At 44.2% G+C, this 71,678-nt stretch overlaps 1 protein-coding gene across 4 annotated transcripts; it reads left to right on the top strand.

The window, feature by feature from the left end:
- The first annotated feature begins 10,250 nt into the window (after positions 1-10,250).
- On the top strand, positions 10,251-53,919 carry BOD1L1 (biorientation of chromosomes in cell division 1 like 1). Of its 4 annotated transcripts, none has more exons than XM_035112021.3 (25): positions 10,251-10,612; positions 14,497-14,621; positions 16,138-16,328; positions 17,293-17,919; positions 18,232-18,381; positions 21,335-21,501; positions 22,272-22,386; positions 22,565-22,709; positions 23,942-24,017; positions 24,998-30,602; positions 35,240-35,307; positions 36,667-36,736; positions 39,167-39,240; positions 39,580-39,664; positions 39,843-39,922; positions 40,737-40,821; positions 43,548-43,615; positions 44,362-44,437; positions 44,516-44,550; positions 46,992-47,040; positions 47,975-48,003; positions 49,509-49,593; positions 50,015-50,216; positions 52,370-52,513; positions 52,612-53,919. In XM_035112021.3, exons 1-25 carry the CDS (start codon positions 10,325-10,327, stop codon positions 52,718-52,720), a joined length of 8,748 nt encoding a protein of 2,915 aa, XP_034967912.3. In that variant the 5' UTR covers positions 10,251-10,324; the 3' UTR covers positions 52,721-53,919. The 4 variants fall into 4 exon arrangements, 2 of the variants coding, with proteins under 2 accessions (XP_034967912.3, XP_088513497.1); XM_088657371.1 differs by having other exon boundaries at positions 39,855-39,922; XR_015946912.1 differs by lacking the exon at positions 36,667-36,736.
- The last annotated feature ends 17,759 nt before the right edge of the window (positions 53,920-71,678 follow it).

A 71,678-nucleotide genomic window follows, 5' to 3' on the forward strand; every position in this document is an offset into this window, starting at 1 on the left:
ACGTCCTAAGAAAAAGCCCCCTTCATGGATCAATGCCTTGTCGAGGCGAAGGGGCTTGAATAACTCAGAGAAGCTATGAGCTATGCCATGCAGGGCCACCCAAGATGGACAGGTCATAGTGGAGAGTTTTGACTAAACGTGATCCACCTGGAGAAGGAACTGGCAAGCCACTCCAGTATCCCTGCCAAGAAAACTCCATGGACAAAGACAACAGGCATATAAAAGTTATGACGCTGGAAGATGAGCCCCTCAGGTCGGAAGGCGTCCAACATGCTACTGAGGAAGAGCGGAGGACAAGTACAAGTAGATTCAGAGCTGATGAAGCGGCTGGGCCAAAGCCGAAAGGACGCTCAGTTGCGGATATGCCTGGAAGCGAAAGGAAAGTCCGATGCTGTAAAGAAAAATATTGCATAGGAACCTGGAATGTAAGAACCATGAATAGAGGTAAGCTGGATGTGGTCAAAAATGAGATGACAAGAATAAATATCGACATCCTGGGCATCAGTGAACTAAAATGGAAGGGAATGGGTGAATTCAGTTCGGGTGACTATCATATCTACTACTGTGGGCAAGAATCCTGTAGAAGAAATGGAGTGGCCCTCATAGTCAACAAAAGAGTGGCAAAAGCTGTAATGGGTTGCAATCTCAAAAATGACAGAATGATCTCGATACGAATCCAAGGCAGACCTTTTAACATCACAGTAATCCAAGTTTATGCACCAACTACCGGTGCTGAAGAAAGTGAAATTGACCAATTCTATGAAGACCTACAACACCTTCTAGAAATGACACCAAAGAAGGATGTTCTTCTCATTACAGGGGATTGGAATGCTAAAGTAGGGAATCAAGAGATAAAAGGAACAACTGGCAAGTTTGGCCTTGGAGTTCAAAATGAAGCAGGGCAAAGGCTAATAGAGTTCTGTCAAGAGAACAAGCTGGTCATCACAAACACTCTCTTCCAACAACACAAGAGACGACTCTACACATGGATATCACCAAATGGGCAGCATCGAAATCAGATTGATTATATTTTCTGCAGCCAAAGATGGAGAAGCTCTATACAGTCAGCAAAAACAAGACCTGGAGCTGACTGTAACTCAGATCATCAGCTTCTTACAGCAAAATTCCAGCTTAAAATGAAGAAAGTAGGAAAAACCACTGGGCCACTAAGATACAATCTGAATCAAATCCCTTATGAATACACAGTGGAAGTGAGGAACAGGTTTAAGGATTTAGATTTGGTGGACAGAGTGCCTGAAGAACTATGGATGGAGGCTCGTAACATTATACAGGAGGCAGCAACGAAAACCATCCCAAGGAAAAGGAAATGCAAGAAGGCAAAATGGCTGTCCAACGAGGCCTTACGAATAGCGGAGGAGAGGAGGCAAGCAAAATGCAAGGGAGATAGGGAAAGATACAGGAAACTGAATGCAGATTTCCAAAAAACAGCAAGGAGAGATAAGAGGGTCTTCTTAAATGAGCAATGCAAAGAAATAGAGGAAAACAATAGAATGGGGAAAACCAGAGATCTGTTCAAGAAAATTGGAGATATGAAAGGAACATTTCGTACAAAGATTACCATAATCAAGGACAAAAGTGGTAAGGACCTAACAGAAGCAGAAGACATCAAGAAGAGGTGGCAAGAATACACAGAGGAATTATACCAGAAAGATGTGGAGGTCTCGTACACCCCAGGTAGTGTGGTTGCTGACCTTGAGCCAGACATCTTGGAGAGTGAAGTCAAATGGGCCTTAGAAAGCACTGCTAATAACAAAGCCAGTGGAAGTGATGATATTCCAGCTGAACTATTTAAAATTTTAAAAGATGATGCTGTTAAGGTGCTACACCCAATATGCCAGCAAGTTTGGAAAACTCAGCAATGGCCAGAGGATTGGAGAAGATCAGTCTACATCCCAATTCCAAAGAAGGGCAGTGCCAAAGAATGCTCCAACTACCGCACAATTGCGCTCATTTCACACGCTAGCAAGGTTATGCTTAAAATTCTACAAGGCAGGCTTAGGCAGTATGTGGACCGAGAACTCCCAGAAGTGCAAGCTGGATTTCGAAAGGGCAGAGGAACCAGAGACCAAATAGCAAACATGCGCTGGATTATGGAGAAAGCTAGAGAGTTCCAGAAAAACGTCTACTTCTGCTTCATTGACTATGCAAAAGCCTTTGACTGTGTCGACCACAGCAAACTATGGCAAGTTCTTAAAGAAATGGGAGTGCCTGATCACCTCATCTGTCTCCTGAGAAATCTCTATGTGGGACAAGAAGCTACAGTTAGAACTGGATATGGAACAACTGAGTGGTTCAAAATTGGGAAAGGAGTACGACAAGGTTGTATATTGTCTCCCTGCTTATTTAACTTATATGCAGAATTCATCATGCGAAAGGCTGGACTAGATGAATCCCAAGCAGGAATTAAGATTGCCGGAAGAAATATCAACAACCTCAGATATGCAGATGACACAACCTTGATGGCAGAAAGTGAGGAGGAATTAAAGAACCTTTTAATGAGGGTGAAAGAGGAGAGCGCAAAATATGGTCTGAAGCTCAACATCAAAAAAACCAAGATCATGGCCACTGGTCCCATCACCTCCTGGCAAATAGAAGGGGAAGAAATGGAGGCAGTGAGAGATTTTACTTTCTTGGGCTCCTTGATCACTGCAGATGGTGACAGCAGTCACGAAATTAAAAGACGCCTGCTTCTTGGGAGAAAAGCAATGACAAACCTAGACAGCATCTTAAAAAGCAGAGACATCACCTTGCCGACAAAGGTCCGTATAGTTAAAGCTATGGTTTTCCCAGTAGTGATGTATGGAAGTGAGAGCTGGACCATAAAGAAGGCTGATCGCCGAAGAATTGATGCTCTTGAATTATGGTGCTGGAGGAGACTCTTGAGAGTCCCATGGACTGCTAGAAGATCAAACCTATCAATTCTTAAGGAAATCAGCCCTGAGTGCTCCCTGGAAGGACAGATCGTGAAGCTGAGGCTCCAATACTTTGGCCACCTCATGAGAAGAGAAGAATCCTTGGAAAAGACCCTGATGTTGGGAAAGATTGAGGGCACTAGGAGAAGGGGACGACAGAGGACAAGATGGTTGGACAGTGTTCTCGAAGCTACGAACATGAGTTTGACCAAACTACGGGAGGCAGTGCAAGACAGGAGTGCCTGGCGTGCTATGGTCCATGGGGTCACGAAGAGTCGGACACGACTAAACGACTAAACAACAACAACAACAAGAAAAAGCAGGACATTCCGGGATCGAATCAGAAACCAGGATGGCTTCTGTAAATCCGGGACCGTCCCTGAAAAATGGGGACACTTGGAGGGTCTGTAAACATAAATACATCATACCACTAAAAATTCATAAGAAAATCTAATATTCTTATACAAAGGCTTGCAGTTCATATACACATATACAGAAACAACTCCCCTCAGCCCCCCCCCCCCAACAGCAACCATAGGAAACACCAACAGCAGAAGAAAATCTGCTGAGTCCATAATAGCCGGGTTTGGGGAGGCAGGGGGAGAGGTAAGTGCTTAGATGTCAGAGAAGGCACCAGGCAGACCTCACCAGGGAGATCCTTGCACGGATGGGGAGCCATATCTGTATCTAGATCCAGTTCTAGAAGTATCACACTCTTGGGAAATGTGTTTATTTGACAAAAGTTTAGACCGTTTAATTCAGAAAAACAAAACGCAAATCTGATCACACAAATGTTTCATAAGAATGGTAAAAGGTAATGAAGTGGAAAAACATGGAGCCGCAGGCTGGCTGCAATCTTAATTGCACTTCCTTGGGAGGAAACCCCATGGAATTCAAAAGGACTTGCTTCTGAATGGTAAAGGGAAAAGGGAAAGGACCCCGGGTGGTTGGGTCCAGTCAAAGGCAACCATGGGGTGCGGCGCTCATCTTGCCAAGGGAGCCAGCATTTGTCCACTGACAGCTTTCCGGGTCATGTGGCCAGAATGACTAAACCGCTTCTGATGCAACAGGACACTGTGACATGCCTAGACACAAAAGCTGTGCCGCCACCATTCAATCTGCTCTCCCAGAGATAAATGGACATAGGTAAATGTTTGGTTGAGAACCTCAACCTCTTCCAGGTCCAAAATAGCCTGGGTCACTTCTTCAACTAAATCAAATACATTTGGGGCCCTAGATGGGTATTCTGAAGAACATCAAAACAAAGAAAGCTATTTTGTTTGCGGGTAGAAGTGGATGAAGTATGCAGGCAAGGCCACCCCTTGGGAGGACATGAATCCTGCCCAATCTCATGGATGGCTGCTGTGGAAGAGCTGTTCCAGTTTTGAGATGGGAAGGAAAGAAATCAGCATACACTTGCATGCTGGGTGGGACGTTTAGATTAAATATAGCTAAGTTTTATTTTAGAACATTAATTCCCTGCACTTTAATGTGTACATATGACGAGTTTCTTTAAAACCAGCAGGCAATTGGAATGGCAGTGAGAGATTTTACTTTCTTGGGCTCCATGATCACTGCAGATGGTGACAGCAGTCACGAAATTAAAAGACGCCTGCTTCTTGGGAGAAAAGCAATGACAAACCTAGACAGCATCTTAAAAAGCAGAGACATCACCTTGCCGACAAAGGTCCGTATAGTTAAAGCTATGGTTTTCCCAGTAGTGATGTATGTAAGTGAGAGCTGGACCATAAAGAAGGCTGATCGCCTCGCTGAAGAATAGATGCTTTTGAATTATGGTGCTGGAGGAGACTCTTGAAAGTCCCATGGACTGCAAGAAGATCAAACCTATCCATTCTTAAGGAAATCAGCCCTGAGTGCTCCCTGGAAGGACAGATCGTGAAGCTGAGGCTCCAAGACTTTGGCCACCTCATGAGAAGAGAAGAATCCTTGGAAAAGACCCTGATGTTGGGAAAGATTGAGGGCACTAGGAGAAGGGGACGACAGAGGACAAGATGGTTGGACAGTGTTCTCGAAGCTACGAACATGAGTTTGACCAAACTACGGGAGGCAGTGCAAGACAGGAGTGCCTGGCGTGCTATGGTCCATGGGGTCACGAAGAGTCGGACACGACTAAACGACTAAACAACAACAACAACAAGAAAAAGCAGGACATTCCGGGATCGAATCAGAAACCAGGATGGCTTCTGTAAATCCGGGACCGTCCCTGAAAAATGGGGACACTTGGAGGGTCTGTAAACATAAATACATCATACCACTAAAAATTCATAAGAAAATCTAACATTCTTATACAAAGGCTTGCAGTTCATATACACATATACAGAAACAACTCCCCTCAGCCCCCCCCAACAGCAACCATAGGAAACACCAACAGCAGAAGAAAATCTGCTGAGTCCATAATAGCCGGGTTTGGGGAGGCAGGGGGAGAGGTAAGTGCTTAGATGTCAGAGAAGGCACCAGGCAGACCTCACCAGGGAGATCCTTGCACGGATGGGGAGCCATATCTGTATCTAGATCCAGTTCTAGAAGTATCACACTCTTGGGAAATGTGTTTATTTGACAAAAGTTTAGACCGTTTAATTCAGAAAAACAAAACGCAAATCTGATCACACAAATGTTTCATAAGAATGGTAAAAGGTAATGAAGTGGAAAAACATGGAGCCGCAGGCTGGCTGCAATCTTAATTGCACTTCCTTGGGAGGAAACCCCATGGAATTCAAAAGGACTTGCTTCTGAATGGTAAAGGGAAAAGGGAAAGGACCCCGGGTGGTTGGGTCCAGTCAAAGGCAACCATGGGGTGCGGCGCTCATCTTGCCAAGGGAGCCAGCATTTGTCCACTGACAGCTTTCCGGGTCATGTGGCCAGAATGACTAAACCGCTTCTGATGCAACAGGACACTGTGACATGCCTAGACACAAAAGCTGTGCCGCCACCATTCAATCTGCTCTCCCAGAGATAAATGGACATAGGTAAATGTTTGGTTGAGAACCTCAACCTCTTCCAGGTCCAAAATAGCCTGGGTCACTTCTTCAACTAAATCAAATACATTTGGGGCCCTAGATGGGTATTCTGAAGAACATCAAAACAAAGAAAGCTATTTTGTTTGCGGGTAGAAGTGGATGAAGTATGCAGGCAAGGCCACCCCTTGGGAGGACATGAATCCTGCCCAATCTCATGGATGGCTGCTGTGGAAGAGCTGTTCCAGTTTTGAGATGGGAAGGAAAGAAATCAGCATACACTTGCATGCTGGGTGGGACGTTTAGATTAAATATAGCTAAGTTTTATTTTAGAACATTAATTCCCTGCACTTTAATGTGTACATATGACGAGTTTCTTTAAAACCAGCAGGCAATTGGAATGGCAGTGAGAGATTTTACTTTCTTGGGCTCCATGATCACTGCAGATGGTGACAGCAGTCACGAAATTAAAAGACGCCTGCTTCTTGGGAGAAAAGCAATGACAAACCTAGACAGCATCTTAAAAAGCAGAGACATCACCTTGCCGACAAAGGTCCGTATAGTTAAAGCTATGGTTTTCCCAGTAGTGATGTATGTAAGTGAGAGCTGGACCATAAAGAAGGCTGATCGCCTCGCTGAAGAATAGATGCTTTTGAATTATGGTGCTGGAGGAGACTCTTGAAAGTCCCATGGACTGCAAGAAGATCAAACCTATCCATTCTTAAGGAAATCAGCCCTGAGTGCTCACTGGAAGGACAGATCGTGAAGCTGAGGCTCCAAGACTTTGGCCACCTCATGAGAAGAGAAGACTCCCTGGAAAAGACTCTGATGTTGGGAAAGATTGAGGGCACTAGGAGAAGGGGACGACAGAGGACGAGATGGATGGACAGTGTTCTCGAAGCCACCAACATGAGTCTGACCAAACTGTGGGAGGCAGTGGAAGACAGGAGTGCCTGGCATGCTCTGGTCCAAGGGATCACGAAGAGTTAGACATGACTACACAACTAAACAAAAACAACAAAAAATACAACAGATGCATCCATATCATAGAATCATAGAATTGTCGAATTGTAGAGCTGGAAGGGACCCTGAGGGTCCTCTAGTCCAGCCCCCTGCAATGCAGGAATCTCAGCCAGAGCATCCATGACAGATGGCCATCCAGCCTCTGCTTAAAAACCTGCAAGGAAGGAGAGTCTGCCACCTTCTGAGGGAGTCCTTTCTACAAGTTTTAAAGCAAACTGCTGAAGCAAGCATCTAAATATTACATATGAGTTCTAGCCTGAGATCTCAAGTTGTTTGCCATGGAGGCATAGCCTATTTATGCAGTATGTACAGTAGTTCAAAAGGCGCAAGCTGGTGTTGGGCATTGCTGGTTGGCCTCAAAGACTCAAACTCACCATTAAGGAGCAGAGTTTTTAAAAGGTAAGACATTGCCACCTGCTGGCACAATGCTTTAACAGCATGTGTAAACAAGCAAAGATTTACATAAGCAAATCTTGAACAAAGGCTTTATTTGTCTTGCCTAACCCATCTAAACCAAAGAGCACCATTCAGTGATTTGGAGGGTGGGGGTGGGTGGGAGATCGCTCTCTTTTATACAAAGCAGCTGCTGTGAGCAAACATGAAGCAGCTGGCAGTGGTTCTTGACCCTTTGGGGTCACCTCACATGTGACGTTCTCCAGGCAAACACTGAATGGTCCATATGGCAGACAGCAGGTAAAGAGGGTGCATAAAGCAGCATAAGAAAGGGAATATTTGGATACCTGTGGTCATCTGAACTATGCACCCGTTCTCATGTACGCACAATGCACTGTCATGCTATGACATTTGACTATCCTAAATTTGGGGAATATTGACATTCAGTGGGAATACTGTGAAACTGAGATAAATTGTGTGACTGACCAAAAAGGTGCATTGGGGAATACTGAAAACACCAATCAGACATTTCCTAGTGAATCATAGAATCGCAGAATTGTAGAGTTGGAAGGGATCCCGAGGATCATCTAGTCCAACCCCTTGCAATGCAGGAATCTCAACTAAAGCATCCATGACAGATACTGTACCTTCCAACCTCTGCTTAAAAACCTCCAAGGAAGCAGAGTTCACAACCTCCCTAGGAAGACTCTTCCACAGTTGAACAGCTCTTACTGTCAGAAAGTTCTCCCTGGTGTTGAAGATATTCACAGTTAACATTTATCTCTCGCCCCCACTTTTCAGGCATTTGGGTAGCTGTCCACATTCTCTGATACATTTCTGAGTTTCAGAACATTAATAAAATTGGTGTGGGATTCATCCGATTTTCTACACTAAGTGATACATGCACACATTTAATCGCAAACAATTTTAAGTGGGGCCTATTTTTGAGTTGGAAGGAGGGTAAAGAACGAATTCAACATGTTAATGGCAGCTCAGACCCCTTTTATGTAGTGCTGGGCCAAACATTCGCCTGTGAGAACTTGTGGCTCAAGATTCAGAGGCTTGGGGAGAGGGGGGCAGTGTTTAGGCTGAGTGAGATTTGCTTTCGGTCCACTCCCACTGCAACCGATAACTAATCCCAAAACTTGGGCTAAATTTCATCTGTCCCCTAGAATCACTGAGATGAGATGGTGGAAGAAGATACTGTACAGACAATTCCAGATGAGACTTTTAACATAATCGCCTGTAATCAAGGAGGAAGCGATTGCCGTTGAAGAGCTATAAAAACACAAGAGATCTGCTGACTTTCCTTGGTCTGGGTAAATTGTCAGTGAGGGCACTTGTCTCTGGGCTTTTAGCCAGCTGGCCTGCTGCCTCCCATGCTTGGATCTGAGCACCTGGTACTTTAAAAGCTGCTCATATGAGGAGCAAATCAGATGTGATGTATGGGATCCATGGCTGGGTGTTCTGACTCATATGCAGGCGACTCCTCACTTATGTAGGGGTTACATTCTTGGCCCCTGCGCATGTAAGTGAAATATCATAAAGTGAGGGGGAAAACCATCTAAACACCCTTTAAACGCCCTCTCTGCCACTTTCTCTTCTATACATACAAAAAATACTGCATCCAAAAATATCCGCAATAGAATTGAAGCTCTGGGGCTGGCAAGAGACTGGAGGGTGCCTAGGATAAGCGGCCCCTGCACTATCCTCCACATAAGCTGTTAGGTGGGGAGGCTGAGCAGCATTTTTAAAAGCCTCTGGTCTCTTCAGGGCTTTCTCCGCCCTGATGTCCTCTTCGGGCTCCAGAAAGGGTTTCCTTGTGAGCCATGCTCTCTCCTCCCATTTCCAGGTTTGAATTACTTAATTATTTCTCAATGTCACACGTAGACGCAGTTGTGTGCCAGTGAGGGAATGCCAAGAGAAAGAGAGCACGCAAAATCTCCTGAGAGCCCCACAAGATCTTGCCGTGACTCAGAAGTTGCCCCTGCAGCCACGTCTCCAGCTCTGGGGAATTGATGGCGGCAGTGAGATCTTGCCAGAAGCTGCAGCCATTTCTCCTCACTTCTGCAGGGACAAGCAGGGCACCACCCCTTGGGATTCTGCCGCCCAAGGTGGGGGCCTCTGTCCACCTCATGTACAGGCTGGTCCTTCTATTATCCTCCAAAGGAGGAAAACACAGTATGAGTAGGGCTGTACTAAATATCGTAGAACCAGTGCTTTTGGGGGAGGAGAACGCAGGGGTACACATACCCCTAAACATTTTGTGAATCTTTGCACTTTTGTCCATTTACTGTACAGTATTTATTTTTCCCAATTTGAACTATAAAATGGTGATTTTCTTGAGGCAAAATGAGAGTACCCCTAAACATTTTTTTAAGAAAAAAAGCAGAGTAGAACACATTTTTCATGTTCAAGCCTATCATTTATTAGGTTCGCGGCTTCAGTTCTTGACATCTCCAGGTAGGATTGAAGAAGAATCATGCCTGAACCCCTAGACACCTGCTCCAAGTCAGGGTAGATAATATAAGCCTCAAGATGGTGCAGGGTCTATATTTCATTCTGTTCCATTCCATTCCATTCTATTTCATTCTGTTCCATTGCATTGCATTCCGTTCTATTCTGTTCTATTCCATTCCATTCAACTCCATTCCCCGCCTTTTCCCCAGACAGAGAACCTAGGAGGCTTCCAGCAAAGAAACACATTCCCAGGGGCGGAGCCAAGAACAAGGGGGCGTGGCCTTCAGAACGTCGTCGCACGTCTGTTTTGTTTGCCCCCTCTGCTGCTGCGCGCACGCGTACTTTGGCCGGCGAAATAGCGCCCACCCACCTCCCACGGTCGCCTTATGGGCCGACGGTGCCGCTCTTCCCCCCTCGCGTTTCGTTGTCTTACACTTCCGGTACAGTCCTTTTCCGCTTCCGGGTTGAGGCGGAGAGGGCGGAGCGCCGCCGCCGCTGCTGCTGCTTCCTCGGTAACCAGCCGCTGCGTGAGGAAGCAACATGTCCAGCAGCGGCAGCGCCGTAGCCGCAACAGCAGCACCAGCGGCGACGGCCTCGGCGGCGGCGACGACAGCGACAACAAAAACAGCCTCGCCTCCTGCCCAGCCGCCGCCGCCTCCCCCTCCGCCGCCTCCGCCGCCGCCTCAGCCGCAGCCTCCGCCGCCTCTCCCCGGCACCTCCTCGGCCGCCGCCGAGCCAGAGCTCGTCTCCCTCATCCTCAACCGCCTCAAGAGCCAAGGCCTCTTCGACCAGTTCCGCCGCGACTGCCTGGCCGACGTGGACACCAAGGTGAGGGGACGGCGCTCGGGGTCCCACGGGGTGGTGGCCCTTCGCCTCAGGGGGCGCGTCGGACTCGCGCCCTCCCGCCACACCCACACCTGGTGCCCGCCTCGGACCAGCCCCTGGCGGCAGCAGGAGGCGCTTCTGGAATCGTTCCCCCGTCGGATAGCAGAAGCTCTTCCTGTTGAGTGCCTGCCTGCCTGCCAGAGGCGTGGAGGCGAAGGGCTGCAGCTCGGTGGTAGAGCCGTGTGCTTCTTGCATGCACAGGAGGGACCAGAGCCCTGTCCTTGGTATTAACGTCATTGCTATTAAGTTTATTTACACAAATATACGCCCTGCCCCTCCCCGCCCTACAAGAGGGACTCAAGCCGTTTTAAGGACAAGAATAAGAACTGCTGAAAAAGTAGAAGAAGAAAACTTTAATAGACTTGAAACTGTCCATCTATCTATCAGAGGCTCCACGTTGCACCTGACATTGGGGGGAGGGGCGTGTGACGTGAGTTGCACACTCAATTGTTAAAAAGAAGCCCAGTGCAGAGCCCAGCCGTGCAGCATGGCCTTGTGCTTGGCCACTGGCCTCCATAGCTGGCCCTGTGGGCAAAGTGAGCCAGGCAGAAGGGGCAGTTGTAATGGGACTTGTAGTCCCACTGCCCCAGAGGCAGGACTGGGAGGTGTGGCAGAGGCAGAGGTGTTGGTCTTAGAGCAGGGTATCTGTCCCCAGAGGGGGGTGCTCAGGACTGGGGGGGGGGGCTGAGTCCCACCCAAAGAGACATCAAGAGGCTGAAGACACCTCTGCCCCCTAGAGTTGGTGTGTGTTTCTCAAACTTGGGTCTCCAGCTGTTGTTGGACTCCAACACTCATCATCCCTAGCTAGCAGGAATGATGGGTGTTGTAGTTTGGAGACCTAAGTTTGAGAAACAGAGATCTGTTAAAACCATGCAAATAATTACAGTAATAAAAACAGCAGGGCACCTGCCCCTCCTATTAAAAGCAGTCTTTTCCTAAAGGTCTGTTGGGAATGACAACGAGCCAGCCTAGCATCTCTAGGTAAGAAATTCCAAAGTTGCCTGGGAGCAGCCACCACTGAGAAGGCTCCTCTGTTTGAAGCCCCAAAACTGTGGCCAGTCAGTGCAGGCAATATGGAGCTAGACTTGTTTTGAGGTAGCTTCCTGTGCTGCTGTGGCTTGGGGTGTAGAGTAGAAGCTTTGGGTTGGGGTGGGCTGCTGGCAGACTAATGGGCAGAGCCTGGCGGTGCCTAGCAGTTTGGGATGTGTGGTTTAATGGATGTGGGTTTTACCTAAAAGTGAAAACAGAGACAAGTATAAAACAGCTCTTCTCTTCTTCTCTGCTCTAAATAAATATGAATTATAACCTGCAAAAAAAAAAAACAGCTCTTCTCCTTTAATTCTCTACCTTTGTGCTGTGAATTTGCTCCCTAACCAGAATTTTTAAGGTGAAAGTGGAAAGCATGAGGTGTCAGGTCAAACAGAAGACCTTGCAATCCTAGTTGCCAGGCAATCAAGAAAGGTACCAAAGCTCTGCCCTCACCTGACCACTATTGTGAATGCTCATCCATCTCCTGTTTTCCTCTTCCCTAGGCTAGTATCTTAATGACATAGATCTCACTGTGGTAGGAAATTTGTGTGTGGGCTGTGCCACTTCGGACTGAAGGTGCAGACTCATATGATAGAATGATTTGCAATTCAAAAACATGCTTTGTGTTTAGTTAGTTGTTGAGGAGAAAGGTCCTAGTCTAGTTGCTGGCATGCTAGCTTTCTTCATGTGAGGATTAGTGGTGGTGGTGGTGGAAGACCATGTGAACTTTCCACCTGCACTTAGAAAAGTTACTGACCAGAGACAATTTTCCTACCTAATTGAGAACTAGGCTATTGTAGTATGCATTGAGTGCAGATTTATTGTCGAAAGGCAGCTAAAATTTCAAATAACAGTAGTGTGTGAGGATGTGTCTGCATGTATACTGCAAGTGCAGTAGAGTACTCAGTGCTATTTTTCCAGACAAAGAGGTGTAGGAACTCACCATGAGTGCCTCCCTTGTTCCCTCACAATGGGGCCGACCTGAGAGGCACCAGAACTGAGTTCTGGCTGAAAAAAACCCATGCGTTATTTAAAACAAATTACAGTGGTACCTCAGTGGTACCAACACAATTGGTTCTGGAGGTCTGTTCATAAACTGAAGCGTTCATAAACTGAAGCGAACTTTCCCATTGAAAGTAATGGAAAGTGGATTAATCTGTTCCAGACGGTCCGCGGAGTACTTAAACTGAAGCGAACTTTCCCATTGAAAGTAATGGAAAGTGGATTAATCCGTTCCAGGCGGGTCTGCGGAGTACTCAACCTGAAGCGTACTTAACCCGAAGCATGGGTGTAATTGGTTCCGGAAGTCTGTTCATAAACTGAAGTGTTCATAAACTGAAGCGAACTTTCCCATTGAAAGTAATGGAAAGTGAATTAATCCGTTCCAGATGGGTCCGCGGCATTCGTAAACTGAACATTCGTAAACCAAGGTGTTCATGCTAAATTTCATAACAAGCCAACTTCAAGCCATGTCTGGCTTCTTAAAATTGTTGTTCTTGTTGTTGTTGTTTAGTTGTGTCCTACTCTTCGTGACCCCATTCAGGCTTTTCAACATAGTGCTAAACCTGTCAGTTTGCATTTCATAAGTGCAGAAAGTATTGATCTGATGTGTAGAAATCTTTCCCATTCTACTTACAGTGGTGCCTCGCTTTACGAATGCCCTGCTTAACGAAATTTCCGCTATACGAATGGATTTTGCGATCGGAGGTTGCCTCGCAAGACGACGAGGTTTTCTATGGCCGCCGCTTCGTCTTGCGAAGCGTGGCCATAAAAACCTCCGATCACAAAACCTATTTGCAAAAGGCATTCGTCTAGCAAAAGGGGAACCAGCTGTAGGAAGGGAAGAAGGCAAAGAAAGATCAGCTGAGAGGCGCTGACAGCTGTCAGCGCCTCTCAGCTGATCTTCCTTTGCCTTCTTCCAGCTGCGGCTGGTTCCCCTTTGTTTTCCACTGGTCTCTGCCGGTTGCCTTGAGCAGTGAGGGGCAACCGGCAGAGACCAGCGGAACACTAGCGCGGAAAGAAGGCAAAAGTCTTTCCCCGCCTCGTGTCCGATCCAGGCGGGAGGTGGCGGCAAGGAGAAGCTCTTCTCCCGTCGCCGCCTCCCGCCACGCACAGCCGGCATTGAGCGCAGCTTCGGAGACCTCCGAAGCTGCGCTCAATGTCGGGGGAGGCAGGCGGGAGGCAGCGACGGGAGAAGCTCTTCTCCCATCGCCGCCTCCCGCCACGCACAGCCAGCATTGAGCGCAGCTTCGGAGACCTGTTTGCAGGGAAATTTTCTTTAAATTAAAACATTTGTTCCTCTGCCCCAGTTGGAGAAGGCTGGTGTGTATTATGTATTTCCTCCCCCTTTTTAATTGAGTCTCTTTAAGCTATGGTGTGTTATCCATAGCTGCCAAGTTTTCCCTTTTCTCGCAAGGAAGCCTATTCAGCATAAGGGAAAATCCCTTTAAAAAAGGGATAACTTGGCAGCTATGGTGTTATCAAACTAATAGACTAGACACATTAAATCAATGGGCTTAGTGACTACCGTACCTTAAATCCATGGATTTCAGTGAGACTACTGAGTATGAATAAGTGAGATCCCACCCATAGATCTTAAATTGATTGGGTGGTATTCAGCTAAGTTTTACTCAAGAGTAGACCCAATGAGATTAGTAAATATAATTTAAGCCCATTAATTTTAATGGGTCTACACTGAGTTAAACTTAGTTAAGTACCTTCCATGGTGTCCAATCTCATGAATGCCAAGGATATGCTAATAGGAAGTTTCACATAGCATTTCTCATTTTTCCTTTTAGCCTGCTTATCAGAACTTGAGGCAGCGGGTGGACAACTTTGTTTCAAACCATCTAGCAACTCATACATGGAGTCCTCACCTGAACAAGAACCAACTGAGAAACAATATTAGACAACAGGTTCTCAAGTAAGTTTCATTCCTTAAAATGCAGCAATGCCTAATGTAGTTGCATTGGAGAAAACAATACAGGGGTCCAACAAAAGCTTTTTAGTGGTGTTCAGATAGCTGCTGACACATCATAAATTAAAACACCCTTCATTTCAATACCCATTTGACAGGGGTGGGAGTGGGAAGACTGCTCTTTGAGTCATTATGACAACTTACTAGTGTCTGAATTTAGTAGGAAGTTCACAGAAATATAAGAAATCATACGTATTGTATTGATCACTTTTACTGCTTAACCTAAGAAATTGGATCTCCTCTCCATTTTCTTAACATAGAAAGAGCACTTACTAGTTTCAAGAGCAATTTAGGGAGTAGTGTTTAATAGATCACCATGTTTCAACTTGAGGATATTACAAGTGTAGGCTTTGCTATGTTTAAATACAAATAAATTCATATTTATTTCCATATCAGGTTATTATATTTTGAAAGCCAGATATTTACTATAGCTGTCTTCAGCACCATTGGGGTACAGTTTACCCCAATTACCAACCAAGCATTAAAGGGAAATAGAGCTTTTATACAGTCTCAGAAGGTACAATTTAGGTTCATTAAATGCTTTAAGTGTCCTATGAGTTAATACCTAACTCATTCTCCAAGCGTGGAGCCTTATGTAGCCAAAATGGCACCATCCATTCACAAGTGGGAGTTATCAGAAGGCTTGTGGCATCTTCCCAAACTTGCAGAACATAAGAAATATTTAGTGGGGGAGCCTTAATGGGAACTGGGGCTACATTTTTACCTAAAATCATTTGGAAAATTGGTAATACTTTAACTTTCTAATTCTCTCTCTCTCTCTCTCTCTCTCTCTCTGGGGGTGTATGTGTGTCTGTATTGCAATGACCATAGTCTACAAACAATGAAAATTTGATTGGCTGACTTAAAAGATAAAGAAGAGTATTTCTATCGGCTTGAAGCAAAAATGAAGTATTACTTTTTAGCAAGTGTATTCATTGTGTGTGCTTCAGCAGTTTTATCCCCATAATGGGCAGCCAAGTATTTTCCCGCTGCTCCTCCCCAAGAAGTAAACAAGTTTGAAGCTTTATTATTATAGTGCATTATTATAAGAGAGCTGGGGTAGGGTAGTGGCTAAGAGTGTGACCTATGAACCAGGAAGATACAACTTCAAACACAGCAGTAAATTTCATATGTGTTGTTAGGCTAATGACTCTTTGTCACTATCATATACATGCAAGCTTTGTAATATGCAGATGAATCTGGAGTATCTTATTAGGCTGTTGGGAACCCCAAGAATATATATGATTAAGTCTTTGCACAACTGAAATAAGCTCTTACTATTATTATCTTCTTCTTCCTGTACAGAGTTGTTGTTGTTGTTCTTTAGTCGTTTAGTTGTGTCCGACTCTTCGTGACCCCATGGACCAAAGCATGCCAGGCACTCCTGTCTTCATTACAGGACTAATATGAGGTGAACTTCCTGGACAGAAATAGGCTCTTTTATGTTGTCATTTTGTTTCAGATCTGGAATGCTAGAATCTGGAATTGACAGAATAATTTCTCAAGTTGTCGATCCAAAGATCAATCACATATTCAGGCCACAAGTAGAGAAGGCTGTCCATGAATTTTTAGCCACATTAAGCCACAAAGAGGAGGCCAGTCCCATCGCAGCTGCACCTGAGGAAAAACCAGACACTTCTGTTCTGATGCAAGGTATTTATATCCATTGCTCCCGGCAGAACTGATGTGCTATGAAGTCTTAATTTGGAGCTTGGTGACTATGTAAGCAGATGGAAAGGTATCAAGGAAGGGAAGTTGAAGTTTAGCCTCCCAACTTCTAAGTAAGTGTTTATGTTGCAATCTTACCAGTTCTCCAGTATAGGAGATGGTCTGAAATTGAGTTGAGTCCTAATTAATTATCATGATTTCCTTCAAGGATCAATTATATGTAGGGTGATTCTGTGATTTATTCTACTCATAATGATCCAGAGCAGAACTCCAATATATAGTTAGCAGAGTAAAAACTTAAACACGTTGCAGGATTCCCAAAAAATAGACCAGAGGCAATTGTATTTCATCCAGCAGAGCTTTACTGCTACTGAATAAAAATGAGCATAATGGTCACAAATCCAATACATTCAGGATTGGCACTGTCCATAAGAAGTCCAGTTGCAGCAGACTTAACTTAAACTTGCAATAATTTATAATAAGACTAAACCTTAACACTAAGCGTACTATATACAAAACACCAGGCAGTTGGAAAGAGAGATGAAGAAGAGAGTGAAACCCAGGCTCCTTCTGGCCTGCATGACCTTGACAGAAAAAGATAACAGAATCAGTTTAAGCCAGCTGTACTCAGCTTCTCTGAAGGAATAACCCAAACATTTGTTTCTATCACACAAAGAAGCTTCCACAAATCTTGAATTAATTAGAATAGGAAAAATTTCTACACATCAGATCAATACTTCCTGTGCTAAGAAATGCAAACTGACAGATCCCACACACACACACCCCAAAAAAATCTTTGACCACATTGGACATACATGAAACCTGCAGTATTCCCTCCCCCCCCCCAATTCCTCACGTTTCTTTTTTGCTTTAATAAATGAGACATAAATGTAAGAACAGATTTTCTGACTAATTGATGACATTTGTTCTTTACTTAACTTCTTTGAAGGTGTTCCTGCTTCCACTCCAAGCACAAATGTAGCTAATGATGCTATGTCCATTTTGGAAACGATCACTTCTCTAAACCAAGAAGCAAGTGCAGCCAGGGCATCCACAGAAGCAACAAATTCAAAGACTAGTGACAGAGTTCCCAAAAAACTCCTGTCTCAGCAGAGCATAGATGGTGGTATAGAGAAGGACGGTGGTATAGAGAATTCAGAAGATCTGCTAGATGGAGAGAAATTGCTCTGTGACTCTGCAGAAGAAAGCTCTGAACCAGTATCCAACTCAGAAGATGTAAATAACTTATTTTCTTCAAGTGAAGAAGGGAAAAGTCTGTTAAAAGAAATCAACAGTTTGGTTAACCCAAGCAAGGAAGCTGTGCAGGAAAGTGATGAGCAGAAAAGTAAACCGATGGCCCAAAGTGATAGGAAAATAGAGAGCATGGAGAAAGGAGAGAGGAAAAAGGAGAAGAAAGAAAAATCTGAGAAAAAGTTGGACCGCTTGAAAAAGAGTGGTGACGATCTAAAGGCTAAAGAAGAGAAGTCCATGAAAGATAGAGAGGCAGAAACAACCAAATATTCCGCTCCGGAGAAGAACAGTAGTAAGCACAAAGCAATTGAAAGTACAAAAGAAGGTATAAAAACCACAGGTGGCCACGCAATAGGAGGGTGGGGCGGGGCTATTTGGGTTGATAAGAAAGTTCTAATTTCTGTAGTGTTAGAAAGCAAATATTTGCAACAGCATTTTGTTGCTTATGTGTACTTAAAGGAGTGCCATTTTTTTCATCTGCAATTTGATGGCAAACTTTAAGAGACCAGAAACAGCTTTCCATGCAATGTTTGAAGGATGAAAATTGTTAAGCCTCCCCCAAGGCATTCGTGTAAGCCATTTCCACTTGTTTGTGGGACTCTGGGCCCATGTTTTAAGAGATCTTCCTTTCTTTCAGAACTAGTTTTGGAGGATTCTGATGTTGATATACTCAGTGATATCACTGTTAGCTCTGTGCACACCAGTGATCTTTCTTCCTTTGAAGAACAAAGTGAAGATGAAGTTGCACTTTCAGACAGCACAGAAGAAGGAGAGATCGTTTCTGATGGTAAGGTAACAGTCCTAAATCTGTACTGGATTTAACTTCCTAGCCAGGAGAAAGCAAAATGTGAGCATTTTTCTTTAAATATGCATCTTTGACCACTAGTCCTAGTAGCTAGAGATGCTGGGAGTTGTCCTAACAGCTGGGGACCCAAGTTTGAGAGATAATGTGTTATACTGATTTTGATATAGAGTTTAAGTTGTTAACATCTGATTGCAGTAATGGCTGGCGGTGGAGGGTGCTGCTACTTCCCTGGCCTCTCAGTACAGGTGTCACTGCTAGTAATCATGAGGTTCAGGGGCGAGGCAGGAGGGAGGTTCATGCAGGTGCCGCAGTGGAGCCAATCAAATGCTTCCTTTGCTGGGTCTGCAGTGCACAAACCTCCCTGCTGATTTGCCTCTCTTAGCTACCAGTAGTGACTTGATTAGGAAGCCACACCACTTTGCCATCTGCTACTATCTGCCCTAAATGCATACACGAGAGCATTCATGCAGGCTCACACAAACATACACACTGATCTCTAGGTACAAGACAGTAAAAATATTTTTCATCAGTATTGAAATGTAATTGGTCAAAAATGAATTGAGCATACAGTTCAGTAGCAGAGGTGTTACATGCTCTCACATAGGCAACCTATTTTCATACAGGGTTAAATTTGCTGTGTTCTGTGCAGTTTGAAAATTGCAGAGCTGTGGGCACAAAACTTTTAAATTAATCTGCAGCCAAATGCTAGGCTTGTCTTTACTATCTCATTAATCCCATGTAATCAGTTAATTGAGAGTTTCCCTAAGTATAATATCAGTGTACTGGATGAAGAAAAGATCACCAGTGTTGAAGCAATGATTCTTCAACATCAACTTTGTTGGACTGGTCATGTTGTGCGGATGTCTGATTATTGTCTTCCAAAGCAACTACTCTATTCCGAACTTAAAAATGGAAAGCATAATGCTGGTGGTCAACAAAAGAGGTTTAAAGACTGTCTCAAGGCAAATCTTAAAAAATGTAATATAAACACCGACAACTGGGAAACACTGGCCTGCAAGCGCTCCAGTTGGAGAACAGCCTTCACCAAAGGTGTCATGGACTTTGAAGACACTCAAACTCAGAATGCAAGGGAGAAATGTGCTAAGAGGAAGGCACGCTTGGCAAATCCACACCGTGATCAACTCCTGCCCGGGAACCAATGTCCCCACTGTGGAACGACGTTGGCCTCCACAGTCACTTACGCTCATTGTTAAAACGGTGTTTATGGAAGACAATCTTACTCGGCTATGAAGGATCGCCAAAGAAGAAGAAGAATCTAAATGGGGTGTTCAGTTAGGGCTGTACACAGGCCCCTGATCCACCCTGTGGCTGAAATCTGTGGCCCATGGATCAGGTTGATATGCCCTGTGCCACCTGGGGATCACCTTGGAGCTGTCCCCCAAACAATTAGGGGATTGGAGTACATTTTTAATGGGTTTTAAAACCATATTTTAACATTCAGTTAAAATGGGGCTTTAAAATGATCAGGGATGGGGGTGCACCATAACTGCAGAATAGGATCCTGTCTGGTGCTGCTTTGCAAAGTGGCTTTCCTGCAGGAAATCTTGCAGAGTAGGACCCACCACCCATGGAATCAATGCCTCTGCTCAACAGCTGTTGCATCAATTCTGTGGGGCATCAAGGCAGGAAGGAGACGTGTGGAATTGGGCCTACCTTCTCCCAGAAGGCAGCTGACAGCCAGGTAAGTCTTGGATGTATTGCACAGTTTTCTGGCCCAGCCAGGTCTGGCCCAGTTTATCTGCCTCTACTTCTGCCTGCTGTCCCATCCTTTGACAGCGACAAATCTGTCTGGACCAAGACAACCATCAGGATCACCTCACCAAACAGGACAGAGCAAGATCAACCAAACCAACACATCACAGAGGGACCAACACAGCCTGACTCAGGGAAGTTCATGGCTATGTACTTGAGTTGTCTGAGTGCTCCAAATAAGCCCCATTTGGCTTGGCCCTCATCTAAATCCAGTGCTCAGCCTAGGGTTCATCAGGCTATCTATTCAAATGCTAATACATTTTCTGATTTTAGTGGATATGCCTGTGCTACATCACAAATTTAAACCAACGCATACCTTCAAGAAATTGCTGCCGAGACAGCTAGGTAGTCTATGATCCTGTTGCAATATTTCAATTTCCAGAATCCTTGCCAACTTGCCTTGTAGCACCTGGGTACTAAGTGCTCTATGTTGCTGTTTATTAACAAATAAACAAACAGATTTGGGGGATTTAAGCTCTCCCTTAGTTTTAGATGTGTGGGAAAACAAGGCAAGAATTTGAAGAGATCTGTGTAAGCAAAGAAGAAGAGGAGGAGGAGGAGTTTGGATTTGATATCCCGCTTCATCACTACCCGAAGGAGTCTCAAAGCGGCTAACATTCTCCTTTCCCTTCCTCCCCCACGACAAACACTCTGTGAGGTGAGTGGGGCTGAGAGACTTCAGAGAAGTGTGACTAGCCCAAGGTCACCCAGCAGCTGCATGTGGAGGAGTGGAGACTTGAACCCGGTTCACCAGATTATGAGTCTACCGCTCTTAACCACTACACCACACTGGCCAGGTGGGAAAGCTTGCCTTGGGTGGCTGATTTTTCACTTCCAGCTTCTGCATTGAGTGCTGCTCCAGTAGGTCCCCTGACTGCCAGTATCAGATTTTGAGGTGGAACACAAGGAGCTACAGTAGGAAGAAGGCAGAAAGGTACTTTTGTTCACATGGAACTTTCTGCCTGTCCCTTTCATCCCAACCTAGATCTGACTTTTAAAAACATCTTTCCGTTAAGGTTGGGGTGGGCTACTTGTGTCCTTCCAGATGTTTGTTGGGCCCCAGTTCCTATTATCCCTGAACTTCGCCTTTACTGATCTTGCATGGCACCAGGTTCCTTATCCATGATGTCTAGTAACCTTCATTGTCTCAATGTTTCTCTAGATGACGAAGAAGAAAATCAGGTCAAAAGAAAGCCAGAGGCTGATTGGGCCAGCAATAAAAAAACAAAACCTGGCCGACACGCTTACGTCCATAAGCCTTACCTCTACTCCAAGTATTATAGTGATTCTGATGATGAAGGGACTGTGGAGCAACGCCGCCAGTCTGTTGTAAGTTTGGTTTATTTTTATTTATTTTTAACATTTGTTTAGCAAAGAAATTAGAACAAGAAAACAATCTAAACTGCAAACACAATACATGCGTAGACATTTCAGGGATAAGAAACTGCTTCTCTCCTTTGTTCTGACCTATTTTGGAATGCTTGGAACAAAACTAGTACAGTTTGGACCAGTGTTGTGCCATTCTCAAGCCTCATGCTGATTATCAATTAATGTGGCAGTCAGCCATTCCTAGTGAAACCTCTTTTGACCTCCAGTCTTTTCAAGAGGCATTTCTGCAGACTTGGCTCTGGTGTGCTTATGTCCAGTAGTCATGTCTTGAGGAACTCTTAATTTCTTCTTCGGATGAACTTCTGTCCATTGGAGAGGGTTTTGTTTTACATTTCAGAATAGATTGGTACTGTGTCCAAATTGAGTTAATTTGCTTGATTACAATTTCTGGGGAGAGGGGGTTTACTTTGCAGACAAGAAAGTACAATCGAAAGGGTTGTTAGGTTTTTAAAAATCATATTGTGGGGTTTTTTTCAATAAAACGTAAACAGTTATGCCCAGCATCTAGAGAAGCCTGTGCATGACAAGAATAGGGTTTTCAGGTTTTGCTTTCTTGGAACAGTCCTTCATACCTCATTGAGTGCCATGGAAGATGCTCTTCTAGCCTTCAGGGAAGGTTTCTGGGGAGACATAGAGGCTGCTGCTGGAAGTGGGGTAGTGAAAACATGCTTTGGATCCCATCATATGAACTCCCATTTTCTTATCTTTAGGCTAGAGAAAAAGAAGAGAGACTGCTAAGGAGAAGGCTTAACAGAGAAAAACTTGAAGAAAAGCGGAAACAGAAAGCTGCAGAAAAAACAAAAACACTGAAATGTGCAAATCAAGGTGCTGAGCTGTACTTCAGACGAACATTTCTTGTGCTGTTTTCTATTTGCGAGTTAGTTGCCTTTTTGCAGAAGAGAGTGTATACTTAATTTAGTACTCTCCAAACAATTTATTTCATTTTGCATCCAAAATAACAATATCAGAAATTTCAGCTTGAGACTTTACTGTGTCGTTCTAGGTAGAAGCACTCAAAACCTGGAAGAGACTCCTGCCAGAGGACTTGAATTGAAAGCCAGCGGAGCCAGCATCAAGGATGTGCTGAAAGAACAAAGATTTTTAGAAAAGAAAGTAGCCCTCAGCAGGAAAAGGAAGAGAGAGTCAAGGTACATAAAATTAGTACGTTTTGCATATTACAAAGTGCAAATCCTTTGAAAGTAGTAGAGATACAGTCTGAAATAGTTTGAACCCCCTCTAAGGTTCACAAACCTCTGGTCTCACAGTTCACCCACCCAAGATCATGTTAGTAGCAGGCAGCAGTCTTTTAAGAGAGCGCATTGCAGGAAAGTCTTGATCCCAGAGAGCTTCAGTTAATGACGTCTTAACTATTTTTGAAGTACAACTGAGATGTCAGGCTGCATTCTGTTTTAGCCCTTTTCTAGCATTAATGAAAGTATGGGAAGACATCTTTTCAGCAAACCCACTAGTGTGAGGAGAGTTCTTCCATCCCACCTTCCTTCACCCTTGGTGCATCTGTCGCCCCCCAGGAGTCTCTGCAGGGTTCTTGGGGTCTTTCCATTTAAGGCTCGAATTTGCCTCCCCCCCCCCCAATTGTAGCATCCCCAATGCAAACAGGAGCTTTATCTTAAAAAACAAACCTAGTTCTGTATATTTCAAAAATAAAGCATTCTTTTTGTCCAGACCTATCTTTTATCCCTAATATTCAGCCATCCATTAACTTCAAGAATTGGCCTTCCCTTTATCCAAGTCAATCTTGCTCTCGTGTGTTGTGCACTTGGGTTCTCTTTGGATCCTGCTAAGCCCTTGTGAAATTATAAGGCCCTCATTATTTCCTTTAGATTCCAGGAACAATATTTTACTTAGAGTATATTACTCTCATTTAATCTGCCAGCAGTGTTGAAATTCTAAAGTATATCCTGGTGGACACTATTAGACTATCTGCTGCCTCTGCAGCTTTGGGGAGACAGCTCCACTTGAAGAAATTTGTAGAGCTGCTACAGGGAATTACGTCCATACTTGCACTAGGCATTGCAGCCTCCCCCAGCCTGTAGATGTTTTAGGCCGGTGGTTCCCAACCTTTTTTTGACCATGCCTCACCTAAGCATCTCTAAAATCCTGATGCCCCCCATGACATATAATTCTTATTAGTAAAAAAGTGAACTCCTGTTCACATGGAGCAAGCCTAAAAGGCCATTAACCTGGTCTACTCAAGCTTCCAAATTACTTCCCTTAAAAATCAAATTGCCCCCCCCCTGTGGGGCATGTGCCCCACATTGGGAACCACGGTATTAGGCCCATAAACCATGACCATTGGCTGCACTGATAGGTGATGATGGGAGTTGTAACCCAAGACATCCCTTTTTTATTATTCTTTCAGGCATGAAGAAGACAGCAAGAAGAAAAAATGTGAACAGCTTGAGGAGGATCCTGGAGAACCTCGGAAGATTACTGAAGTAAGTCCCTAATTTAAACTTTGGTTCTTGTTCTGTAAGACTGTAAGCTTGATCTGTACCTTTAAAATTCAAAGATATGAACTAGTCTTGTCTGCACTGCAATACTGTTGTATAGGTTTTAAGCCAGGCATCCCCAAACTTCGGCTCTCCAGATGTTTTGGACTACAATTCCCATCTTCCCCGACCACTGGTCCTGTTAGCCAGGGATCATGGGAGTTGTAGGCCAAAACATCTGGAGGGCCGCAGTTTGGGGGTGCCTGTTTTAAGCCATTAGTATAATGAAGAAAATCTTAACTACTAAGATTTAAGCTAGATTACTATTAACCTTTTAAAAATGATTTAATTTACAAAATTACATGCTGCACAATATTCTGGTCAGCTAAGCTTTGGGTCTGTTTTCCCCTAACCACACCCACCTGCCCTGCATCTGTAGAGACACTGCTGGAAAGCCTTAACAACTAGGTTCCCAACCAACTGGCTGTTGGGTGCTTGGAAAGTGCTGTGCAAGGAACTTTTAACTAGTGGGTTAGCTCATCTACCTGTCAATAATCTGACGTCATAATGAAGTTAGGTGGTTGATATGCTGGCTGCCACGCCCATCTGTCCAAATTGGTCTTCAGAGAGAGAAAGAGAGATCTAGCTTGCCAGGCCAAGAAGGTTCTCCAACCTGATCTGTTATCTGGCTGGCTTGAATTCTGGAATATGTCCCTGTTGATTCCAGTGAAACTAATTTGTTTATTCATAGTTTGTCATCATCTTCTTGCTTAACATAAAGTTTACCAGTATTAACTTCCAAGCCAGAGGTTGATTTGATAGTTTTATCAATGTGGAGGAAGAAATAAGGTGTGTCTTGTTAAAATGGCTATGCAGTTAATTCTTCCAATTAAATTAAATTCAGACAGTGAGCATGGGCTTTGACATAATTCAGGTGAAAATAGCATTTTGCGCAAAGAAATCATACTTGCCTTTTTATATTGTAGGGTGTTGAAAAGCCCTCCTCAAAAGAAGTGAAGGCCAGTCAAGGCAAAAATGAAGCAATTAAACTTGTGAGAAGACTTTCAGAGACGGTGCATTCAGCTGATGAAAACAGAAATGATTCCAAGGTAGAAAAAGAACACAAAAGAAGACCATCTACTTCTCAGGTGGAAGGAATGCAGCAAGATACTGAGCCCCGAGACCCCAAATCTCAGATTGATAGAGCAGAGACCAGCTCAGAAGAACCTCAAAAGCAGAAAAATATACTTAAAAATGAAAAGCATGTTAAAAAGGATGATTCAGAAATCCAAAGTTTTAGAAGTGCACCCAGGAAAGAGGCCAGATCATCAAAAGATAAAAATGAAAAAGATAAAAGTATTTCTGAAGATAAATTATTAATTAAGCATAAATGTAAAGGAGATGTGTTTCATAAAGCAGGTGATGAGGCTGAAAATTTGCCATCTGAGAAAGGGCTGAAAAGCGAGGAGAATCTTCAGAAGCATAGCCAGCTAACAAAATCTCTTTCAGATGACAAAGCTGAACGGAAGAATAAGCACAGAAGTGAAAGGAAAACATCAGCAAACAGCAAAGATCTGAAAAGTGTTTCTGAACATGCTTTTAAAAATGAAGAAAGTTCACGTAAAGAAAACAGAAAAGACAGGCCGGGTTCTATAGATAAATCCAGAGCAGACCACAAGTCTAAAAGACTGTCAGGTGATTTAAGGCCACAGAAAGAGTCTCAGGGTACATCAAAGCAACATAGTTTTGTGACATCAAGGAAAGGGGAAGGTTACTCAGAAGACAAACATGATGCAGAATCGACAAACTCTGATAACACCTTAAAACAAGGTGATAATATATACAAAGACAGGCGAAAATCAAAGAATGCTTTGGAAGAGAAGTTACTGTTAAAGTCCAGGTCCAAGAGTCACAGCAAGCAAGGCAAAATACCTGAACTTCAAGAAAGTTCCTCCAAGCAGGAATCAGAACAGAAATCCGGGCCTAATTCAGAAGAGAGTGATCCAGATAAGCAGTGTAAATCCAAAACTGAAAGTAAAGGTTTTGAAGAAAATTCTGTAGAATTGGACCCTGACAGTGGAGCACATTCAGTTAGTAGTTCTCAAAAAGACTTCAGTCATCGAGTTAAGTCACAGTCAGTAGAAAAATCATCATCCGCAAAAGAGAGAAATAAAAGTGATAAAGATTTGAGTAGTTCAAGACTGGAAAGGAAAATGTCAGTTGAAGGTCACAAGAGCAGAAATTTGAAGCATAATAGTAAGGACACGAGAAAGAGAGAAGATGACAACAAACCAGATAGCAAAGGTGTTAAACAAGTAGAGACTCATGCAAAGTTGCAAGAAAATCTGCTCACAGATAAAAGAACAACTAAAAAATCAGCTAATGAAAGCAGAAAGGGAAGTTTTTCATTCCAAGAAATAGGTATAGAAGAAAAATCGTCAGCAGAAACGTCAGTCTGGACTAGTGGGCACATGTTACATTCTGAAGAATGCCAAGAGCCAATGGAAATACAGTCAGAACAAAGGGACAGTAATGCACAGCATCAAATAACTCAGCCTAAAGAAGAAATCAGTAATAATTCACAACAAGAAACTAAATTTAAAAACAATGCCAAAGACCAAATGCATCATAATTCAATGCATGAGTTGAATAAAACTTTGCCTACAAAGGAAATCTCAAAATCTTCCCCTTCTGGTTTCAGTAACCCCAAACAAAAGTTTGAAAATACTCCTATGAAGGAAATGGATGTGCCAAGTGATGCCTTTAAAAGTGAAGAAAGCAGTTCTCCAACCAAGCAGTTATCAAATGAAGGTGTTGTCCATCAAAAATCTATGGAAGTGACTGTTGCAGAAGTCAAAAACCCTTTGAGTGATGTATCTATGGAGGAATCTTTTAATTTGGATAGGCCAGCTAATAAAGATACAATTTCAGACAATCAGGCACATACTGCTAAAACAGAACAGCGTGGTAGCATTGTATTGGATGGTAACATAAAAGAGAGTGATATGACTGACATGGAAATTTCTAATACAGGTGACAAAGGGCACTTAAGTTGTAAAGAAGTGACTGAAGAGAAAACGAGTGGTTTTATATGCATTCAAGAAGGTACGATGCAAAAGCGTACTGGAATTGGTTTAACTGGCAGTATTAAGAGTGATCAAATGACCAGCCCAACTGTAGTATTTACAGAGGTATGTGCAAACAAAGACAAAACAAATGAAAACCATACTGTCAATGCTGTAATAGAGTTGTCTTCAGGGTCAGTCCCCAAGAACACTCCAGAAGAAATGGGTGAAATGTCCATGATGGCTAGTAAACAAGGAGGTGATTTAAGAAGAGTCGCTGAATATAAAAATGAAAACAATGTAGTAGGCAGCAGTGTAGGAAGCAGCAGTTGTGCTAGCATCAGCAATAGCATGGAGACGGATGTGACTGTTATAGGGACAAGCACAGAGAGAACTGCTGGGAGTGCTGTAACAGCTACTAGCACTGGAGGAAGCCAAAGTGAAGAAGGTGCATCAATCCATTTGCAAAGAGAAGGTGATGCCACTATTACTTGCTCAGAAGAAAAAAGTGAGACTGCTTTGAGCTGTACAAGTATAGAAGCGGATGAAGGTTTCACTGTGGGATGTTGGACCCCAAATAAGGAAGGTGCTCATTCCATATCACAAAAGTGCTTTGATGAATGTCCTGTCACAGCAACTGAAGAAAGTGGTGTTGGCACTGAAGGACTTACTGTGTGTGAAAGTTCCTCAACCAGTACAAAGGAGGAAGAAAGTGGAGAGTGCATTGTGAATTATGCAGAAGAGCATTCTAAACCATTAATCAATGAAAGTAGGGTAGAACTGGAACAGACTGTGAATAGTGTTGAAGCAGAAGAGAAAGACGATGCTGTAACCAGTGCAGGTTCTGAAGAAAGGTGTGTGGCTTCAGTCTGTAGCGGTACAAGCAACCTTGACAGTGCTACTACCTGCCTCAGTGAAGTAGAAAGTGATGGTGCTGTAACCAGTGCGGGTACTGAAGCGAAGGATAGACCTGTGACAAGTGAAAACCCAGATGAATTTCAGAGTAATGCAGCTGGAAGTGAGCATGCTAAAGCTACTGAGGGTGCCGTGACATGTACGGCTGTCGAAAGAGGAAGTTCTGGCTCTGCCATCTGCTCAGTGACTGGTACTGACTCGCAAGATGAGCGTGCTGTGACTGGCGTGTGTGCTCAGACGGTGAACAATGTGGCAACTGGGCCGCATGCTGACAAGAGTGAAGACATTGTGAATGGTGAGAGTGCCGTCACCAGCACAGGCATAACAGCAGAAGATGGCCCTGAAGCTGCAGCTGCGTGTACTGGTTTGGAGGACAGCAATGAAGGTTTTGCAGCAGCTTCAGATACACAAGAAAAATACGAGTTTGCCACAGACAGTACAGCAGCTAGAGCTGAAACGAACATCATTGATGTCAGTCAAGGTTCCTATGACGATGAAGGTTGTGTGACTAGCACTGGTGCAAAAGAAGACGACGAAGAAGGTGAAAATTTTGTTACTAGTACAGGGAGAGGGAACGAAGAAGCGGAACAGACTTTGACCTGTACAGGAACAGAAGAAAGAATGCTGATTTGTGTTGGAGCCACAGAAAGTGGAAGTTCCTCCATCTGCCTTGCTGCAGGCCAGCTTAGAACTGACCTGGGTGAGCTGACCTCGGGTGTCGATAAAGGTGCTGTTGACAGCATGACAGGCTTAGAGAAAGACTTGAAAATGGATGATCTCCACAACAGTACAAAGGGAGTAGTTGAAAGTAGTACCACTAGTGTTGGTGTGGCCATTGAAAATGTTATGGCGTTTGGTGCAAAAGAAGCGACTCAATTTCCTGAGAATTATGAATGTGACGTGATTAGTGCAACCTCAAAGCAAGGTATAGATCAAGAGTCTTCTGTGGAAGAGAAGAATGAGGATGCCACATCTTTCATAGATATCAGGAAATCTGAAGGCCTGTTTGGGATGGGCCCAAAGAAAGTAGCTATTCTCTCAGCATCTGCCAATGAAGATGAGAGAAGTGAAGGTGAGGCCATCTCTACAAGTGTGGTCAAAGTGTGCCCTGCCTCTGCACAGTCTTCTGCTAAGCACATTGATCAAACACAACTTGTGGCAAAAACAGTTGAAAACCTTGAGGAAACCCCAAGCCTCATCAGCACAGAAGATGTCAACACCCCTACGCCTAGCACAGCTGTTGAATACATGAATCAGGATGGAACTGCTAGTAAACAAAATAACGTTTCTACAAGTATCTTGGAAGAATTTGAAGCCCCTATGCCAAGTGCAATGATAGAAGATAGCAAAAGTGCATTTCTTACTATACAAGCTGCAGAAAAGACCACTACTGTGGAAATGGACGCTATTCCCATGCCCAGTATGTCAACTGGAGGTGCTGATGAAAGTAATACAGTCCATAGCAAAGAGGAAAGGGACGAATGCACTGTGATTTCCACAAGCATAGTTGAAGAGTTAGAGGCTTCCGTTTCCCAGGAAAGAACTGAAGATGCAGATGAACATTTCCCCTTAAGATTGGAGCAAACTGCTGACACAGCTACGATGTCAACAAGCTCAGTAGAACAGTTTGAGACTTCTGTGTCTCCTGTTGAGACACAAGAGATTGATCAAGTCTGTAGAACCCAAGGAAGGTTTGAGACTTCCACTATCTCTACTACAGAAGGATGTGACAAAACCATCCATGGTGCATTTGTGCCAGTAGAAGTTAAAGAAAGAACTAAGGGTGCTGGAGTTTCCACAGATGGAGCAGAACATGTTCAGGAAGCTACAAGCCAAGAGATTGAATTAGTGGTTCAAAGCACTGAAAAAAACAACCAGAGTGCTGTAATTTTGGTTCAAAGGGGAGGAGAGTATGATGCTCTTGGACTTAGTGTTGCCACTGCTAAACCTGACAAACAGTTGGTTCTCTTGAGTGCAGACAAGCCAGAGGATAGTATAGCAGCCGGAATAGTGGAAGATTGTGACAGTGTTTCCGCTGTGGCTGTCTCAGAGAAAACCCCACTTGAATTTTCAAGCAAAGAAGTTGAAGATGAACATGTGCTTCAAAGAGAAAGCCAAAGATTCCATCAGGGGGAACCTGAGGGTGCTTTGGAAGAATTAACCACAGATGACACCACAAGCACAGAAATGCCTGAAAATATAGTGCAATCTGATAGCAAAGGAGAAAGTCTTGGCACAGAAATTTTGAACCCTTCTGTCAGTGATGGAACATCCACTGAAGACCGCGTGCATGAATACAGAACCCAAGAGAGTAGGCAACAAACTGAAGTTCCATCTGGTATGCCACTGGAACAGAAAAGTGGGGATGTGAATTTAGCAATAGACTATATTAGTCACAAGCCAGTATTAGAAACTGACCTTGGTGAAACAATGGATCTCCCCAACAGGAAATGCTCGACTTCATTACTTGTCGAATTGGGGGGAAATTCCAAGGACAAAGCACTTGGAGGAGGAACAGTTCAGGGTAGTCACTTGGCTGACATAAGTGCTAAAGTGGATGGCCATCACGAAGAGGAAGCGTTTTCTCAAGGGAATGCAGAATATCAGTCTGGTAAGTTCCTTATGTACTGTAATATTATGAGATTTTGGAATTTAATGACTTGGTTGAGGTGTGTAGGAAGTTAGACTTTGGAGCCAGTTAGCATACATAAGCAGACTGCCTGCATTTTATCAAATATACAAAGAATTAAAATAGTAAACAAACCTGAGATTTTCCTATTTAATATAATTTAGCTAAGAACAGGATTAGGGTCAACTTTAGAATTTTAAGGATAGCAGCTAGGCTATTTGCTAGCATGAAACCTTCATTTTTTTGTTATTTAGAAAAAAATTATATACCACTATAAACAGTTTTATTAACAACATTTCTATGAAACCCCTGAAATCAAATTTCCAAAAAAGGTGGCAACGATCAATAAAATTCAGTGAATCATGGTGCTAAAACCACAGCAGAGAGAATATGCACCTGAGGTTAAAATTCTTGGGAAACAAAAGGTCTCTCTGCCTGCTGCCCAAAATATATTGGTTTAGGTATCCGGCAGGTAGGTTTTATGTGGCAATACCCATTGAAATGAATTAACATGACTAAGTCAGGTAGAATAACTTCAATGGGTAATTTAAACTGAGTAAAACGTACTTGAATACCACCCACACTCTTTAGCTGCCACATCTGACTTCAGATAGTGGGGGCACTTTGAAACAGTAACTGATGAAGTATGAAGTAGTGCAAAGAATCAAAGCCTTAATAAAATTGGAAGTTGTCTGACAATCCTATACCTTTGAAATCTTGGTGTGTAAATATTACATTCTTTCGTCACTAGGGTTATATTGGATTTGGCTATACAGTGGTGCCTCGCTTAACGAATGCCCTGCTTAACGAAACTTCCGCTTAACGAAAGGATTTTTCGAGCGGAGCTTGCCTCGCTAGACGAATGCGTTTTACGAAAAATTTGTCTAGCGAATCGTGGTTTCCCATAGGAATGCATTGAAATTCAATTAATGCGTTCCTATGGGCAAAAAAAAGTAAAAAAAAATTCAGTGCATTCCTATGGGATTCGCTAGACGAATTTTTCGCTATAAGAAAAGACCCGTGGAACGAATTAATTTCGTCTAGCGAGGCACCACTGTATCTGGAAGAGTTAGAAATTTCTAGAACTGTTCTGTTTTGTGAAACACGCAATAAAGTTCATGTTTAACTTTCTAACTGGGATATTCTCTGATGCCATATCATGGAAGGCTTAGTTATTTTAAACCCACTACTGTAGTTCCTAATGAAACACAAAGAATGGAACCTGTACCAGAAGCTTCCATCAAGATTATTAATCTTGTAGCATAGCCTGAATGGAGCGAGATATTTGCTTCCTTTTGCCTAGATAATAATAATAATAATAATAATAATAATAATAATAATAATAATAATAATAATAATTTATTTATACCCCACCCATCTGGCTGGGTTTCCCCAGCCACTCTGGGCGGCTTCCAATAGAAAAATGAAATGAAATAATCTATTAAACATTAAAAGCCTCCCTAAACAGGGCTGCCTTCAGATGTCTTCCAAAAATCTGGTAGCTGTTTTTCTCTTTAACATCTGATGGGAGGGCGTTCCACAGGGCGGGCGCCACCACTGAGAAGGCCCTCTGTCTGGTTCCCTGCAACTTGGCTTCTCGCAACGAGGGAACGGCCAGAAGGCCCTCAGTACTGGGCCTCAGTGTCTGGGCAGAACGATGGGGGTGGAGACGCTCCTTCAGGTATACTGGACCGAGGCCATTTAGGGCTTTAAAGGTCAGCACCAACACTTTGAACTGTGCTCGGAAACGTACTGGGAGCCAATGTAGATCTTTCAAGACCGGTGTTATGTGGTCTCGGCGGCTGCTCCCAGTCACCAATCTAGCTGCTGCATTCTGGATTAGTTGTTTCCGGGTCACCTTCAAAGGTAGCCCCACATAGAGCGCATTGCAGTAGTCCAAGCAGGAGATACCTAGAGCATGCACCACTCTGGCGAGACAGTCTGCAGGCAGGTAGGGTCTCAGCCTGCGTACCAGATGGAGCTGATAGACAGCTGCCCTGGACACAGAACTGACCTGCGCCTCCATGGACAGCTGTGAGTCCAAAATGACTCCCAGGCTGCGCACCTGGTCCTTCAGGGGCACAGTTACCCCATTCAGGACCAGGGAGTCCTCCACACCTGCCCACCTCCTGTCCCCCACAAACAGTACTTCTGTCTTGTCAGGATTCAACCTCAATCTGTTAGCCGCCATCCATCCTCCAACCGCCTCCCGGCACTCACACAGGACCTTCACTGCCTTCACTGGTTCTGATTTGAAAGAGAGGTAGAGCTGGGTATCATCGGCATACTGATGAACACCCAGCCCAAACCCCCTGATGATCTCTCCCAATGGCTGCATGTAGATGTTAAAAAGCATGGGGGAGAGGACAGAGCCCTGAGGCACCCCACAAGTGAGAGCCCAGGGGTCCGAACACTCATCCCCCACCACCACTTTTTGAACATGGCCCAGGAGGAAGGAGCGGAACCACTGCATGACAGTGCCCCCAGCTCGCAACCCCTCTAGACGGTCCAGAGGGATGTTATGGTCGATGGTGTCAAAAGCCGCTGAGAGATCCAGCAGAACTAGGAAACAGCTCACATATTTGTCCCTAGCCCGCCGGAGGTCATCAACCAGTGTGGCCAACGCAGTTTCAGTCCCATGATGAGGCCTGAATCCCGACTGGAAGGGATCCAAATGGTCCGCTTCTTCCAGGCGTGCCTGGAGTTGTTCAGCAACCACTCGCTCAATCACCGTGCCCAAGAATGGAAGATTTGAGACTGGGCGATAGTTGGCCATATTGGCCGCATCTAAAGATGGTTTTTTGAGAAGCAGTTTAATAACCGCCTGTTTCAGCGGGTCTGGGAAGACTCCCTCACAGAGAGAAGCATTCACCAACCCGCGAAGCCCATCACCCAGCTGTTCCCAGCTAGCTTTTATAAGCCAGGATGGGCAAGGATCAAGGAGGCAGGTGGTTGGTTTCACTTGTCCAAGCAGCCTGTCCACATCCTCGGAGGTAACAGATTGGAATGGATCCCACGCAACTGGACTAGACAGGATTCTAGCACTCTCCCACCCCAGCCCTGCTCCCACAGTGGAGTTTACCTCTTCCCGAATCTGAGCGACTTTATCTGCAAAAAACTTTGCAAAATCATTGCAGGAGATCATGTGGCCCATGCTGGGCCCCGATGCAGCAGGTGGTTCCATTAAACTGCGAACCACCTGAAAAAGTCTCCTGCTGCTGCTTTCTGCATATGCAATAGAGGCGGTGAAGAAAGTCTTCTTTGCCGTCGCTACTGCCACTTGGTAGGCTCGACATTGAGCTATAACCCGTGTCCGGTCAGCTTCAGAATGAGTTATCCGCCACCGGCGCTCTAGTCGTCTCAGCGATTGTTTCCTTGCCCTCAGATCTGTGGAAAACCATGGGGCTGCCGGGCTCCATGCAATCAGAGAGGGCGCTTCGGAGCCAAATGGTCAATAGCCCTGGTTAACTCCACATTCCAGCGGGCCACCAGGGAATCTGCTGAAAGGCCATCAACATGGGATAAAGCATCCCCTACCACTCTCTGGAAACCATTTGGATCCATTAAGGGGTGGGGGCGGACCATCCGAATCGATCCCACCTCCCTGCAGAGGGGAAGGGTCGCGGAGAAGTCCAGTTGCACCAGGTAGTGATCTGACCATGGCACTTCTTTAGTTTCGCTTTTACTTAGTGTCAGATCACCAACATCCATAGAGGTAAACACCAGGTCCAAGGCATGTCCGCAGCTATGAGTTGGGCCAGACTTATTCAGGGACAGCCCCATGGAGGCCATGCTTTCCACAAAGTCCCGAGCAGCCTCTTGTAAGGTCGTGTCGGCATGGATATTAAAATCCCCTAGGACAACCAAACTAGGTGTCTCCAGGCGAACGTCCTCCATGGCCTGAAGCAGCTCGTACTGCCCCTATTGCCCAACTTCCAGAACATGCACTCAGAGAACTGGGTCTTCCCAATAGGACGCCTGGTGCAAACTAATGACTTTCTAAAAATCACTGCAACCCCCCCTCCCCACCCACAAGAGAAACGCAGCAGCTAAAACAGGCCCATCTGCTTCATCCAACCAAGTCTCTGTTACACATGCCAGGTCAAGTCCTCCATCCGCGATCAAGTCATGGATGGCAGTGGTCTTATGAATCATTGACCTGGCATTGCACAGCAGTACCTTCAGGTCGTGTGGGTATCCCTTGTTGATTCCAGTATTCATCCGGTCAAGACCAGACCCGGAGGCAGGGATAGTCCTCAGACAACGACTAAGCCTGCCTCCTCGGTAATGACATGGTCATAAAATGCCACAGAGAGGAAGGAATCTTGCAAGTAAATTTAATTGTAAATTCTTTACTGAAGAGAGCAAAAGGCACAACAGGGACACTGTATGCCCATTTCATCCCCCAAGAGGAATGTAGTTTGAGGATGCCTGCAAGAACATGCTGAATACTGAGCTTGCTGTTAAAATAACATATTAATAGAGTGATGCTTGGGGTTCTAGACAAAGAACTCTATGAAGGAATGCAATTAATAGATGATATCACATATTGCAAGACAGCAATAACATTGCAAGCAGTATAATCAAATGAATATAAACATTTAAATTGCTTTTGTTAGACAGCAAAGAAATTCATCCAGTTGTGACTGAAGAGCTGGAACAAAGGACCAGGATGACAGCTACTGAGGTATTATGGTGTTTTAAAAGGTTTTATTATTTATACCTTTGATTTACTTTCTGGACTTAACTAGGGAGAAAAGTTAATTTATTTGAATTATTCCGCCCCCCCCCAATAAATTTATATTGAAACTTTTTCATCCTACAATACAATATAAAGCAAACTAACTAAAAATGAAAAAGCAAAGTAAATACAAAGCCATCTTTCAGAGGTAGAACCTAATCAAGTGTCACTCAGAAAGGGCTGGACCCTCCTAGCTCTCACCTGGGATCTTCCCTTTCTTCTCCCACCCTGGGAGATCTTCCCTTTTCAGCCTTTCACGCAGGGTCATTCACCAGCCAGCCATCTCCATCATGTGTGTACAGTCTCCTCAGTGATCCAGAGTAGAAACCACTCAAAAAAAGAAACGAGAAGTTTTAAAAAGCTTTTCTCTCTAAATTCACTCCAAATTGTACACAGAATCCTTCTCTCTCAGCTCTGTCTCTGCCAGCGCAGAATATTCTGTAATCTCTCCATCCATGGTTCCATTCCACTTCTCCAACATCATAATTCCACTGCAAGACTATTTCACTTCTCCAGGTGCCTGTGTAAAGGTCCTCTCCATTCCATCATCTACTGCAGGCATCCCCAAACTGCGGCCCTCCAGATGTTTTGGCCTACAACTCCCATGATCCCTAGCTAACAGGACCAGTGGTCAGGGATGATGGGAATTGTAGTCCAAAACATCTGGAGGGCCGAAGTTTGGGGATGCCTGATCTACTGCCTCCAGCTTTATCATTCCACCCTTTTGTTCTGGCAATCAATATTTTTCTCCAAAGCTTCTGTGTCTTTAACCTCATATTTCTCTGGACCATTTTCATTCACCATCTTATCCATCTCAGTTCGGATCTATTTTAGTTGCTCACCCAGTAATTGCTGTATGATGCCGACAGTCAATGGGGTGTCCAGCAGTGTTTTTGCCATACTGAGTGTTCCTGTTCTTATTGACAACTCACTCTTCACTTTAAGGTTTATAGTCTCTGCCTTAAAAGCTTGAGTCTCTTGTCTTCTTATCTGCAGACCTTATTCTTTTCCCACAGTTTCACTTTGCAGCAAGCACTTTCATCAAAGGGATGGAAGGTTGAAAATAAAATACAGCTTTCTAACTTTTAGGACACCCCTTAGCCGTTTATGTTGATACTGCATGTCAAATTTCAGACTCTCAAAGGAACTTATCTGGATTTTATTACCAGAAAATTCAGATTTTCCATACATACATTTCCATGCCTGTGAAATAATGGTTATCCGCTGGATAATTTAACAAACTGAGCATGCCCTAACTACTAGTTTTTGGAGTCCTGAAAGATTTTCCTACCCTTGACTTCATAGGACCCACAATGTAGAAGCATGGAAGAAGAAAACCCATCTGAAGATATTCAACCAGAATTGATTTCCAAAGGTAAATTCCTGTTTCTAACAGCAGTGATAAACTGTTGCAGGTTGTAATCTTTGGGATGAATCAAATAGAATTAAATATTACATTTCATAAAACATCTGATCCACATCAGGAGGAAAGTCATGCAGCCCTGATTGTTCCTGGGGAATGAGACTTGCATTTAGTGCAGCTTAATTTAAGTCCCGAATGCAAGCACTGCTGCTCTCCAGTGGGTGCAAATCTATCAGATGTTATACAAGGTTAGGCAGTTGACAGGTAGGTGTCAGAAGCAGTCCCCAGAGGGCTGACCACGTAAACTGAACTAAAAGTAAATGTCTGAAAAACTATTCCACTGCACTAGCTGTTTCAGCATTGGAGAGTGAGATCTTAAATCCTCATTTCAGTTGAGGCCCCTCCATCCTTTCAGCTTAAGTAAATTTAGTGCAACTCAAATTTAACCCTCGTCAGGTGTTTTGTCTGCAGTAGAACTACTGCACTATTCTCAATTTTACCCTGTGCAGTATTGAATTTAAAATCTGAGGGTTGTATACAGCAAAGTAGTTCCATCAGTACAAGGACTTCGGCTGTGCAATGGAATTTCCCCTCCCTCTCCCTGTGTACCCCCTAAATCTGTTCTGGGTGTTTTCCCCAACCCTCAGGAACAAATTTGGGAAGGTGCAGGGAGGCCATGGGTAGAGGATGTTTGTTGTACATATGGAACTACTGTGTCAGATAATACCCTTGGTGATTTTGTTTCCTCGAAAGGAATAAAGTATTTCACAATTTCTTAAGATATTTACATGGGAGTCCTTTTGCTTTGATATGTAATTCTTGTTGTATAAGGCAAATGTTAAATTTGCAAAACTTTTATTAGAGACATTTTTAGAGCACTCCCTCTGCTTTGTTTGAGATTATTCTACCTAGGTAAAAGGAAGTTGTTTATAAAATAATCATGTCTTCTGTCAGGGCTGAGTGTGCACAGCAGACAGTGAATTTCATAGTTTGAAACTGCAAGGAATGTAAACACCCCATTGCTGTTTGAGAAACCATGATCCAACTCTGTCTTTGACAGTATGTTTAACAACTGAAATATTCTCTTGTAGTTTAATGTAGTATCAATGAAAGGAACCGTGTACGTGTTTTCAGTGGTTTAGAGAAAGAGCATTGTTTTTGGAAGGCATTTTTGGATTAATACCAGTAGCTAGCTATATTCTACGTTTACAATAGGAAGTTCCAGTAAATCAGAATTTTAAACATTTTAAAGTTGGAATAAGCAACTGGGAGGCACAGGCTTCCTGCCTATTGCTCAGCATAATCCTTCAACCCCAAGAGGCCTCTCTGCAGTGCCTGGGAGCAAGCAGCCCAGCCGACATGCATAAGAAAGAGAGGGCTCTTTCAAAGCCTTTGCTGCTGCTTATGATGGAAAGGAGGGGCTAAAGAGCCCTTTTACTGTCTCCAGACTGCTGGAAAGTGAGTCAACACAGGGAACAGGCTAGGGGCTTATGCACATCTGACACTTGACCCCCTTTCCTGACAAGTGACATCGGAAGAGGAAACCTGGTTGGTAGCCTCTGCATTGCAATGTGAAAGAATTAGAATTGGTACTACAGGATGCTGCCCGTGAAGTGGCCAATAAGAATTTGGATATTGGGTGGGGGTGGGGGTGCAGACTATTATAAAGCGGGGGGAGGGGGGAAGCAGATTCCTGAGCACAGAGTGTAGCTGCTATAGTCCCAGAAAAGTTTCCTCTGAAATAAGGCTAACCTTTAAATAATAGCATAACGGGGGTTTTTATTTTTTTTATTTTTAGTGGGAGCATTTCAGTGCTGCTGCTGAAATCGACATGAATGAGCAAATTTATATCTAATGGGGATAAAATGCATATGCACTGGGATGCAGTAGGCCAGGCATGGCCAAACTTGGCCCTCCAGCTGTTTTGGGACTACACCTCCCATCATCCCTAGCTAACAGGACCAGTGGTCAGGGATGATGGGAATTGTAGTCCCAAAACATCTGCAGGGCAAGTTTGGCCATGCCTGCAGTAGGCACAGCACCTCTGAACTGAAACCTATGGATTGGTGTGGGGAGGTGAGTGGTAAGGTCTGCCTGAGGACTGCTTCCCGTGCCCTTGTGTAGAAATATTATTTTTCTTTACAAGTTTCTAGCTGAAACATGTTTGCATAGTTCTAAGAGCACTTCATAGTAGTTCTTAAAATCCATCTTGAGCTTGTGGTCAGCATACTGTTAAGGAAATGTAAGTATAAATATGGAAGTCACTACTTTAAATCCCATATCTGCCAGAAGTCACTAGGAAGCTGTCTGCATCTACAATATAGAGATCATTGGTTGACCTTACAGATTCATAAAATGATTGAGACACTGTTTTGTAAAGCACTTTGAATGCTCAGTGCTATTAATAGTCCCTTTTTCTGCCTTTCTGCTTTTGTTTTTTAGCACTTGAAACAACAGGCACTTCAGTCATAACAGAAGCAGTAGAAGTCCAAGTTTCTAGAGAGAAATCATTAGAGGTTTGCATTTCTTTCTTGTTTTACTTTTCTTTACTGAAGTTTTTTCTTTTCTTAAAAAAAATTACAGTTTTTTAGGAGCCTGTCTATCAAAGGCATGATTTCTATATTGGGATAGCTAAATGAAGCCGCCTTGTTCAGGGGCAGTATCTCTCTTAATAGCAGACAGTGGAGGCAAACAACCTTGGACAGCTGTAGTAACTTTGATGCTCTGCTTGGCATCTTCCCTGATGCATCTTGGTTGGCTGCTCTTCAGAACAGAATACTGGACTAGTTCCACTTTCAGTCTTGATCCAGCATGGAAATATTTACTGTCTCCTCTATTTCCTCTCCTCCTCTTAGTTGCAGGTAGAAATACCTGATCAGAAGGAAGAGAGCTCCATGCCAGAAACAGACAGACATCCTGGTATCGAAGAGGGTGAATCAGGTAGTTTACAAATAAACTCTCCTACCTTGTTGTCTCTGGCAAATATTTGACTAGTTTGCATGGGATGGTTTGCAGGCCAATCTGATTTAGAAAAAAAATACATACTGTACAAGGTTTCAGCACTCATTATCCTAAGTTCGTAAAATATTTCAAAAAAACAGTTAAATTTACTTTGCAGGTCATGGTCCAGTGTGTCAGATTTTGGGAGAGGAAGCTGAAGAGAGCCAGTATTTTGAAGCCAGAGCAGAATCTAATACGGTATACTTTAAATCTGTTTTCAAATATATTACTTCTCAACATACTGCTTGAAATGCTTTCTCAAAGTCAACACAGCCCTAGCCACATTCCCCATAACGGATGCAACGGCATCCATTAATTCTCAATACTGTCAATGCAATCAGTCGTGGAATGTAGGATCGAAAATGTAACAAAACAACAACATAAGCACTTCTCAGAGAATCTCTGCTTGTTGTAGCTTTCCTCAAAGTAAACTGCAAATGAGCTTCCTAGGAGACAGTTTTGCCTTTCAGGCTTTTCAGTGGCATCTCATTTCAAGCCAGCTTTAGGGTCGTAGTTTGGATTGACATGTTTACTAACAGATGAGCATTTTCTTTAAATTCTTCCATGATTTATAGTAGTTTCAGAGACAATTAAAGACAGTGCAGCTGGTATTTTCTCTGGAGATTAATTTCCAGTGATGCTTGGGCAAGCTGTAGTTTCTTCCACTCCAAGTCGCTCACCCACCTGATAGGCTTTCTCGATCCCACATCAGCGAACAATCCGTCCAGAGCATGTAGGAGGAATTAATCCCATGTTGCTGCATGTGTTACACAGAGATAAGAACAACAGATAAACTTTGCTGTTAAGTCACCGCTTAATTACATCTTTTGGAAACTCTGAAAGATGTGATTTATCCGCTGTGGCTCCTCCTCGGAAGCATCTTATCAGTTTTTTATGTCAGAATAATTTACGTAACTAGTTGTGGTGGCAACCTTTAAATGTAGTAGTTCACAATGCCGTTCTGTTAGTACTACAGCATGCAATATGTTAACGTTTTTTTATAATTTCATAGGAAACAACTTCCAGGGAATCAGAAGATACCCTTGAAGGTGATGCCAAGTCTCTGCAACCTTCATCGGAAACTGTAGAAGGAAAAGGTAACATCAGAGTTACAGAATTTTCCTGAAAGGGTTAAAAGACACCTTTCATTTTGGGGGGAGTGTCAGGGCTTGTGTGTGGCTACTCTTGAGTAAAGACGCCAAAGTCCTTCCTGTCTTTAGCAGGTTTATTGTATTTACAGTGCAGAGATGCCAAGAAACATGACCTGCTTGTCACTCACAGAATCCGGGAGTGGACGTTTCCTGTTACGTGACCAGCATAAGAGCTTGGGCACCCCGAAACGCCTCCTCCCTTACGCTTAGTACAACTAATCCAGAATGCGGCAGCTAGACTGGTGACTGGAAGCGGCTGCCGAGACCACATAACACCGGTCTTGAAAGATCTACATTGGCTCCCAGTACGTTTCCGAGCACAATTCAAAGTGTTGGTGCTGACCTTTAAAGCCCTAAACGGCCTTGGTCCAGTATACCTGAAGGAGCGTCTCCACCTCCATCATTCTGCCCGGACACTGAGGTCCAGCGCCGAGGGCCTTCTGGCGGTTCCCTCGTTGCGAGAAGCCAAGTTGCAGGGAACTAGGCAGAGGGCCTTCTCGGTGGTGGCGCCTGCCCTGTGGAACGCCCTCCCAACAGATGTCAAAAAGGAAAACAACTACCAGACTTTTAGAAGACATCTGAAGGCAGCCCTGTTCAGGGAGGCTTTTAATGTTTAATAGATTATTGTGTTGTATTTTTCTGTTGGAAGCCGCCCAGAGTGGCTGGGGAGACCCGGCCAGATGGGCGGGGTATAAATAATATATTATTATACCACACCTTAACTGGGGCGACAGAAGTGGCTGCCCCATTTCTTCAGCCCTTTGGCTGGGGCAGTGCCAGGGCTCTGCAGCATCTCTGAGCCCTCTCTCCTCCGTCCCCCTGACTTCCTCCTCCCCCTCCCCTGACCTGCTGCTGCTGCTCTCACTGCTCTCGCTGGGCGATGTGCTGGTCAGCAGGAGAGGGGGAGGCTCCCTGTACGGAGGTCCCCTGACAGGGAGGGACCGATGAAAGCTTTTGTTGGTGTTGGGTTGGCAACCCCAGTTCTTACTTTTTTTGCCATTTTTTATAAGTTTTCCATTTTTTTAACAAATTAATTCAAATTTGACACAAATGTAAAAGTTGGCCTCTACCCCCCTTTCAAGATACATCTTTCCCCTCTCTCCTTTGCTGCTCACAGTAAAATACTTTTTCTTAATCTATATAAATAAAAATGTAAATGTCCGTTTGTACAAAATAAAAAATCTCCAAAAGTTCTTGACCGACTGCTTTGAAATTTTGACAAAACGTTGCTTTCGAATACGGTAGTGTTTGCATATAATTAGATTATATAGATGTCACACCTGTGACAGGTAAAAACATGCTTTTGGGGAAAAACAGAGCCATCTGTTGGACGTCAAAGCAACACACGCTATAGTAAATATTTTACTCCCAAGATGCCTTGGGGTGCGTGGTGGCGTCCTTCCGGCGCGAGCGCGCAGAGGGTACTGGGAGCGGGTGGCCGGTAGCTCCTTCTGGGAGAGTGGGAGCTGGATCCTGTCCCTTCACTGCCGGCGCCTTGGCTCTCCCCACTGCCCTCAGCATGTATGCCTTTGATAAGGAACTGCAGCTGGGACGCCTGCCCCCTCGCCCACCAGGATCCGCCAGGGAAAGCAGCCAGGCCCTCCCCAAAATGTGCATACAGTATGCAAGGGGGAGAGATAGGGGGGTCGGGGTGGAGGGTGACGTCACATGGGAAGATGACGTCACGCGCCGGTGGCAACAGAGAGGGGGGGTCGTTATGTCATGTGCCTGTCCTGGGAAACGGGGACCCTGACTGAGCCACAGCAACGCGTGGCCAGGTACAGCCAGTTTCTAATACTTTTCCATCCATTCCTATATCCATCGACACTGCATGTTCAATTCCTGCTGTGACTTTTATCTGACTATTTTCCCAATTAATCAAATAGAGTTAAATCTTCCTTTATCATCCATATTAATCATAATTTTAAATCATCTTTCTTCCAATATAAGTTAAGTCTTCCTGTTTTTTCACATTTGCAACATTCTAATTAATAGTACTTAAGTTTTACAGACCTCCTGATCTACCTTGTTATGCAATTAATTCCATTTTCAGAAAACAGACAACCCCAGCTCTAAAGATCCTCTTTACTGCTGGATGGAGAATAGTCCACCCATGTCTGGACTACAGTCTAGTGAATAAGTAGAACTGCTGCTCCTGTGTACAGTCAAACTTCAGCTTTTGGACATCTCGGCTGCTGAACATTTCAGAAGCCAAACGCCAAAAACCTGGAAGTGAATGCTTCCATTTTCTAATGCCCCTCTGAAGTCAAACAGCTTCCAAGACACATTTCTCAATTTTCCCCACTGAACTTGCCTCAGTTTTCAAATGTTTTGGAAGTCAAATGGACTTCCTGAACGAGTTACGTTGGGAAAACTGAGGTTCCACTGTATTAAGCAAATATCCTGTTCCCTTGCATACCTACCCCATAGAAGCACAGGTATATACAGCGATACATGATGCAGCAAACTGTAGGACAGGTTATAGCAGCTGCATATTCATTGATGTTTATCTAGATTGTCAAAGAAGTCGAAATGATGGGGTGTACTGCAAGTGAAAACCAGGTGATGTACAGTTCAGAGGAAGTCACTGGTTTAAGCAATTGCTCAAAAATGATGATGGGGATTTAATTTGTGTTTTTTTAAAAAATAAAAAAAATGTTTTTTTCCTGCAGATGAGATTGTTGGCAAAGCGGATATTTGTGAAAAGTCAGATGAGAAATCCAGTGTAAATCCTGTTGAGGCAAGTAACATGGCCTATTCTGATAGTTATTTGAAAGCATACTTTCCTGATGGATGGCTGGGGAGGGGAGGGGAAGGGAAGGGAAGGTCTCCCAGGATAGGAGGCTGGGAAAAGAAAGGGAAGAGAGAATTTGCTGAACTCTGAGAGAAGTATCCAGTAAGTCAAGTTGCTTCAACCAGAACTGATCCTGTATTCAGTATATATTCTGAAGTGCATGTTGGAATGGTCATGAGCACTTTTATCTGGAAAATGCCTCACAAATTGGTCCAAGCAGGCTACTGGGGGCTGTAATAAACCGCAAACCACTCAGAATAGCTCCACTGGTTGACCTTGACACAAATACTAAGTATTGTTGGTGCAGACAACCAGAGCTTATAAATGATTTAACTTTCCTTGGCTATTAAGAATCCATCTCAACCATGGTTTTGATTTCAATGGGGGAGGAGACTTTAGCAGATTTTTAACTCTCCATTGAAATTAGTGAAACTTATTATTTGACTTAGTCTATGGTGTGTGAGAGAGGTTGGGAAAGACACGCTATCATAATGCGACTATATTGTGAAGAATCACTATTTCTGGACATGTAGTTGTGTTAGTTTTGTGGGAGTTAGTCAGTGAAAGCTTATGCAGCAACAAATTGGTTAGTCCTTTAATGTAACACAAGACTCTTTCTTCATAATCCAGTTGCCTTAGTGGACACCTTGAATTGACTTAAACAAACAACATTTATTTGTCCTTTTGTTTAGGAAAAAAAGCAAGTACCAGTTAAGCGGAAAAGAGGAAGACCCCGTAAATATCCTCTTGAAATAATGGCCCTGCTTGGTAAGTACAGGGCTGTGTCACCATAGAAAATGTACTTCAGCATTGCATTAAACTCAGGAGGTTTATTTTTCCTTTCAGGTCAAGTTTCAGAAGCTGACTCAAGAACTGGAAATGTAAGCATTTGGATGGATATTCTATTTGGATGCTCACATATTGTGGAATTGTTGGCTCTCTGTGGAACACTGTTTTATATTTTCATAGCTGCCAAGTCCGGATCGTAAAGATCTGGGATCGGCAGCGCGCGCATGACCGGAAACACGTAAAGGCGACATCCGGCGCCGCCATTTTCTGATGCCCATAGAAGGGCGAAGCGCCACCGGAAGTCGCGTCACGCAACTTCCGGTCATGCGCGGAAGCAACTTCCGGCGCCGCCATTTTCTGGTGACCATAGGACAAAGCGGCACCAGAAAAATGGCCGCCGGGAAGAAGCGAATTTAAGGGACAATGCCGGGATTTTCTGCCAAACGGGAGACCGCCGGGAAACGGTGAGAAAAAAGGGGTTTTCCCGGCGGATACGGGATACTTGGCAGCTATGTATTTTTTTCAATTGCAGTAACACAACATTGGCCAGGATCCCATGAGCTTTAAGCTGGTTCCCTGAGCTCAAGGCATTACCCTTGTTTTCTCCCACACTATAGCGGATGATTTTTGAAATGGAGGGGCCCTTCAAAAATAGTTGTGATAATCAGGGAACTTGAGATTTGCACTGGGTTGATACAGTGGGTTGGTGTAAATTTTCTTTTATTGTCGCCTGCCTTGGAGGTCTGTTGTCAGGCCAGGAAGGCAGCATATAAATAACTAGATCAAATGCCTTCCATATATATATATATATAGAACGAGAGATAGAGAGTAATCTGTGCACTCATATGTCATATTCACTTCAGTGTAAAAAGGTAAAGGGACCCCTGACCATTAGGTCCAGTCGTGACCAACTCTGGGGTTGCGGCGCTCATCTCGCGTTATTGGCTGAGGGAGCCGGCATACAGCTTCCAGGTCATGTGGCCAGCATGACAAAGCCGCGGAAACGCCGTTTACCTTCCCGCTGTAGCGGTACCTATTTATCTATTTGCACTTTGAGGTGCTTTCGAACTGCTAGGTTGGCAGGAGCAGGGACCAAGCAACGGGAGCTCACCCCGTCGCAGGGATTCGAACCGCCAACCTTCTGATCGGCAAGCCCTAGGCTCTGTGGTTTAACCCCCCCACGTCACCCGTGTCACCTCAGTGTAATAGTCATCAAATTAGGTATCATGTGACAACCTGGTCAATTTTGTATTTTCTTCATGCTATTATTTTTACATCCCGCACTTTCTCCCAAAGACACCCAAGCACATCAGTTACAATATCATTAAAAACAGTTGAAATGCAATCAGGTTCTCTCACTCCATTATTTCAGTTAAGGTAGGTAGCCATGTTGGTCTGATGTAGTCGAAACAAAATAAAAAATATAAAAAATCATCCTTCCAGTAGCACCTTAGAGATCAACTAAGTTTGTCATTGGTATGAGCTTTCATGTGCATGCACACTTCTTCAGATACCAATGACAAACTTAGTTGGTCTCTAAGGTGCTACTGGAAGGATTTTTTATATTTTTTATTTTGTTTCCATTATTTCAGGGTTGCCAGTATCTTTCACCCTGGGTAAACAGGAATGTTTTTAAATTCCTCCTGAAAGCCAGTAATGAAGGAGAAGGAGAAACCTCACTAGGCAGGGCATTCCACAAATAGGCACTGACATGGGTCAGCCCCCGGTGGAGGCACCAACGATGCGTTTGCCTGTTTGCCATAAGGCATACAATCTCTTTCCGTGGGAGGAAGGCATAACTGCATAAAAGAACTATTAAACTGGGGGTATGAATTGACCCAGAAAATGTCATATACTGGATCACTGCAGCACTTGGTGATTGGCAGCTGAGGGTGTGAAGTTCATTAAAAACAGTGGTTTTAAAATGTTTTCCAGCTCACAAAAAAGTCAGCTGTAGATTTCATGGCAAAGCCAGGTTTTTTGTTGTGTGATCTGAGAAATGGTCTTAAGTTGTAAAATGTACTGCATATTAGATTTTTGCAGGTCTTTGGACCGTAATAAAGAATGTGTGCGTGCATATTAGATTATTTTATTTTTATTTGCATTAACTGAAGAAACAGTGTAGCCCTCTTCAGGAATTATGGACTTATCACCTTAAGAGAGAACGCATGTAAAGATTAAATTCAAATACGCACCTTTCAGCCTGCCCCCACCCACAGGCACCTGAGTTTTTTGGCACTTTCACACAGTAGAGAGCCTTGCATATCTATGGAGGCCACTCATGGGAATCCTGATCTTCCAGGGTTCCCACTCTTGCAAGGAGCCTCCATAGATATGCAAAGCTCTGTGCTGCAGAAATGCACTGTCAGTGTGTGAAGGAGTCAGGAGCCATGTGGCTTCATTTGGGGTGGGGGAGAGAAATCTGTCCTCACAACCCCATTCAGTGTGATAAGACCTGAACAGGGCCTGAACGTGTTTTTATTTTTCTAATCCTGCACTATAGAAATATACTGCTGTTTTTGTTTTTAATTAGATGCTGCAGTCTTCAGGTTCTAGCAGTAGACAGATGATTACTCCAAAAGGTAATTATTCAGAAAAAATTCTCCTTGGAAAGGGGAAAAGAGTGGAAAGGATGAGGTGCATCTGTAACTAGCCATTTTTCTTTAAAGCATTACTACTCCAAAAATTCAGATATAGCCTTATACAGTGGTACCTCTGGTTACGAACTTAATTTGTTCCGGAGGTCCGTTCTTAAGCTGAAACCATTATTATCCTGAGGCGCACTTTTGCTAATGGGGCCTCCCGTTGCGCGCGTACGTCTGGCACACAATTTCCATTCGCATCCTGGGGCAAAGTTCGCAACCAGGAGCAGCTACTTCCGGGTTAGCGGAGCTCGTTACCTGAAGCGTTTGTAACCGGAGGTACCACTGTATAAACTCTTGTGGATCCACAAAACAGTGGTAGTTCTGAAGTGCATGCAGAGACCTTCATGCCCCATCTATTTCAAAGGTGAGTAAAACACTTTGTCCAGCTTCCAAGTGGGCTGATTTCAGAGGGATCGGCATGGATGTCAGAGATTTCCCACTCTTGTGAGTAGGGGAGTTTAGGGTGCATAGGCCAAATGGCAAAGTAACCATGGTGACTCACTGCTTCATATACTGTTCCAGTAAGATTTTGAAGTGAAGCAACTGCATGATTTACTCAGGCTGCTGGCATGGGAAGTAACCAGTTTCATCCACCTTTTTATGAGATTGTAGCATTTACAACTAACATCAAGTATTTCAAAATCCTGAGCTGCCTTCCTTTTGCCATTGGTTGGCATCTCTGCCAGAAATAACTTAATTTTTGCTTTATTATGCTGTGGTGAGTTTTAGAAAGAAATCCTTTTTTTAAAGTTTCTTGGTCATTTAAGTTTAATTTAAACTTCATACGAAAAGTGACAGTTATAACAGTTTGTGTGTTCAGAGTTGTAGTTTATGTAGAGTTCTTAACACTTTTTTTCCCTTCCTTTTTTAGTCAAAGGTTCATTGAATGAGAGACACAAAGTAAGTTCAAGATCTTTTAGTGCAAATTGTTTTCCACTTTGATCCTAAAAACATTTGATTTTCGTGGAGTTGTATAATGAAAACTGTTTCAATGGAATTGAGTTACTGAACGAAACCAAGGTCCATCGTTCCCAGGTTTCTGTCTTCCAGCATAATGAAACAATATGCCCCTGGGTGCTTATGAGTCCTTAACATTTTTCAATCCTAGATACATTGCTTCTGAATGTAAAGTTTTACTGGCAATATCAGTGCTCACACTGATACCTGAAGAAATATAGATGTGGCAAATGGAGCCTTGGTTCCTTGGAGATCAGGAGACAACATTTCTGTTACCTTGCTCCTAGAAAATCTTGCTCATTCCTAGGTTTTGCACCTTGGTTCTCAAACTTAATCCGTTCTGGAAGTCCATTCCAAAACCAAGACGTTCCAAAACCAAGGTGCGCTTTCCCATAGAAAGTAATGCAAAACGGATTAATCTGTTCCAGATTAAAGGCAACCCCTAAAACAGCAATTTAACATGAATTTTACTATCTTAACGAGACCATTGATCCATAAAATGAAAGCAATAATCAATGTACTGCACTATAAAATAAATAATACAGTATTGTAGATGATAAAAATTTAAATTACATTTTTTTCTTACCTGCACTGATGATAGTCATTGTTTGGAGGGGGGGCTTTTATCTATTTCCACAGTCACACAATCAATCAATCAGTAGCTGAGCTGGGTTCAACACAGTCACAAAAACAAACTAACCGAAAAAGCCTCAAAAACAAAAACTCAAAATAAATAGCAAAAACAAAAGCGCCAAATTTAATCCATTACGGAAAGTGGTTTGGCTTACGAAATGTTCGAAAACGAAGGCGCGGCCTGTGATTGGTGCAGGCACCCCGGAAACAATAGCCAATGTTTGCAAACCAAAACACTTACTTCCGGGTTTTCAGCATTTGGGAACCAAGGCATATGAGTACCAAGGTACCACTGTATGCCTTATTATACCCCTGATCATGGGTAGCAGTCATTCAGCAGTTTGTCATCTCTGAGCTTTTCTAATTCTTTTAAAAAAAAATCTGCATCTTGTTGCATGTTTTCCCTACTGTGTTTCTCCGAAAATAAGACACAGTGGCTTATTTTCAGGGGATGTCTTATTTTTTTTATTACATGTCCAGCCTAGCTTCTTCCTTGGCGCCCTCCAGAACTGCACCTATCACTATGTCTTATTTTCGGGGTATGGCTTATATTGCACAAATGCTTAGAAATCCTGCTATGGCCTATTTTATGAGTATGTCTTATTTTCGGAGAAACAGGGCAAGTGACATATTTTCTGAACAAGTACATAAACAGAGCGTGCTGCAATATGTTCCTCTCCTCTCTTTCTCTCCGTACTGTCAATAAATTTATAAGCCCTCTTATCATGAGTTCCGCTTGTCTTTTTTTTTCTCAGCCAAAATCCCTGTATGCTTTCGATTTCTTTACTGTCTCCCCCTTTACTTCCAACTATTAGGAAGCTAAAGAAGGGGAGGCGGAGGTGGCTGTGCGTCGAAGGGGTAGGAAGCCCAAACGACCTCTAATTCCACCAGAGGAAACAGGTAAAACATGGAGGGTCTGCTTCTCTTAACTTTTTCTATTGTTTAAGGTGCATGTTAGCTTATACAAATATCAGTTTTATTATGCTTTATTCATCGAGGGGAAAATCATTGGGTTATGGCTAAAGTAAATATTATGGGGAAATGTGCAAATTGCTGTAATCTCTTGTCAGGATTGGTACATCCCAGCTGCTTGCCTACAACCTCTTGGGTTTTCTATGAATTCTGGCTGTGAACTAAAGAAGTAAACTATTGCAAATGTTTTTGGAGAGATTTTAAACAAGTATGCATTAAAACACTACGGAAATGGAAAATTACTTACTCCACTCACGGGGTCCATTTAGAATTCACCTTCTAAAATAAGTATCCATATCCCTTCTGGAGCCTTGGGTGGAAATTTGAGTGTGTTTATAAAATTTTGTAGGGAAGGGCACACTTGAGCCAGACAAAAAACGTCAGAAACTAACACTTGCTGTTGAAGAGGAGACAAAAGACGACACAGATGAAAAAGATGAAAACAAGGAGAGTGGCGATAACGGAGGGGAGGACAGTGACAACAGCGATGATGCTGATGAGATGCATTCAGGGGCCACAACACGGTCAGCCTCAAGATTGGAAGCACAAAGGTAACATTGGCTCTGCAGAGACTTTGGCAGTGGGCTAGATGCTTCACCAAGCACGGAGGGCTGTGGTGGGGATGGAAGAAATCTGGAGCCCCAGTGAATGAGCAGACACAACCTTGTAGTTCTTTGAATCCTGGCCTCTGACTCCAGTCATTAATTAATCCACCCCAAAACCATTTCTGCCTCATCTTTCTGTATAAAAATGTAATAAAGGCATCTTGTTTGTGATCCCTACCTACCAAAAAATTTTCTCAGCTATTGCTTATGGAAAAAAGGATGAGACTTTCTTTATATTCCATATTCATATATTTTTATTGTATTGCTAAATTACTATAGCCAACCTGCTTCTTCAGGAAGCAAATTTGTCTTACAGCCTTCCCTCCCTTTGCTATCTCTTAGCATCTTGGGTGCATATATTTTTACAGTTAAGTGGTGTATAATTTTTTTGAAATAAATAAATGTATTCTAGACCCATGAAGGCTTCACTTCTGGCAATCCAAACTTTATTGCAGAAAGTGCCTCCCCGGGTGGGAGTCAGAGAGGTTTTGCCCCATGATTAGTTTCTGACTAATGTGTGTCTTTCCCCACCTCTCTGTCTCACTCACATGTGTGGATGCACACACTGGAGGATACAGTAGCTAAGAGGTGAGTTGGAAGGGACCCAAGGGTCATCTAGTCCAACCCTATGCAATGTGGGAATCACTTCCAAAGCATGCATAACAGATGACCATCCAATCTCTGCTTAAAAACCTCCAGTGAATGAGCGCCCACCACCTCCCGAGAGAGTTTGTTCCACTTTCAAACAGTGCTTACCATCAGAAAGTTCTTCCTGGTGTTTAGTTAGAATCTCCTTTTCTTATAACGTGAAGCCATTTGTTTGGGGGCCTACCCTCCAGAGCAGGAGAAAACAAGCTTTGTTCCATCTTTCATGTGACAGCCCTTGATATACTTGAAGATGGCAATCATATCTCCTCTTATCAAGGCTAAACATACCCAGCTCCATCAACCATTCCTCATAAGGCTTGCTTTCCGGACCCCTGTTCATCTTGGTTGCCCTCCTCTGCAAAGTTCCAGCTTATCAATATCCTTCTTAAATTGTGGTGCCCAGTATCAGCAGTTCCATATTAAAATCATTCCTTCTCCACAGTAGGAATGGACTATGTTGTATAGTAGGAAATGTATACAGTGGCACCTCAGTTTAAGTACACAATTGGTTCCGGAAGTCTGTACTTAACCTGAAGCATACTTAACCTGAAGCGAACTTTCCCATTGAAAGTAATGGAAAGTGGATTAATCCGCCCCAGACGGGTCCACGGAGTACTTAAACTGAACGTACTCAAACCAAAGTGTACTTAAACCGAGGTATGACTGTATAACAAAACTCTGATGGCAGTTCTGTTAGGTCAAAAGAAATGGCCTGGAGATCACATCCTTTGCACCTGAAGGTATCAGGCTCCATCCCCAGCAGCTTCAATTAAAAGGATCTCTGGTAACAAGGCTTACAAAGTCATGATCATCATTTTATTTGTATGCCATCTTTCCATAGTTAAAACCATGCTCAAGGCAGCTTACAACATGAAAATATTTAGTTAAAAAAAGGAGTCATAATAAACAAAAAACATCAAAAAGTACACAATAAAATTGAGCCATTTCCACATAAATCATTGGATCTAAACATAAAGATACTAAAAATAATATCAATAACAGCAACAGAAGTCCCCTAAGCAATACCCCAGCCCAATAGTCTTTCTAAATGGACTAGTGGACGGAATCTGTTTAAGGCAGCTTCCTATGTTAGCATAAGGGACTAATTTAGAAGCAGTGGGCTGTGCAAACCCAACTCTGCCTGCCTACCACTTTCCCACTCCAAACCACCACCCCTGCTGTTTCTCCCTCTACTAGGATCCAGGTCCTTGCTTGTGATCAAAACAGAGACTTAGCAGTGCAACAGGCACGTTTAACTTCAGAAAGCAGAATACCTCAATCCCAACTTGAGACTGCCAAGTATTGCTACTTGCTTTTGAATGGCCAGTGTAAGAGTGTCTCTGAAAGCATAATTCATTTTTAATTTTTGCGCTATTAATTTTGCTAATTTTTTAATTTTTGCTAGGTAACCCGTACTGTTTACATAGACTTATCTGTGCTCATTTTTTCAGAAAGCAGCCCAGCAAGCCCACAACACGAGCTGCCGCATCTAAAAATCAAAGCCCAAGTACAGTTCCTCCTGCAAACCATCGAAAGTTAGCAGGGAGAAAGCAGTCACCTGCCATTGCAAAATCCAATAAATCTCCTGTGGCACAGTAAGTATGGAAATGAAAGCCACTTCTAGCTTGTGCATATCTCCACACCGTCGTCTTCTCCAGAGTAATTTCATCGTGCTTTTTGGTTTGTTTTTCAGTTCAAGGTTACAGCCCACCAAGCGCAAAAGAGAAGCCAGTCCCATGGTGTCGCCTAAGAAAAGTCATCAGAGGGGCGATGAACCTGAGGCGAAGAAGTCCAAGCGATAGTTTTGCCCCATGCCATACAAATGGGGAAGGAAAAAACAGACAAACTCTCCTCTGCTTCTTTGTAAAACAAAGAGGCTTTGCATGTGCTTGTTTCCAAGGTATATCATGTTACCTATGTAACATATTTAAACAGCTTTATACACTATTTGTTTATGCAGAAGTCTATAAGCATTGCAAAAGTTTACTTTGAACCTCAAGTAGAGACGGTCGAGAGTGACTTCGCTGATGCTTCCAATCTGCTCATCACCAGTGGCCTCTTAATGACACCCTTTGTACATAAGCCACATATTTTAAAGAAGAATGTATTTTACTGCATATGAACTTAATCAAACAGCAAGGACTGTTCTGCGGGCTATTCTGATGTTATCTTACGTTGGTCATTTTAACTGGATTCTTAAATGTTGTGCAGCCATCATTAGCATTGTCTAGGATGCGGGAAGGGACTCCTTTTCAGTGAAATCAACAAATCTCTGATGAACTGGCAAAGTACTTTCCTGCATGTATTCAAGTCAAGTAGAATTAGTATAAGGAGGAGACTTTAATTTCTTTCCTCACACTCGTGGCTTTCTGTATGGTAAAATTTTAAAAACTGCATTTACAGTGCTTAGTAAATGCACCCTATTCACTTGGAAATATATTATCATCTGTAAATTTTATCCCAGCGTCAAAGTAGCTAGAGCTCATTCAGATAGAACTAGACCCCTTCAGCTGAAACAGTGAAAACTGTCTCATTTTGAAGCTTCTAAATGTTTTTCTCTCAGTATTTCTCTTTTTCAATTGAAACACTGAAATTAAAGTATCACCTTCAGGATTTAAAGATCTTCACCATTTATCTCACACTTTATATACTAGTATTAAAAGAGAATGTAGAGCCTGGCTCTGCTGCCAGAATCATTAGTATACTTACATTTTACTCTCACAAGAACAAATCTTCAAGTTCGGTTTCATGTAAAGTTTTTTTTTTTAATTATTATCAGAATTTGTCTCTTGCAAGGATGTGGTATGTTGCCAAATAACCTGAGATTATTTTAAAATGTTCATATTCATGTTTTATAACCAAATTCAGCATTCTATGTTTTTTAATTTGTTTTCTTTTTGTTTTGGGGACTTTTATTGTTGTAATGTGATTTTTTCTGTCAAATATTCTACTTTGTTTCTTACTGAATTTTTATATATAAATTATAAAATGTTTCCCAAAACTAGAGTCCTGTATTATTATTTTTAAGTCGCTAGATTAACTTTTTCAATGGGTAAGAAAATTTTGTTATGTTCAAAGGACATGATCCAAATGACATTTAACTTTTAAAAATTGGGAAAGGTGTTTCCTTTCCCTTCTCAGTTGAAATCACAGGAACTCAGTGGCACTTAGTGTTGGTTGGATTATGCCCTTAATGTGTAGATTATAGTAAACTAAATGCACAAACAACAGGAGAGAACAGAGAGCATCATGGTCATAGATTCTTCTGCATTGTTAATAAAGAAAATTGCAGATAAAGATGATTAGTGACATTATGGGGAGCTGCACAGGTTTCATCCTCAGTCTGAGACTAAAACAGTCTTCCAGTTTTCAGCTTGGCCTTACCAATCACTCCCCACTGCTAAGCCTTTGATTGGTTCAGATGCTAGGAAATCCTCCACACACCAATTTGGGGGAAGTAACATCTGACCCAGCATATTTCTGAGTGCTGACATATACATATACATATACATGCACATGCAAAGCAAGTACAAAGCCACAAAGTAACCCTGCCCCCAGTAAGACAGAGAGATGAGCACACCAGCTACCCAGGTGAGCTTCACTAAGTGAGCTTTACCATCTCTCTCCCCCCCCCCCATAATTTTTATTAATTTTATACACTAACTATCTGGTCCAGCCACGTGTTGCTGTGTTTCTTTCCTGTGATTCCTCCCACTCTGTCCGGACACATGACTTATCCTGCCCCCTCCTCCCCCCACCCCCTGGTTCATCCCTGTGACAGCCCCCACCCTATCCCGACCCATGAGCTACCAAGCCCCCTCCTCACCCCACCCCCCTGTCTGAGCCCTCTGTTGTCTCCGGGGAGTTGGCCCCTCCCCCCTGTTTCTCCATACCTTGGCCCCCACCCTTGGAGAAGGAACTGTAAGCTTCTGGGTTCTGTTTCCCAGCATGCACTTTTGTCTGAGCCCTCTGTTGTTCCTGGGGAGTGTTGGCCCCCTCCCCCCAGTATCTTCCTACATTGTCCCCCCCACCCTTGGAGAAGGAACTGTCAGTTTCTGGGTTCTATTTCCCAGTATTTACTTTTGTCTGAGCCCTCTGTTGTCCCGCTTGTATCTCCATACATTGGCTACTGTGCACGCATCACAAACATATATATATATATATATATATATATATATATATATATATATATACACATGAGAAGCAGAAGTTACTATTGTTTAATTTTTGGGGTTGTCATTTATTTTGGTGGGTATTGTATGATTTGGGCATTTTGTGGTTTGTTTGTTTGTTTGTTTGTTTTGGTTATTTGGATTTTCTAATTTTGGAGTAGGTGTTTTGAATGTAGGATGTGGTGTTGGTTTGAGGACTTAAACTGGGGAGAGAAAGTGCATGGTTGTTGGTTTTTTTAAAGACGCAGAGGCTGGCAATCAGTCACAGTATAAAGCCTAGGTTAAAAGGGGCACGACTGACCTTACTTAAAATGGCCGTTGTAGCCTCGCGTGTGACACAACGCCCACTAAATTAAAAGGCAAAAACCCCTCGCCGTGCCCCCAAGTGCATGTTAGGGGAAATGATGAACGACTGCCTAATGCTACCAGGCGTTTATTAATGCAGCCACCGGGAGAGGCTTTGGGCTTGGGCTTTGGAGGTGGAATGGCCGTTTTGGCGGTCGACCTACTCAGTTTTCCCTGTCCCAACCCACCCCCCACTGCTTTGGCTGACTCAGGGTCCGTCCTTCCTCCCCCCCCCCAATGGCTATGTGCTTCCCTCCTCCCTTTGGTGTGCCTCATCCCTGTGCCCCCCCCTTGTGAAAGGTCCTATTCTGTTTGTTTTTCCCTGCTTGGAGACAAGGGAGGAGGGAATCTGAATACAGTATGACCTGCAGGCTCCTGTGAATCTGTTGCAGCCTAAGCCCCCACCTTCTAAGCTGCCTACATGTGCTTTCTGCCTCTGGGAAGGGATCAGCCAGAGAAAGCGGCAGGGGAGGGGGGCAATTGCAGTGGTCCTGGGTAAAAGGCTGTATGGTATGAGAGGAGCAAACCTGGTAAGGGACACACAGCACAGTTGGGGGTTGTGCCATATGTGGCCCCTAGCAAGAGGAGTTGTGATTGATTTACAGGGCCATCTTTAGCACATCAGGCACCGTGGTGCAAAGATCCCCCGGCGCCCCCTCCCTTTCCCTGAATTTAGAACTCTGGGCCCAACTTGTGGACCACCTCGTAGCCCCGGGAGCTGCCGCCCACAGAAAATACCACTGATGTGGTGGCCGTGGCATGGCTGGCCAGACGGCAGGAACCCCGCGCTCGCTTGCCAGGCTCCAGGGCACCTCCTCCTCCTCCGCTGCCTGGCGACAGCCCGCTGCCAGCGCCCCAGTAGCCCGGGGAACAGGAGGCGGTTGCCACACTGCCACCTGTGCCCCAGGGAGTGGTGGGGCGGTGGGCACAGGTGACACGGAGGAGGCCCCTCGGGAGCCACTCCAGCCATCGCTGCTCCCACTGCTCCCTCAGATGACAATGGCTTGGGGCGCAGCGGCTGAGGGGATTCCCGCGGCGAGGGAGAGGAGGCGGAGGCGGCAGAGGAGCCATAGGGCTTAGCGACATTGCGCCCTGCTAACCATCTTGTGTGCAGGGAGAGGGGAGGCCGCCAACAAAGCCGCGCAGCTCCCCCACTTGCTGGGGTGCCCCTGAGAGGCAGGCACCCTGGCGCAACGAGCCACTAAGCCCTATGGGAAAGACGCCTCTGTTGATTTATTAGCCAGCCCTCAGGCCTGCCAATACTTCTTTTGAATGCCAGGTTGGTTTCTCATTCATGATTTGATTGTGGTTAAGGAGACTGGCCTGGTATGTGTTACTGAGACCTCAGTGGGTAAGCAGGGTGGGGTTTGTGGGGAATTAAATATATGAATCCCTGTGGACCCACATGTGTGGAAGAACAAAAAAATGGCTGGGTCCCTGCACACAGGGAGCCCCATAGGAGAGTATCAAACTCACACAAAAAAGCCGTACAGTGAAATGTTAAGAATGCAGGTTGTTACACCTTTCTATCCCATTCAGCTGCACACAGCAGCCAACCTCTTTCTACCCCTCTTTCAATGAGCAGGCCACACACTGTTAAGTAAATTTAAAATGCTTTACTTACAGATTCAAAGTCCCAGTCGTGCATTGTTCTATGCAGCAGCAAGGAGAAACACAGGCAAAGTTCTATTGTGTGAAAAAAATAGTGTATAATTCCAGACACATGCTCTAAGCTTGGGAGCAAGCTTACACGCGTTTTCCTTGATGGATTACATGATGCAGAAAGAGAGACCGGAATGAGAAAGGCTTCACTTCCTCTCTCTCTCTGGAGGAGAGGGAACATGACTTAGCTGAGTCTGTCTAGCAATACAACTCTGTGGTCCTTAACCTCTTCATGCACTAATTAGCAGTCCTGCATAGTTATGTTTGACTGCAATCTCCCACAGGATTGGCCTTGCTCAGCTGTGCCTACTCAAGTTACTCAGTCCTTCATCAGAGCGGGCTTGAGGGTTGGGAGTTGCTGTAGTCCAGGCATCCCCAAACTGCGGCCCTCCAGATGTTTTGGCCTACAGCTCCCATGATCCCTAGCTAACAGGACCAGTGGTCAGGGATGATGGGAATTGTAGTACAAAACATCTGGAGGGCCGAAGTTTGGGGATGCCTGCTGTAGTCTATAGGAAATCCATCTCTCTCCAGGCTTTCTGTCCACCTGAGTAGGCATCTAGAGTGTCTGTAACTGGTGCTGGGGAATCTGAACAGATGAGGGAGTCTGCTGCTTTACCACTCACCTGTGACTTAAAGGCACACATACCTTTGTGGCTCTGGTGTGTTACAGGGAAAGAGAATGAAAAATAAAGCATTAACAATACCTGGCTTACCCACACCCACACTAACAATGAGGGGGTAGGTTTTTTGCTGTTATTGTGTTAACAGCATTCTGCTTACTTATCTCAAAAAGGCACTTGAGTTGAATTTTTGGTAGCATGTAAACAGGCAAAGTTCATTTTGGGGGATCCACCGCTGACAAACAATTGGGAGAAGAGACAGGAGAACATTCCTGCCTGGAGTCACAGAAAGCAAGGGTGGAGCCAGGCGAATCTCAGCACTCAGGGAAGTAACTGACTCCCAGGTGAGCAGCAACTGAGCAGCCCTTCAGACAGTTACCGGCAGGGATGTGTTTCCGCCTCCAGTTTTGAACATTCCACAGAAGCAGCAACCAAGGCCTCCTAGCAAATCACTTTAATGGCACACCATTTTGCATTAAGTTCAATTAATTGGCTAATCAGTTAAAAGGCAGATCGACTTTAAAAGAGATCACCAGAATTACTTTGAAGCATCATGACTCTTGGGTCCTCTCTACCCAATGCACCTATCCTGGAGAGGAAACAGTTTAGCCAGAACCTGCCTTTCAACACCGTTGAGAAAATTAGTTGAAAGGACTGGTTATCCAAGCTCAGACATATGTATCGCATCACTTAAACAGTGCAGGCAATCTACATTTCCTTCTTTCTTTCTTTTTTCAGTCCCAGATGCCAGGAAGCAATTGAACACTACAGGGGAATGCCAGATCAATTAGGTTTTGAGTTTTATTGTGACTTGTCACACATGTGATGCAATAATTTCTCTCCAAACGTCAAAGTTCATTAATGTGAGTGAGGAAGAAGAAATACAGGAAAGGGGTAATGGTTAACAATCACATGCATAATAGTCTGTCACCATTTTCAAGTCTAGAAAAAATAATTCTGGCTCAATGCCCCAAGAAAGCAGAAAGCTGGGAGATTTTCTTTTGAGACAATGATGCCTTTAAATATAAACACAAGTGCAGAATGCTTGAGTAACAGAATCCTTATTTAATTCAGTTCTCCCAGTAATGAGACTAAATTGGTTATTTGAATCTCTCTCTTTTTTTAAGGAAAAGACTTGTTTGCCAGTGACAAAAATTATTCTGAGACATGAGGCCCACACACTCACCCATGGGTGATATGAGTCCAGGCAAGGAAAGTAAGTTGTCCTGCTTTTATCACCCTGCTGGGGTGTGGAAACTGAGTGGTGTATGTTTTACGAAGAAACCCTACAGACCAAGTTTGGACTGCTTTTTTTAAATCAGAATGTGATTCTTCCCTTCTGCGGCATGTAGCTTTTCTCTCTGACCAGTCTCTTTCCTCCTCCTCCTCCCTGCCCCCCTTTCACCTTCTTGGACTCTTCCCTCGGTCTGTCATTTCCCTCTGGAAAGCTCCCTTCTGCTGAGTCCCGCATTTCATTTCCTGGCAGCCTCCACTGCCCTGCTACAACCTCTCTTACTGGTAGCTTGCTGCTAAGTTCTTCAGGTGTTTTTAAAACTACCACGATGCAGATGACTCACCTCTGGGAGAGGTATCTTTCTGACAACGATGACGTGTGCTCCACTTCTAATCCAAATGGCCATCTATAGGCAACTTACTTTAATCACATTTCAGTACAAACGGTTGAAGAGAATGGAAGGAGAGAGGGAGTTGCAAAGGAAGAGTGTTAAAGCGGATTTACAGGGCTGGCTGGCTGGAATATATTTCAGTATCCTAAGTGCCAGAATCCAATCTTTAGCTCCAGATATGAGGTTACAAAAATGTCTTTTATTTTGCTTCCCAGCAGCTGTGGCTTTAAGCTTTTAAAGATGACAAAACAGTTTTATCCACCAGTCAGCAAAATTGAGACATTTATTTCCCTGAGGTTGTAAACCTCTATAAAGAATGTTTGTATTTGAGTCCCCTGCTCTTAAATGAACATGGATCTTTTCCCTAAAAAATAAGGAAAATAAGAGATTGAAATTCCAAGATTCTAACCATTCGCAGTTAGGGAACAATCCAGTACTTTCAAGTGCCATTAGTGTCAACAGGAGAGAATAACGGGTTCTCTCTACGGCTTTTGCATGGTAAGAACTCTGACTCTGGTCAGCTGAGATCCATGGCTGATTCAGTCATTTCTGCCTTTCTTAAAATAAGGGATTTATGGGTGGTCAGTATTTAGATTAGTTGAGCCACAATGGAACCACCCTCATCCTGTTTTAGGCAGATATTCCATCAGTTCTTCCTTTGGACTGTCATATTACACAGCAGCCGTCATTCTACTCTAGTAGGCTACCTGAGATGATTGTTTTATAACCCACCCTTTATTGAATATTTCAATCCCAGAGTGTTTCCCTTCCATCTGGACTGTTATAAGAAATGTAGCTGTAACTATGAAATGGGTGCTCTCTCTCTCTCCCTCCATCTCTTCCACCTTTTGTCTTGCATATTTCAGACTGTAAACCTGAAAGTAGAGACTCTTTAAGTTGAGTCACTCTGCTTGCTTTTTCATCTGTAGAGTGGGGTAAAAATCATTTTAAATTACAGCTTTCTGAGAGATGGTGTTCCTAGAAATTTATTTAACAGCAAAACAAGCATTGATACTGTCCCTTCACCAGCGTTACTGGGGATATTAGATGGGCCAAATGGAGGCAGATGGGATAGAGAATTGATTCTATATTTGTTGTTAGCTGCCAGGACAGTTCTAGTAAGAAAAGTAAAATATTTAGAGGAGTTAAATAAGGATTTATGGTGCAGTCAAATTGGATCCATAGCTTTTGCTGAAAAATTAAGGCATAGTAGAGAATGAACAAACAAATATTTGTTGATTTATGGTATAAAAATGTTTGTTTGGTACACAGCAATTGCCAACAAAATAACTCACAACCTCTGAGTTATAAAGGAAAAGAACCTGTGGAAAATTTTAATGCAATCTTTTGGGACTTTTATGTTTCAGTTCCCCTTTCCCACACCAGCAAAGGACATTTAGACATCCTGAGCTACAGGACATCTCATCTCAAATATGAATGTGCTTAGCTGAACAATATGGATTCCTCAAAACTGACTTTCCATCTTTGAATTTCAGGGGCTTTTTTTTCTTTTGTAATTTATTATTGTTATTTGTAAAATATAAGTGATGGTATTCATTTTGGTGGGGGGAACAATGATAATGAATAAATATTCGTTTTCATATATGTACCAATGTGTTCTTTATATAAACGAGGACAACAATGTTCAAATGCCTCCATTGAAATATGCCACTACTTGGAAACATTAGTTACCCTTCAGCTTCCATATTGTAAGGCCCAGTGGCCAACAATCTGATACTTGAAAATAAAACAAATCTTTGTGCAGGACACCTACCAAACAGTACTTCCATCTTCCACTGGAGTCAGTTTAAATTTGTTGGTCCCTGATCATCCAGTTAATGACTCCAGGCACCTGCTCAGAACACAGTCTTGCTGGATTTATTAAACATTTCAATGGCAAGTGGGTTGCAGTGCAGGGGGCATTGCCAGCCCTGTGCCCAGCATTTTAGGAAGCAAAGAGCAGGTGTGCACCACACAATGTTGAACCTCACGCCAGCTGATGGGCAGGTGAACATGGTTTGAACTGGGGTGAAACTGGATCCATTGATGAGCCTGCAGACCAAAGGTTCCCAACCCCTGAAATAGATGTTAAATAGCATGAAGGATAATGGATACAACTGAAGGTTGTAGAACATCATAGTACAAATGCTTCGGTGTTGAAAATCTCCAGCACCATATTCTGGAAGTAATCTGCCAGTTTAGAATGGAACCACTGAGCTATACAGCCTCTCCCATTCCCTCCAGGCAACCCTCAAGGATTCCAATGTTAGTGAACATTACGAAAAGATCAGCATTACAACAAACAGAATCAACAGGGTCACACATCTCCAGTCTATTACCTAGCAAAGATAGTTATTGAAGGCAGTTTCCATCCAAAAACTTAACCAACAGTCAAAATGAAATGAGTGTAGATTCTAAAGTGACCTCATCCAGGAATATTTGCCCTGAGCTGCCACCACAAGCTCAAGCACATTACATAAAAATGGGTTGTTTGCAGCTGGTTGGGCAAATCAACAGAGCCCAATGAATGCATCTTTAGGCACAGCCTCAGAAGAACCCCCTTCAAGGATTCACAGACATCTCTCAAAGAGGCATTCAGTACTTCTTTGACCAAACCACATTTTAAAAGCCATGAGGGGCAAAAGTTGAGTGTAAATGTGGTAAGTCAGAACTTTCCAAACATCCTGTTGACATCAATGGACATCAGTAACTGAAATGGGTCCCAGCAATCTTGGTTGGCAGGGGGGTTAGACTGGATGGCCCTTGTGGTCTCTTCCAACTCTATGATTCTATGGTTCAATGGTACTACGGTAACATCCTGCCTATTAGTAAACTAGAGTCCAGGTCAGAGCAGATGTGATTATTCTTTCTAGAAAAATGCTCAGCGAACAAGTCGCAGCAGGCTACCAAGGGTTCTAGACAACACTCCAAGAACTCTAAATAGAGGAGACCTCTCCCTATCCAGAAAAGCTCTACAGTACTTGGCAGCACTGAGCAGACACAGGAGTGATGGTGATGTTTTTCTTTTTGGCTAACAGTTCCCAGACTAACAGCTGCTGTGTTAGTCTGCTGCAGCAAAAACAACAAAAGATGTTGTGGCACTTTAAAGACCAATTTCATTATTTGCATCTTATAAGGTGTATGCTTGTCCACATAAACTGCCATAATAAAATGTACCATAAGCCTTTATTGGCATTCTTTTTGCCATCGTCATCATCCTGACAAGACTGGCCTTGCCTTCAAGGGGATTTTGCCCATGTTCAGTCAGACTTGTGTTGAGGTCTTCCCCACAGCCATTCACAATCTACATTAAGCTGGATATTCAATTGTCCCCACAACTTCTTCATTGCTCCCTGGAACACCAAAGAACTGAGCTTACTCTGCTCAGCAATAGAGAATGTGTAAGGGAGATGGTGTTGATGACTATGCAGCTGTATTTAAATCTAATTGATCAATTAACCTGTTTCAGGGCAGATGATTAAGCAACTGGCATTGTATAATCAGTCCAATAAGTTACTTAAAAATCCAACTAACAAGTGCACATCCAGCTAAATTTTGTTGTTGTTTAGTCGTGTCCGACTCTTCATGACCCCTAGGACCATAGCACGCCAGGCACTCCTGTCTTCCACTGCCTCCCGCAGTTTGGTCAAACTCATGTTCATAGCTTCGAGAACACTGTCCAACCATCTCGTCCTCTGTCGTCCCCTTCTCCTAGTGCCCTCCATCTTTCCCAACATCAAGGTCTTTTCCAAGGATTCTTCTCTTCTCATGAGGTGGCCAAAGTATTGGAGCCTCAGCTTCACGATCTGTCCACCAAATCTAAATCCTTAAACCTGTTCCTCACTTCCACTGTGTATTCATAAGGGATTTGATTTAGATTGTATCTTACTGGCCCAGTGGTTTTTCCTACTTTCTTCAGTTTAAGCTGGAATTTTGCTATAAGAAGCTGATGATCTGAGTTACAGTCAGCTCCAGGTCTTGTTTTTGCTGACTGTATAGAGCTTCTCCATCTTTGGCTGCAGAGAATATAATCAATCTGATTTCGATGCTGCCCATTTGGTGATATCCATGTGTAGAGTCGTCTCTTGTGTTGTTGGAAAAGAGTGTTTGTGATGACCAGCTTGTTCTCTTGACAGAACTCTATTAGCCTTTGCCCTGCTTCATTTTGAACTCCAAGGTGGATCACGTTCTTCTCCAGGTGGATCACGTTTGGTCAAAACATAACTTCTCTAAGTTATTTAAGCCCCTTCGCCACGACAAGGCAGTGATCCATGAAGGGGCCAGCTAAATTTAAGCACTTCTAAATCACATTGATTTCCTCAGGAGACTGAAGTTGTGACTCTTAATTGAGAGCAAGCATCACTGGGACAGACACTCATAGGATTCTGCTATTAAGCAGCCAGTTGAATGAATAATAGATAACGAAAAAGAACATTTAACTTGCCCAGTCCTTTATTTAATAGCTAAAATGCTGTTGAAACAGAAATTATCAGCTGCAAGGTAATATCACATCTTAGTGGTGCAGCAATAAAACTGCTAGTATGTTTTGTAAAAGCTAAGTATGGTTGAATTGTGTGGGGGACCGTGTGCTGAGATTCCCGCATTGCAGAAGGCTGGACTAGATGACCCTTGGGGTCTTTCAAACTCTACAATTCTGTGATTCTATTATCCTTCGCCCCACTCTGCTTCAGAAGGCAGTGATAGCCATATGCCTCTAGGTGGCGCACAATATCTATTTGTGTCTATGTATTGGGGTCGGGCTGTTTTTGTTCCAAATACAAACTCTGGGTACTGAGTGTTTTGGCTCTCTGATCGGATTAAAAAGGTAGATCACCCAAAACAAATTGAGTTATATGCATGGTTGATATCCCCTCCCCCTAAGGTCAAGAAATACAGACCCTCCACATGACCCTATTTTCCAGGGGCTTCCATGATTTAGAGAAGCCATCCCTGTTTCTGATTTGATACTGGAATGTCCCGCTTTTCCTTAGGGCATCCCTATTTTCATTGGAGAAATGTTGGAGGGTATGGAGTTATCCGACCCTGGAGCCAACAGTAGGCAATCCTGTAAAGCAAAGTTTTTTAAATGTGTAATGTTTTATTGTGTTTTTATATATGTTGGAAGCTGCCCAGTGTGACTGGGGCAACCCAGTAAGGTGTGTGGGGTATAAATACTAAAATTATCATTATGGAATGGGACGTCCCTATTTTCATCGGGGAAACGATGCACCCATGCACTTAAGCGCGCTTACGCATGCCAGCCCTGCAGTTAGCGATCAGTGACCGAGAGGTGGGGAGAGAGAGTTAACTTTTCACTCCACGTGCTGACTCAGATAGTAAGGACAATTTAGCCCATGGTCACATCCCTTTCAGCCCAGCCCTCATGCATGCCAGCACTGTATCTAAACCACCAGGTTACTGTGCCAGAAGAACCCTCCCGCTTTAGATCTTCACAATTTTCTTACCATAAATCAATCTAAATCCAAAGTTCTAATTTTCTCAAAAAGTCGGAAATCATATAAGTGGGAATTAGACGGGAAGCCTATTGAGCAGGTTTTTAAATTTCAATACCTGGGAGTCTATCTCCAATATAATATGGGTTGGAAAGCACATATTGCATATACCCTAAATAAGGCCAAAGCCCTTTCTTTCTCGCTTTTGCACTTTTTCTTTTCTGATGGGGCTCTCCATGTTCCATCTGCCTTGAAGGTATTTAACAACAAAGTGATCATGACAATGGCCTATGCTGCCCCATTATGGGGGGCTGGAGTAAATCTAACGCCTTTGGAGGTAATCCAAAATCAGTTCTTGAGACATCTGCTAAAACTGCCTCAGTGTGTTAGCAACTCAGCCATTCACTTAGAATTAAAAACCACATCTCTAGAAAACACTCTTTAGAGGCGTATTCTATGCTATTGGCTGTCTCTGTGGTACAGGCTTCCGAATCTCTATTTGATTCAATGTCTCTGGCGAGACGATTTTCCTAGTCCTTGGGAAAAAAATGATACATACTAAAATTGTGTCCTATGGACTGTCCCCATCGGACTTGTTGAAATTAGACCTTGCCACAGCTAAAAGAACTCTTAAGCAAAAACTGTTCATCGTCCAATCTCGGCATAGTGCCCTCTTCGCAGATCCCATCTTATTTGACATCTATATCAGTCGCGGCCCATAGATTTGCCTTTATTAAGGCAAGATTTAATGTCTTTCCTTCCAATGTTATGAATAACAGGTTTTCTAAACGTTAGAGTTCAGCTCTCTGTGCATGTGACAACAGAACTATAGAATCACTTCATCATATACTATTCTGTTGCCCCTTGCACATGGCCCCTCAGACCAGATTTCTATCCCCCTTAATATCAGAAACTTTGGTTGAGACTCCGGAAGCTCAGTTAATATATCTGCTACAGGACAATGATCCAAGTAGATCACTCCTTGTAGCCAGATACTTGATTGCAGTCTTGTTGTATAAGAGGAAAAATGGGTTACTTTATGATTATTGATATTCCGTCCATGTGTTTGACTTATAGTGGTGACCTGATGAACTAAGTGTTATGCTGTTCTTACCTTGCAAATAAAATTTATAATATTTATATGGATAGGATTTATATGAATGGAATTAATTCAACTTATTTTATTTTATTTTGTCCTATTTTATTCTGCTGTACGATGTATATTATTCTGTGTTGGTATCTAAATATGGGCCTATGGCCATAATAAAGTATTTCATTTGATGGAAAGGAGAGGGGAAAATCTGATGGGAGATTTCCCCTCTCCCTTCAAGTCTACCTTGTGAGCTGGATCCTTCCTATGCACCTTTACGCAGGAGTAAATCTCTCTGAAGTCAATGGGAGTCTCCAATGAAAAAAGTGCGCCTACGAGTGCAGCCTTAAATGCTCACGGCCGCATGTCTCTTCTCCCTTACCAGCTAAGCATCCCTGGCTCAAAGAAAGAGGGGGCGGGTTGGAGGTGGACACCTAGGTCGGATCTAGCTTCCTCTTCCGTCCTCTAGCCATAGCTGCCAAGTACCCCGTTTTCCCCGGGGAAACCCCGTATTTTCTTACTGTTTCCCGCAGGTGTCCCGAATGGCAAAATACCCTGTATTAACCCAGATTATGGAGCTCCTGTTCTTCTGTTGCTGCGCTGGCACCGGAGGTCGCTTCTACGCACTTCCGGACATGCGTAGAACGACTTCTGGCGCTGCAGACATTTTGGAAATGGGCAGAGCAGCGCCAGAAGTCGCTTCTACGCACTTCCGGCCGTGCGTATAAGTGACTTACGATGCCACCGTGCCCATTTCCAAAATGTCCGCAGCACCAGAAGTCGCTTCTACGCACTTCCGGACATGCGTAGAAGCAACTTCCGGTGCCGCGGCACTGCTGATCCCGGATTTTTCAATCCGGAACTTGGCACCAATGCCTCTAGCTATAGATTAGCATCCTGATAACAGCCCAGTCCGAAGTCATGCTGGAGCAGCCAAATCCACAGGTCAAAAATGGTTACACCTCTGTGCGTCTCACATGGGAAGTCAGACCACTGGTCCATTTAGTTCAGTATTGTCTACATGCACCAGGTGTGGGAACCTTTTGGGCAGCCTGGTGTTGCTGGACTACAACTCCTATCATCTGTGGCCATTGTCCATGCTTGCTGAGGCTGATGGGAGTTGGAGTCCGGCAACAAATGACCAGCCAAAGGTTCCCTGCGCACAGGTCTACACGATCTAGCAGTGGCTCTTTGGGGCTCCAGAGAGGAGTCTTCCGCAACCCTGGAGGTGCTGGGGGCTGGATTTGGTGGGACCTGCTCTATTGCTGAGCTATGAAAGAAAGGCATCGCTGGAACCGCCTGCACGTGTTCCAGGAAGTGATTTCTCCTTTCATTAAGCGAGTGTGATTTTGACATCAAAATGCAAATTTTGGACACAATCAAGCCAATACTAAAGCCTTGCGGATGGTGTGGGAACCTTTTGGGCAGCCTGGTGTTGCTGGACTACAACTCCTATCATCTGTGGCCATTGTCCATGCTTGCTGAGGCTGATGGGAGTTGGAGTCCGGCAACAAATGACCAGCCAAAGGTTCCCTGCGCACAGGTCTACACGATCTAGCAGTGGCTCTTTGGGGCTCCAGAGAGGAGTCTTCCGCAACCCTGGAGGTGCTGGGGGCTGGATTTGGTGGGACCTGCTCTATTGCTGAGCTATGAAAGAAAGGCATCGCTGGAACCGCCTGCACGTGTTCCAGGAAGTGATTTCTCCTTTCATTAAGCGAGTGTGATTTTGACATCAAAATGCAAATTTTGGACACAATCAAGCCAATACTAAAGCCTTGCGGATGGTGTTGGTTACAACCATAGATCTGAGTAGGCATTTAAGGTTGCAATGTTGAATGCTTGCTGAGGAAGGAGGATTCTGGGTCACCAAACATTGGGAATCAGGAGTAGCCCTTGTTCTATTTGTTCTAGAATACCAGTAGGCATCCCCAAACTCGGGTCTCCAGATGTTTGGGGACTACAATTCCCATCATCCCTGACCACTGGTCCTATTAGCTAGGGATGATGGGAGTTGTAGTCCCAAAACAGCTGGAGGCCCAAGTTTGGGGATGCCTGTTCTAGATGTTATATTTGATGGACCCACCCCTGGGATCACGTGTGTGAGTAAGAGCGGGCTAGAAATTTATTTATATACGGTATACCCCACTTGATTGCTTTTTTAAAAAAAAAACCCTCTTAAAGCGGTTTACAAAAACGAAGGAAATCCATCCTGTTGCATTTCTTATATGGCTTTCTCTCGAATAGGTACAGATGAGCGTCTTCCCCATTGAAATCAATGGGGATCCAAACTTGTTTGGCTCGCATGTCTTTTTAGAGCGATTCTGGATTCCCTAAATTCTGGATTGTCATGGATGCGACCGCTATGTCCATAGCCGCGCTTTTCCCCAGACAACGTCCCCGAGCCTTGGGATGTGCACTCTCCATGAGGAAGGCCTTGATTCCACCTCCCGACTTAGCTAACAAATGTGACCCAATCCGAAGGACATTTTTCTTGGGAGCAAGTCCCCGCGTGCCCACTGCCACGAAACTTGGGGGGAGGCCAGCTTCCCCTGCCGGATCTGCCCTGATTTCGCAAAAGGTCACCCTCGTTCTTAGGTTGCTGGCAGGGAATGGCGGAGACTGGCGACTGGGCTGGTCATAAGAGAACATGACCTGTTAGAAGGCGGCCTGCCTAGCCGAGAGGCCTGCGTCCCACAGCTGCTGGCCATGATCCAGATACCTCTGGGAAGCCCGCCAGCCGGACATGAGAGCCATGCAGCCCCTTCGCATGGTTTTCCCCAGCGATTGGCATCGGGACTCAAAGCTGGCCCATTTCCCTTTTCACAAGGGCCCGAGTTCCGAGAGAAGACTTCCTTTCTCCGGCCCTAAATCTCCCACCATGATCCAGCTTCACTGGGCGATCGAGGAGGATCCACTGGCGGCGGCGGCGGGAGGCTCCACACCCATCCAGAGCCTTTCCCTCTCCCGTAGCCACAGCTTCGCGCAGAGGCCTGAGGCGGCCTCTTGGCCGTGGCCTTTCCGTTCCCTTTCCTTTCGCGGCCTGCGCCTCACCTCAAAGACCCCTTCCCTTCCCTGGTGGGGTCGAGGCCGGCTGAGGAGGAGCAAGCCAGGGCGGGATGGCTCGGTCATCTCTTCCTCGCGGGTTTCAGCCGAGCATTTGGGGCCAACTTCATGCTCATCCACTTTTTAAAAAAGCTTTGGCCGCCGTTGTCGTTCCAGCACCCTGAATAACTGGGCGCCCTCCCTCCACAAACGGGGCCCTGGCCTTGGGGCGAGTTCCGATTCCGAAGCCGCTGAGGCCCACCGAGAGGCGGCGGGCAGAGGACGAGGAGAAGGAGCGGCCTCCCTGAACCCTCAGCCGGCCACCCGGCCGCGCCGTCTGCCTGCCCCTCCCGGGTCCAGCCGCCTGCCAAGGCAGACTTCTCCTCACGGCCCCTCCGGGGCTTCCGGCGACTCTCCCGCCTTCCCCGGCAGGCCGCGGCGACCTCCAAACCACGGTTCGTTCGCTCTGCTGGGAAAGGGCACGAAACCGGGTTGGTTAGGGCCCCCTCTTGTAACAAGCCCCGCCGACATTTTGGCGCCTGGGAACCCCAAAATGGCGCCCCCCTCCTCGCCCGGCACGAAGGGATCTGGCTGCCTGCCCGTGTGGTGGTCGCCTGCCCTGCCCTGCCCTCCCTCCCCGCTCACCAGGGTGGACATGGGCCGCTTTTTCCTCCGGGACTACGGACGGACGGGCGCCTAGGCCTCGCCTCGCCCCGGGTCCCGCCTAGAGCTCCCCGAGGAGGGAAAGAGAAGCTCTCTCATGATCGGGAAGGAAAAGGCACTTGGCGCATCATCTCTTTGAGGCCTTTCGAGGGCTCAGGATCGGCCACGAGGCCCGAAGGACTGCTCTGGAGGAGTGGATCGCCTAAGATCCAAGATGGAGGCGGGGCGGGTGAAGCAGTTTGGTTTTACCCGCCACTGGTTGGAGTTGCTTCTATTTATGCGTATTATTTACACCCCTCGCCCTGTAGGAATAATGATCGCCTGCTCCCTGCCCTCCTTCAGATGGACCCCCCAATAGCATTTTTTTGCTGCTGCTCTCACACACCAATGTCAAGCAGACCTCCAACTTTCCTTAGGCGTGCAGCATTTTGAAACACCACAAAAGTCACATACCCCATCCCTGTCGCCCCTGCTTTTTGCATTCTCCACGCCCCCTCCCCAGGCTTTAATCGATTGTGCCTTCTTCCCCTGGGCCTCTTCCACTTCGAGTCTGTTTCCTGCACGTACACGCAGAGACCTCGCAAAAAGGATTTATCTTTGCAGCTCTGTTTGCATGCAACAAGCGCTGGAGAATGGTTGCATATTTTGAGAAATGTTGGGCAGCTGAAGCAAGCGAAACCAGCATTTTTCCCAGGAACCAGATCACTTTATTTCAACGCTGGCTTTCTCGTAACGTGTTCTCGACACACTTGGAAAGTTCTCTGAGAGTCGTCGTCAAGCTGCCCCGGGTTGCGAATGGGAAACAGAAGAGCTGCGTCTCCAGGGAATGTAAAGAAGGAAAGCCATCGCCATACGTGCTACATTAAGAATTATTATTTTTTAATTGGTTTACAAGATCTTACTACGAAAGCTCAGGTTCCGGCTACTTTAGGGCCCAATGCTGCCAGAGCCGAGCTCAAAGTTGCGTCCCATTGGTTTCAGCGTGAGAACTTGCTCTTAATTTCACCCATAGGAATGCGGATCACGCTCTAAGTTTGTTGGCCTTTAAGGTAACGCAGGACTCGGAGTTTTCTTCGGCTTGCAGATGACGCTTTCCATGCTTCCACGAAGAAGGAAGAGCGAGATTTGTTCCTTCTCTATTGGCCTTGTAATGAATTATCAATACAGTGGTACCTCGGGTTACAATAGTACCTCTACCTCAGGTTAAGAACTTTGCTTCAGGATGAGAACAGAAATTGTGCTCCAGCGGTGTGGCGGCAGCAGGAGGCCCCATTAGCTAAAGTGGTGCTTCAGGTTAAGAACAGTTTCAGGTTAAGAACGGAACGGACCTCCGGAACGAATTAAGTTCTTAACCAGAGGTACCACTGTAGGCTAATCAAAGACTCTCTTTGATTACTAATGATGCGTCCAGTTAATGATCTCTGTATAGTAAATTTTTCCTTTCACTATGTTAGCAGGGGCTTCAGATGCAACGAATGAATACCATGCTGGAAGGATATACAGTATCTATCTATCATCTATCCATGATAGGAAAAATAGCTGTCGCAAAACTGATTAAAAATAATTCACTGAAATTCATCTTTGATATAACATCATCGCCACGACAAAACTGACCTCATCTGATAAAATTGTCTAACAGGAAAACATTTTAAGGCCCATCATCTCAATATCGAAGCACCTAACTGCAAATCCGAGGTGGGGTTATACAGAAATACATTAAATCAACCATTTAAAAACTACACAGGGAGAGAAAATGTTTGCAATCTAGAAAAAATATTGCACTCGACTGGAGGGGGAAATTAAACGGTTTCCATTAGTTTCCCCAGGTTCGAGACAGATCTCCCCCCCCCCCGCGCGCGCGATTGGTTCGTTTTGCAAAAGACGTTTCCCTCGGCGGAGTTTGACAGCCGGGTCCCTTCGCCGCTTACTCAGGAGTATGTCTCACTGAAGTTCAGCGAGTACAGGATCGTGAGCACAGCGAGCTGCAGTTAATAGTTTTCTCACGGAGCGAAAGGTAGCGAAGCCACCGCGCGGCGGCGCGGCTGGGAAAGGGTTAACGGCCAGAGCTGGGCCGGGACCCCCAAC

Source organism: Zootoca vivipara, chromosome Z1, assembly GCF_965207765.1.
Source record: "Zootoca vivipara chromosome Z1, rZooViv2.hap1.1, whole genome shotgun sequence".
Lineage (NCBI taxonomy): Eukaryota > Metazoa > Chordata > Lepidosauria > Squamata > Lacertidae > Zootoca > Zootoca vivipara.

Excerpts from the sequence above, each read along its gene's own strand:
- BOD1L1 (XM_035112021.3), top strand. The coding sequence starts at position 10,325 with ATGTCCAGCAGCGGCAGCGCCGTAGCCGCAACAGCAGCACCAGCGGCG. Across the intron at positions 30,603-35,239 it reads GAATGCAGAATATCAGTCTG|ACAGCAAAGAAATTCATCCA; the intron begins GTAAGTTCCTTA and ends TGCTTTTGTTAG. Across the intron at positions 44,438-44,515 it reads TGAAATAATGGCCCTGCTTG|GTCAAGTTTCAGAAGCTGAC; the intron begins GTAAGTACAGGG and ends TTTTCCTTTCAG.